The 72,089-nt window shown below is 41.1% G+C and overlaps 2 pseudogenes; one reads left to right on the top strand and one right to left on the bottom strand.

Annotated features, from left to right (window-relative positions):
- Positions 1–23,697: 23,697 nt before the first annotated feature.
- Positions 23,698–49,353, top strand: LOC139704216 (transcription factor JunD-like; annotated as a pseudogene).
- Positions 49,354–49,439: 86 nt separating this feature from the next.
- LOC139704215 (ruvB-like 1) lies at positions 49,440–65,966 on the bottom strand (annotated as a pseudogene).
- Positions 65,967–72,089: the final 6,123 nt, after the last annotated feature.

The raw sequence follows: 72,089 nt of genomic DNA, 5'->3' as shown, positions 1-72,089 counted from the left end.
GAACGAAATGCTGCCATTCGCATAGGATACCAACATGGCAGAGAAAGCGGCGGAGGAGAGAACTTCATCAATACCAGCGGCGACAGAAACAGTTGGTCTCCTGGTAGGGGGGGTGAGGCACAGACACCCAAGTCTCCTCAATTTGTCTTTGAGCCAGAGGGGAGGAGCCGGGCCGCCGCCAGCGCCTGGAGTAGGCCCAGCAGATTGCCAGCGTGGTGACCGCATGACCCCAATTGGAGAGGGGGCGGAGCGGAGCCGCCACCCGCACCCGCAAGGTGTGCAGACCCGCGACCCAGTGGTACATGGGCGTGGTAGGAGGGGCAGGGCAGAGCCGCCGCCCACGCTTGCAAGGTAAACAGACCTTCACAGACTGGCGGGTCAGGCCCAGTGGCCTGCCAGTGTGGTACACACGTCACCCCAACTGGAGTAGGGGCAGAGCAGATCCTTCTCCCATGCCCGGATCAGGCCGTGCCGGTGTGGTGGCCACGTGACCCCAATTGGAGTGGGGGCGGAGCGGAACCGCCACCCGTGCCTGCAGGGTGAGCAGACCTGTGACCAACCTGCAGATCAGGCCCAGGGGTCCCCAGGCGTGGTAGGAGGGGCAGGGCAGATCCGCCGCCCGTGCCTCCAGGGTAGGCAGACCTGCGACAGACCGGCGGATCAGGCTCAGGAGCCTGCCAGCGTGGTACACACACCACCCTAATTGGAGTAGGGGCAGAGCAGAGTCACCGCCCATGCCAGGAACAGGCCCAGCGACCTGCAGGTGGGGTAGTCACGACACCCCAATTGGAGTAGGGGCAGAGCAGAGCCGCCACCCATGCCCGAAATGTGGGCAGATCTGCGACCGACCAGCGGGACGGGCCCAGTGGCCTGCCGGTATGACAGACATGTCACCCCATTTGGAGTAGGGGCAGTGTAGAGCTCCCGCTTGCGCCTGCAGGGTAGGCAAACTTGCAACCGACCAGCGGATCAGGCCCGGTGGCCTGCTGGCGTGGTACACTCATCACCCCAATTGGAGTAGGGGCAGAACAGAGCCACTGCCAGCGCCCAGAACAGGCCCAGTGACCTGCTGGCATGGTAGCCACGACACCCCAATTGGAATAAGGAGAGAGCAGAGCCGCCGCCCGCGCCTGCAGGAAAGATACGCAAGCAGTATGAAAAGACAAGGAAAGAAAGGACCACAAGCAATGCAGGTCAACACAACTTTAGAAGAGGTAACAGCTGCAGCAGATGGAATGTCAGATAAAGAATTCAGGATATACATGCTTCAGATGATCTGGAGTATCAAGGAAGACATTAGACAGCAAAATCAGACAATGACAGATCACTTCGACAATGAATTACGCAAACAAACCCAGGAAGCAAAGGATCAACTATACAGGGAGATAGAGGTTATAAAAAACAAACAAACAGAAATCCTAGAAATGCAGGAAGCAATAAACCAATGTAAAAACTCAAAGGAGAATACTACCAGCAGAGTAGAACACTTAGAAGATAGAACATCAGACAATGAAGACAAAGTATTTCAACTGGAAAAGAACATAGACAGCTCAGCAAGACTGTTAAGAAACCATGAGCAGAACATCCAAGAAATATGGGATAACATTAAGAGACCAAACTTAAGAGTCATTGGGATACAGGAAGGTACAGAGCTCCAAACCAAAGGAATGAGCAGTCTATTCAATGAAATAATACGAGAAAACTTCCCAGACTTGAAGAATGAGACAGAATCCCAAATCCTAGAAGCCTACAGGACGCCGAATGTGCAAAATCATAAGAGATCCACACCTGGACACATTATAATGAAGATGCCCCAAATACAGAATAAGGAGAGAATTTTAAAAGCTACAAGAGAAAGGAAGCAGATTACATTTAGGGGTAAGCCAATCAGAATAACAGCTGATCTTTCAACACAGACTCTGAAAGCTAGAATATCCTGGAATAACATATTTCAAACACTGAAAGAAAATGGGTTCCAACCAAGAATTGTGTATCCAGCGAAATTAAGCTTCAGGATGGAAGATGAAATTAAAACCTTCCACGATAAACAAAAGTTTAAAGAATTCGCAGCTAGAAAACCATCTCTTCAAAACATCCTCGCCAAAACATTACAGGAAGAGGAAATGGAAAATAACAATGAAAACCAACAGTGGGAGGTAGGACAGTAAAGTGGGGGAAAATAATCAAAGAGGAAAACAAACCATGTTTAGTAACAGAAATAAACAAATATGGCTGGAAGAACAACCCATACCTCAATAATAACCCTAAATGTTAATGGCTTAAACTCACCAATTAAGAGACACAGGCTAGTAGAATGGATCACAAAACAAGACCCAAGAATATGCTGCCTACAGGAGACGCATTTGATAGGAAAAGACATACATAGGCTGAAGGTGAAAGGTTGGGAAAAATCATATCACTCATATGGACTTTGGAAACAAGCAGGAGTGTCCATACTCATATCAAATAAAATAGATTTCAAGCCAAAGTTAATCAAAAGGGATAAAGAGGGACACTACATACTGCTTAAGGGAACCATACACCAACAAGACATAACAATCATAAATATTTATGCCCCAAACAATGGTGCAGCTATGTTCGTCAAACAAACTCTTCTCAAGTTCAAGAGTCTAATAGACCACCATACCATAATCATGGGAGACTTCAACACACCTCTCTCGCCACTGGACAGATCTTCCAAACAAAAGTTGAATAAGGAAACTATAGAACTCAATAACACAATTAATAACCTAGACTTAATTGACATATATAGAGTATATCACCCAACATCAAGCAGTTATACTTTTTTCTCAGCAGCACATGGATCCTTCTCAAAAATAGATCATATATTATGTCACAGGGCAACTCTTAGACAATATAAAGGAGTAGAGATAATACCATGCATCTTATCTGATCATAATGGAATGAAACTGAAAATCAACGATAAAAGAAGAAAGGAAAAAGCATACATCACTTGGAGAATGAACAATAGGTTACTGAATGATCAATGGGTTATAGAAGACATCAAGGAGGAAATTAAAAAATTCTTAGAGATAAATGAAAACACAGACACAACATATCGGAATCTATGGGACACATTGAAAGCAGTTCTAAGAGGAAAATTCATTGCTTGGAGTTCATTCCTTAAAAAAAGAAAAAACCAACAAATAAATGATCTCATACTTCATCTCAAAATCCTTGAAAAAGAAGAGCAAAACAACAGCAAAAGAAGTAGAAGGCAAGAAATAATTAAAATCAGAGCTGAAATTAATGAAATCGAAACAAAAGAAACAATTGAAAAAATTGACAAAACTAAAAGTTGGTTCTTTGAAAAAATAAACAAAATCGACAGACCCTTAGCGATGCTAGCGAAGAGAAGAAGAGAGAGAACTCAAATTACTAGCATACGGGATGAAAAAGCAATATCACAACAGACACTTCAGAAATACAGAAGATAATCAAAAACAATTTTGAATCCTTATACTCCAATAAATTAGAAGATAGTGAAGGCATCGATAAATTTCTTAAGTCATATGATCTGCCCAGATTGAGTCAGGAGGATATAGACTACCTAAACAGACCAATATCAATTGAGGAAATAGAAGAAACCATCAAAAGACTACCAACTAAGAAAAGCCCAGGACCGGATGGGTATACAGCAGAATTTTACAAAACCTTTAAAGAAGAACTAATACCAATACTGTGCACCATGATCAAGTAGGATTCATCCCTGGGATGCAAGGCTGGTTCAATATACGGAAATCAATAAATGTTATTCACCACATCAATAGACTTAAAGGTAAGAACCATATGATCATCTCGATAGATGCGGAAAAAGCATTCGACAAAGTACAGCATCCCTTTATGTTCAAAACTCTAGAAAAACTAGGGATAACAGGAACATACCTCAATATTGTAAAAGCAGTCTATGCTAAGCCTCAGGCTAGCATCATTCTGAATGGAGATAAACTGAAGGCATTCCCTCTAAAATCTGGAACAAGACAGGGATGCCCTCTCTCTCCATGAAGAGATCTTTTTTGCATAAGTCAAATTGCACTTTTTGTATTTGATTTTTCTGCCTGTGAAGATCTACATTTATTTTCCTACAATGGTATTATGATTGATGGTGACTTGTGTGATTACAGGAAGCTTAAAATGTGTGTTTGAGTCCTTTCCCTGGTAAAAAATACTATAATTTGTACTCTAATAGGAGACTCAAAATGGTGCTAGAAAAACCTATTTTTTAATCTGCCTCTTTGTTCATGGTTTTCTAATGGTTTTGATCTAGTCAGTTCAGACCATTTCTGATTAATGGGTGTCATCAAGATGTAAATTCCCACTATAATCATTAGCAATGAGACAATTCTTCCCATTAAAAATAAAAACATTCTCATAGAGTCTTTGCTATATTCTAAGGAACAACTCTTGCTTTTGCTTTACTAAACAAAATAAATTCCACATATTTGAGTCCCAAAGTAAATGGTAATACATTAACCTAAGCACCATGAGGAATAAGAAACACAAGATATCACCTTTGAAATATAAAAACAAATAAGAATCAGAAATGCTAAGCCATTACCATCTAAACTATACCAGAGCTTTTAACATGTAAACTTAGATGTTCTACTCACTCTCATAGTAAGATGCCTTAGACTCAAAGATATTTAATCACTCACTAAAACTCACTCAGTGAATGCATAACAGTTTTTACTCTAAAGATTTTACAGAATTTTTTGGTAATACGTTGCAAAGTCTCACCTGTCTTCTTTAGAAATAAGAAACAGAGGTTGTTTTAGTCTGTTTTATAATGTTATAGAAAAATACCAGAAACAGTCCAATGTATAAAAAGAGATATAAATGCATAAAAATATTTTATGAGAGGCTGGCGGTGTGGCTCAGTGGTAGAGTGCTCACCTGTCACATGCGAGAATCTGAGTTCAATTCTCAGCACCACATAAAAATGAATAATTAAATAAAATAAAGGTATTGTGTCCAAATACAACTTATAAATAAATAAAAATATTTTTGAGTACATAGTTCTGAAGATTTAAGTGCACTGTACCAGAATCTTCTCAGCTCCTGTGACAGCTCCTTCACCTGCATTACACATGAGCTGGCATTATGGTGAGGGCTCATTTGAGAGTTAGAGAGAACATAATGAGACAGGAAGTCAGAGAAATTCAGAAAAAAAGACTTGCTCTTTTGTAACAACTGGCTTTAATAAGAACTATGTTGTGCCCCATGAAAGTTACATTAGCCCTTTCCAAGAGCATCTCCCCCAATGATCTAACCACAATTTAGTAGATCTCACTACTTAAACATTCCACTATTTTCCAACTCTCTCCCTTTGAAACTAAGTTCCAAACACACGAGCATTTGGGGGACATACTCAAATCATAATGAAAGTAATACGAGAGAGACAATGGTAAAAATGAGACATAGAATGTGATTTCTTAGTAGTTATAAAGATTATAGGTACTGCAATAAAATGCTTTAGAGTATAGTAATTATTTTAGGTTGATATTTTATTTTAAAGACAATAGGGAATTTAATTAAATTACTTTTTGAAGAATGAATGAATTTGAATGTGACAAGACTAATGGGCTAGGTATATTAAAATAAGGGAAAAGTCTGTGCAAAAACTCAATGAATGTTTAGTAAACCATGCCTAGGTATAAAAAGAGAATGCTGGGCTTTCTGATTATGCTATATCAAGCCAAAAGTTTACTGGCTAAAATCTGGTGGCCCTCAAACCAGAGCAAATATTCCTATAAAAGATGCAGTGGACATCAGTCTCAAGAGCTTCCTACTTAAAATATCTGCTTCCAAAGACTACATAATTCATAGAAATTCTCAGGAGTATTATATTTCTTTCAATTTCAATTTTTAGCTTTCTATATAGTTACTGCACCATCTCATGGCCAGATCAATATTTTCTTGAACTTCTTCATATATTAATATATACACTATCTCAGATATGTTTGTTTCTAGATTGTCAGGGATCACTCCTAGTGAATTCTGAGATGTGTGAGAGGTTGAACAAGCATAGAAATTTGCTTATGAAAAATAAGCCATGTTGTAGGTGGGAAGTAAAAGGAGAAAAGATGCAAAAGTCCTCATCTGAATTTGTATGTGCTGATACTACACAAGGTTATTCCAATGATGTCTGGTTTGGGTTAAGGAAGCAACTTTTCTTATACATTATGACACAAAGTTCATCAAATATGTATGTTACAGACTTTTTGAGAACACCTAAATTTTTATTAGTAATTTCTACATTGAGAAACTACTGTTACCTTTAAACAAAACTATCCATTTCAATAAATCTGAAATAGTTCTTTAATATTTCAAAACAGAAAATTGATGGCATTATTCACTGAATGCCAATATTTTCCAGTAACACCTCACACCACAATATATGTACCTTATATAGTTTAACACCTATAGGGATTCTTAACACAATGGATAGATAATTAAAGTAAAGAGTTAAATGAGACTCAGAAACAACTAATTATAGTAAAAATTATTATTACCTTATTTCAAATACCAGTGCACCCTTTTGCATTTTTTTTCCCAAAAGTTAATTTTTTTAACCTTTGGTATGATATTTCACTTTATTTAAATACCATGATAAATAGTACTGTTTTTTCATATGTACTCTCTGATGCATCTCAAATATATTTGCATACCCCAAGACCTTAGCAGATTTCTATACACATTATTCACTAGAGAAACAGTAATTACTTCTGAAATCTATACTGCTCTTTTCAAATGAGGTCTTGCAGTTTTTTAAAAAATATCTGAATTTAGCTACAAATTATTGAATATTATAACAATCTTACTGTGTGAGTAAGATGTGGGTATGATGAACCAATTATAAATAAAAATTGCATGCTGCATTGTTAGTAATTCCCCCCAATTTTTTTTTTCAAAAACAGACACTCTGATGTGTGATTTTTGTCAACTATTATATAATGAATGAATGAAGCTCAGTAAATTAATAATTGGAACTACATACTTGCTTAGGGTGACTATCATTCATTGTTAAAAAACCTTTACCTATATAAAATTTTAATACTGTATGTACCATTGTGATATAATGGAATTTTGATAAAATTTACATTAATAATGCTAAAGTCTTCCATTGAGTTTTATATCAGTTTATGAAATCAACTTACTATATGTGATTTCCTCAATTCAAAGTGTCTTATGCTTTAAGAAACTGTTGGGCAATGCAAATTAAAGTTAACATTCTAATATCAAGAGCAGAAGCACCATAGGAAAGATAAAAACAAATAATTGGGAGATTCCACCATTATAGATGTAATTTTCTCAACATCTTTTCAATGTACCTAACCCACTATTGATACCAAAATTAATGAGCAAACTCTTCTCATGCTGATTGTGCATGATGCTATTATATAAAATGAAAACAAGCAAATGTGTCAGAGATGCATTTTACAACATTAGTTGAAAATACAATTGCTTGTTCAGTATCTCACTGACCCCAGCAAATACCTTCTCAGTGTGTAAGATAAATGGGTAAAAATTTAAAAAAAATCAAGTAAAATTTATGTTAAAGAATAGCAACTATTTTTTAATAAGGAAAATGCTAATGTCATTTGAAACAACATGACAATAAACTGTGCCCTATCACATAAAGGAAAGCAACAATTCTGGTAAACTTCTTCATTTTATTCTTTGAATATGCCAAGTATTCTTTGGCAAAATTCCATATATATTATTTTAATTTCACAGGTGTAAATTATATCTGGTTTCCTCTAAATTGCTACTTATTTAATATAAATTTGTTGATAAATTATTTCTGCATGTGCTGATAGTGAAATATAGTGAGGAATGGAAGTCATTTAAAGCTCTATGAATTGCAATCCCAGAATGCTGGGAGGAAACTGTATATAATCATGAGAAACATATTGAGTACTATGAATTTGTTCCAGATATTTATTTCCCTTAGTATCCACTTTTCACATAAACTTGTGCTTTTGAATGAAGCTGACTATTAAATATCATAGAAAAGGCCATCAGAGTAACCAGAAGAAGAAGTTTAAAAGAGAAACAATCAAATCATAAACATCTGGTTGAAACAAGAACTGGCAAACTGTTGGATCTTAGCTTTGGATTTTACTAAATTTTTTCCTATCATTTTTTTTTTATTATGAATAAGAGGAAGGTACTTCTATTACAACCATGACCAGAAAAATTTATAGCAATTTGTTTTTCTAAAACATGGATAAAATTGACGTGCGAACTCAGGATAGAATCTAATGACTAAATCTTGTTATGGTAAGAAAAAAAAGTATAACTACCCAACATGAATATTGGCCTTTTCAAGAAAAGAATATTAGGGTGAAAACCAATTTGGTAAGATAGTATTGAATATTTTATATCAAAGAAAAGGCAGAAATATTTAAAATAATTTTGATTATTAGATGCATGTAAAAAAAAGTAGTGTCCAAGCCTGATGTGGTGGTACATTCCTGTAATCCCAAATATCATAGAGGCTGAGGCAGAAGGATCACAACTTCAAGGCAGCCTTGGTAACTAAGTGAGACCAAGTCTCAAAATAAAATATCAAAGAATTTTGTATATATATATGAGTGATAAAGCACCCCGAGTTAAATCCCCAGTGCCATATAAAACAGTAGTTTTCAAAATTTACACCCAAATCAGCAGCCTACACTCTATCTGCAAGTATGTAATGTTTTAAAAGGAAACTAAATTTAGCCATACCTACTACTAGTTGTCTGATTATATTGATCATAATCTTGAAATATATACATAGAAGACCCTTCACAATGTTTTATGTGTTCCCATTATTTTTTCTAATTGCAATGAGAGAGGGAGGAAAACCAATTTAACTTATGGGGCCACTTCTTTTTCTTCAGGCCTAATGAATCAAATATTAAAAGGATTTAGCATTTAATTGATTATCATTTATGATATGTGTTCTGTGATTTCTTGCTTAATCTACATTGGAAACTTTATTATTTCTGAGTATCAGCATCTGTACAGGCCACCACACCCCACTCTATTTTTTAATAGTTACAAGTCCCTGTGTTCATGCTTCCTCAGTTAGTTATTCTCTTTTAAAAATAATTATGTGTTGAATTCTTTGTCTACAGAAAATTTATGAAGGTTAAAAACCCTTAAGCATTTTCACAAGTTTGACTTTAAGATATTTTTCATCACAAAACACACACCAGAAGTAAGAATAATTTTTTTCTCTAATTTATTAGCCTTTCTGACATCCAATATCAGGACATGAATGCTGCACATGGAGGGATGTTCTTACCATCAAGTACAATCAATACTACTTTCTTCAATCCCATTAAATTTTACAAAAAGTGCACATTTTACTGTATTTCATATACAGAACTTGGCTTTCCATTACTTGTGTTTAGTGCGTTTTAACTTTCTTTTTTCATCACTTTGTTTTTCCTGTATTTTCTAATATTCAGTTTTTTTTGTGGTGAGAAAAAATAGATCACTAGAATCTTCTAACTTTTGCTACATTCAATCACTTGACTATTCACTAGCTAATATTTCTATTAAATGATCATTTTAAAGGTAGGACTGAGGTATGCTAACAAAACTGTTTTCAAGGTCTACTGCAGAATCAGCATAACTTTCTTGAGCTCTGCAGTTAAAACCACTGTTTCTGTCCAAAAACTCTGCTCCCTTTTTAAAAAAAATTTTCTTCTATATTGAGTAACTCTTTATGAAATGAAGCATGGAAAATAGTTTTTTAGGTTTTCATTATTTATGAAAATCTATTTTTATTTATCATTGATGGACAATCTGCTTCATTTTAGAGTACTATCTGCTTCATTTTGAATACTATTTTTCCTTTAAATCTTGAGGTTATTCTGTATTTATCATCTATAATCCATCATTAAGGATAAATACTTGGGTTTTATTCTTGCTTTCTTGAAGCTGACCATGGTTTTTCATTTCAGGATATTTTCTTTGTTTTAAGCATAGCTACTTGAGAAAATATGGAGATATATTTAGCATATTTAAATTTTATTTTCTTCATTATAGCATTAAATAAAAATAAAATATTTCCAGACCTAATTTTCTTTTCAGTATATACATGTAGGAAAATGGATAAAATATGGAAAACAATATATCTGTTTTTCAGACACCGAAAACAGGCATACCAGGTGAGTGAAACCATAAGCAATAAGTGCAGACTGGTTAGGCGAACTATAACTTTCTTTTAAAAATGGTTCTTAATAAGTACATTTTGATAAAATGCTGTTAAAACTTATGGGTAAAGGAAAAGTAAAAATAATCAAAGTATACCACTGTAAGAAATACTTGAGATCTGGCACCTGAGAGCAGACTCTGGGGGAAACTTCATGTTGTGATAGGAAAGAATCCCCCACTTTCTCTTCACCCTCTCACCCACTTAACCTCACCAGAAACCACCAAGACGCCCAGAATAAAAGGTCTCAAGTTTAATAGTCACACTCTTTCCAACTACAAAAAGCAGTTAAAATTCAACTGAACAAAGAAGCTAATGTGCAAAGTTAAGGGGATCTGAGACATCATATAAAAAGTTAGGTTAAAAATAATTCTGTTTTTTTTTTTTTTTATTTTGTGTGTGTGTGTGTGTGTGTTTTGTTTTGTTCCAAGGGTGTGGCTATTCCTTGGTCACCTGAACTCAGCAAAGAAACTGTTATTTTGATGAAGTGTTAGTGGGTGACCCACATTAAAAAAAATGTTAAAAAAATTTTAAAAACCCTAATTACCAAAAAAAGAAATGTTGCTACTTTCTCCATCTACATTTTGTTTTTTAAAGTATCTATTAAAAAATTCATTTTTTCGTTTTAGGTGGACACAATATCTTTATTTTTATTTTATTTTTTTTACATGGTGCTGAGAATGGAACTCAGTGCTTCGCGCATGCTAGGCAAGCACGCTACTACTTGAGCCATATCCCCAGCCCTAAAGTATCTTTTCTAAGTTTTGATTTTTATTTTTAATCCTGAAAGGTAGACAGTAAAACAGCTTCTGGAAGAATTTACAACCAAGTGCATGAGGGTCTGGGAAGCTGAGAGTCTGAAGTAGGGGTGGGAGGAGCAGACCAGAAGTCTGACTAAGGAGCAGACTTCCCTTAGTCACTGGAGGCCAAATATAACTAAAAAGAGACAAAAATCAATAAGTGTTTGTAAACCAGGAAATGACACAGATTATCAACTTAGTATCAGTTATAAAAAATTCATATAATCAAGAAAATAGAGAAATCATGAACAGGATTAGAAAAATAATAGGTGTAATTTTTATTTTTAGAAGCTTATTGGTGATACATAAAAAATAAAGATGAATTTTATGTTTTGATTTTAAATGGAAGGCAGAGAGATATGGAAGTCATATAGTACTTCACAAATTTTACTTCGGTTACAAAAGTATAATCAATTGATAAATTCTACTTATTTTACTCTCTATCTTCCTTGGCATTTCACCTGAGGTCACAGAGTGACCAATAACTAAGCAAATAAGTAACCAAGAAGATAGTCACTGAAGTTACACTCTTTTTCAGAAAACCCCAATGAACTTCAGAGCAAAGGTGTGATACAACACCTATTCATTTCCTTCTTTGGGAAAAGGTCCCTTTTGTGAATCAGATAGAAGAGGAAATTGGCCAACCTCTATCAAAATATTACTAGAAATAAATATGAGTTATCTTCATTTAGAAGTAAAGTGAAATAAAATAACACCATTGTACAGTATCTTTCAGGATTACCCTTGAAAAATAAAAAAATGAAAAAAAACTCTTTCTAAAGAGCAGAATACTTGGCAACACACTTCATCCTTAATTTCACATGGAAAAAGAAGTTACCTCAGGTAAGAAGGTACATAACAAGGTACATAAAATAATAGGAAGAAATCAAGACTTGGTCAATGGTTTAGAAGAAACTTATGAAGACTATAAAATTTGGGGGGTACAGTAATAAGGATGGATCTCTGAGAGAGACAATGCAGTGTAAATATCATAAGATTTCATGCTATCACATACCAAAGCACCTACATCATGGACATTGTACAAGACAAACAAGTTGACAACTTGACTTGGCCAGTTGTTTTTATCCAGCCTCTGATGCTGCACAGGATGAATGAGGACTGAGTACCATAGTGGTTTCCAGTCACCGTATTTTATCTATCAAATGCTTCTTCCAAATATCTAGCCAGCTAGGAGGAGAGGTCTATCTCTAGGTTCTTGTTACAGCATCATTCTTTTCATCATTCTCTCATAATAAATTAACAAGTGGACATCTTTTAATGCAGAAATAATTTTAACCAGAAAAACCCAAACTTTTTTTTTTTAAATTTTGCATTTACAGACAATAAATGCTAAGCAAGTAACACTAATAAAGTGTCAATACATCATGCCTAAAATTGAATCAGACTACACTTAACAAAAATAATGATATTACTATTGGTCTATGACCATGGGATCCACTGTATTATCATCTAAAAAATAAACAAAAAGCTGCTGGCCTGGTAGAATTCTGGAATAGGTGATGGTGTTGCTAACACTTCTTAAATTTCACATCATTATATCAGTTTGTGCTACCAAGAGACACACTATATAGATCCAGGAACCAGAGTGTCAAATTTTAAGAGTCTTAACTCACCATCACTCCTATTAATGCACTTGGAAATCATATTTCCTTACATCATGTCTCTGCATCCTCCACTTTTAGAAATCCTAATTATTTAAGAGGACTCTTTACCAACAGGATGTTTAACAAAATTCTAACTAAAACTTAAACTGCACCTGAGGACTCTAAATTCTATGTACTAAGAAAAAAGAAAGCAAGAGGAGAAATTACAATCCTAGGTAGGTCAATTCACTCTCCTCACCAGAAGGACATTGATTCCATGTTACAATGCTAAGCAAGTACCACTAATAAAGTGCCAATACATCATGCCTAAAATTGAATCAGACCACACTTAACAAAGATAAAAATATTACTATTGGTCTATGACCGTGGTATCCACTGTATCCAAATATAAAAGTCTATTGTATATTTGAAGATAAAAATCAGATGATTCAATTTGAAAACAGATGATCCAATTCTCTACTTTTTAGTATTTACTTTCCATACAGGAATTGTAAAAGTATCATTGCAGGAGTTGTATCTTGAGAAAATTATAGTAAGGAGCCTCAAATGATTTGGGGATGAGTATAGAGACCAAAGGAAGTATGTTTAGTGGATCTGAAATGAACAGCAGAAGAGACACAAGATGACCATTAATTTGACATTCAGTCTACACAGCTGTCAAAACTGTAATTAATTGCACTGTTTTCCATTCTCATAAGTTTTCTTCAGGAATACAGTCTCACCAGTACCATAAACTAAGTAAAGAACTTAGACTGAAAAATGAGATTTTTGTGGTGTCACTATAGGGAACTATGCTTTATGGCACCATTAGGACTGAAGGATTCATTTCCCAGACAATTGCTGAAAGTGGTCTTTTCAAAATATTTTCATTAGTAGAAGATCATTTTTCTGGCTATTACCATTTAAGGCTTCCTAAACTCAAGATTGTTTGAGACTCATGTAAATCACACTCCATGTCTCAAGTAGGAAATATATAAGAGTGCAATACAGATCCATAATTTCACTTTGAGTAAGCAGAAGCCTCCTTTGAGATTAGACTGCAAACCCAGATTCTTGTGCCCAAATATGCTTTCTTCCCTTTATTTCCATTGTGCTGATCTGAAGCACACTAACTTATGGACTTCCAAGATGCCTAGTCACGGTCTTAATCCACCTCCTGGGAAGCCCTAATTAGAACTCAAATGCATCCTTCATCTACTTCCAGACTTTCTGTTTTCCAGAAGTTCTTGGAAGTCTTTTGTCACTGGAGATTACCTCCTCTTTTCATTGTGGATGTTTATCTCATTTTATGCTTCTCTTTTACTGTTACTTTAATTTATTGTCAGTAAAATAGACTTGTATATATTTTTTAAAGAGAGAGAGAGAATTTTTAATATTTATTTTTTAGTTATTGGCGGACATAACATCTTTGTATGTGGTGCTGAGGATCGAACCCGGGCCGCACACATGCCAGGCCAGCGCGCTACCGCTTGAGCCACATCCCCAGCCCCAGACTTGTATATTTGAAGATCCAGATCTCTAAATAAAATGGTTAGCTTAGTTTATGGGTTTATAATACACAATCAAAAATGTTCAATGCATTTTAATATGAATTTAGATCCATGATTAAAATTGGAGGAAATGAAATAGGCTTCATTAGGATGTAATTCTGCACTACAAAATTTCATTGTTTTTAACAAAGGATAAGAATTTTGGAAGATAACATGACAACAAGAAAAAGAATCACTATTTTTTATATATAGTTGTGCTTGAAAGAGAATAATTATGTCACTATAAATTGATTATATAATATAAAACAAAAAGCTTTATAACCAAGTTCTGTTTATTTTTGACAAAACATATTTGAAGCAAAAATACCAAATCCATGAATCTCCTCAAAATACTATACAGTGAATAGCATTTCTACACAAATCATGTAATTTTTATGATATTATGTAAATTTTCTAGACATAGATGTAGAAGTTAAATGCACTAATATTATTTCTCAAGGCACATTTATTCTGAAGCACAGTTCCATAAATCTGCAAATACAATTAAATTTTACTTATTATACACAGATCAGGACCTCAAAAATGACCAAATACCTGGATATATTTTCTTTGACAGATTTCTATTTCCTAGAAAATAAGGTCAGCTTTAATATAATATATCTCCTACCTTTTCAGTGACACAGAATTTTTAAATTTTAAGTAAACTTCTTGTATAGGCTCAAAATTCACCATATAACTATGGTACTAATGAATTAGTGATGGATGTTACAAGAAAATTTCTTAGTTCTTTTAAGAGAATTTTTTTATATGAAACACTATATGAACACCTGATCCTTCAAACAAATTATGATAATGCATGCACAGCAATAAATTTGGAATAAAGAAGGTATATATATTTATTAGCTACAGGACTTTGAAAACACATGCTTTGGACCTAAAAGACAGTTATTTTGCTTTGTAATTGTAGCATTATTATAGCTGTGTGAGGAGTTTTAGGTCTATGTTTTTGTTTTGTGATCTCATGTGCTTCATTAATTCAGATGTATTAATGTAATATATGCTTATATGAGTTATATGCCTCTTTCTAATTATAGAATATATTTTTAGAAACTCTTGGTAATCATACAGTTTCTAAATTAGAGTGTAATTACCATGCAAGCTAGAAAATGCACAGTGGCTTAAAGAAATCCTCATCCCAGAGTCCAGCCTTAGAGTTTTCACATTGTTGATGATCAATAAATGTATATGTTTCATAAAGTTAAGATCTGTTTAATCTTAAAGTAAAGAAATAGGAAGCTAGAGAGGTGCTTCTTCATAGATATCAAGCTGTCATTACTGGGAAACCCAAGAAAAAGTCCTAGAGGGCAGTCTGTCCCTCTGATTGAGGTAGTTATGTAAAATTCAAGTCCTGCTTTTCTTCCCCACAACTTTGGCTTTCCTGTGTCATCTTGTTCTTTGTGTTTCAGTGACCAGAGAATGAGATAGGTTCGCAATTATTTGTTCATGCTAAAGACAAAAAACAAACAAACAAGTGAAAAAAGAACTAAAAAACAACTGAGTTTCTGAAAACATCAGAAATTTAAGTACAGTGATCAGGATAGGATGAGATTCCACTGACCTAAATGTTCCTTTAAGAAAAATTAAAATCAGACATTTCCGTTGTGACAGAAATGAGAAAGGGCATATATGTATGTATATAGTCACATATATATACACACATGAAACTAATACATAAAGAACGAATGAACACAAATATTCCTCCTCTAAACTTGGAAATTATATTCCTGTGTATTTTTAATCCAGGAATGGGTAATTACTAGTACATTCATTGATTTTCAAAAATATTCCGTGTGCTTCCAAACCCTTTTATCATGATCCTCTCATTTGTCATTTCCTAACTTAAAGAGTACAGGGTGTGGAAATTTTTAATCTTTTGAGTTAAATTGGATCCAAAGACTTTATGATAAATATAAGTAGTTTATGGCATTGTGATATTGCGCTCTATGAAATGAAGTTTTTAACATAGAATATCATTTCCTTCTAAAATTTAAAAAACTTATAATTACTCAAAGTATAGAATTCATATCAATAGTAGTTCTATTTTATTTTATAATATTACAAAAGCAAGTTTATAAATAAAAAATGCTAAATTACAGATGGGGATATGGCTCAGTGGTGGAGCACTTGCCTAGCATGTGTGAGGTCCTGAGTTTATCCTCAGCACCACATAAAAATAAAATAAAGTTTATAAAATATCAAGGTAAAACTCATGTCTTCTTTTATAATATGTATACAAATAAGTAATTTTTAAAATCTCTAGATGACATTCCATATTTAAGTTGTATCACTAGAACTCATTAAAGTTAGAACAAATGGAAAACTAAAATTAATCATTTTTCCCTATTAAAAAATGACTCATTTTAGAGGATATAAATTAAAGAAGCAAACGTTGTTAGAACAAAATATCCTCAGTGAACCATACAGAACACAGTTTTCTGGATTGAGTAAAACCTATCCTATTACTAGGGATAGATGTGGATTCACCCAACACATATTTTTCTCACTTCAGTTATCACCCTCTAATATCCTCCAGGTGCCATTCCAATATTATTACCAAATTATGTCTGAATTATATAATGGCAACTGTGTTCCCACTATACACAGCTTTCTTATAGATTCAGAATTACCATATATTATCAAAATAGTTCTTGATATAATCTCATGTTGAGGTTTTCTGGGGTAGTATGTTACTTTGATTTAATTTTTCTCTTCTTGATTAAGCAGTAGGAACATATTGAAAACTCTACAATTTTCAGTGAATTGAAATGGAAGGATTGCACAAAAGTAAAGAATTGCAACCATCTGAAAAAATGAATCTCAATGTAGTAGGAGTGCACACCAATGTATTTTTTTAGTGCTGTCTTTCGACCATTTACTACCTGACGTAATGCCTTTAATATATCATCTAAGATGACACAGAGAAGCATGCCCTCTAAGGTGATATTTTTATTTGTATTTATAATTTTTTATTGAGTTAAAGTGTTACCTTGATGCTAAATCTGATCATCTTGTATGACATATACAGAGTCTTATTACATATATTCTAGAGGTATTGTGTATGAAAGAAGAACACATATGGATGTGTTTCTGAAATTAAAAGTCCTCAGTAGAAATGCTGGCCATTGTTTTAATTATGCAGTTCCTGATATATGTGATTTAATAGATTTAAATCTTTTATTTTAATAATGGCTACATATGTTTTTGCTTCAAATTGTTTTCATAAAGTTAAAATATTCTAGCAATATGTGTAGAAAGCTCGTTGGCAGTATTTTAGGCCTGTCTTTGAATCCCCAATGTAGCTATCCACCTTGCATATATGTTATTATCATGACCAGAAAAAATATCTTAAGTGACCAAATTCCAGCTATTGAATATCAGTAGAAATATTTTATTATTGTCTTCTCCTCAGTCATCTGGAATAAAGGTGGTAATTCAAGTCACAGTTTAGATAGACTCAAAGTCATTCCATTGTAAGGTTTTTAATTAAAGATCAAGAATTTGACCCAAGCGTAAAAGATAAACTTCCATAAAATCCCAATATTCATCTGCTTGAAGGAAGCAGAATGTGTTTCTTCAGTAAAGAAACCATACATAAAATTGATACAGAAAATTTGATGTTAATCTGATGGAATATTTTCTATAAAAGGCATGTTGTGTTTTAAGTGTCTGAAATAGTAGGTATGTGTTTTAAATTGTTTCAAGCCACATATTTAAAAACACCAGTCATCAGGGCTAAGATTGTGGCTCAGTGGTATAGTGTTTGCCTAGCACATGTGAGAAACTGTGTTCAATCCTCAACACCACATAAAAAATAAAATAATAAAATAAAGTGTAAACAAGGTTTGAAAAAAAAAATAGCAGTTATCAGAAAACCATGTGGATGAGGCTAAATTGTTCCATGACTCTTTAGACCTTTTAGATATAAAAGACATAACAATAAGAGAAACCAAAATAGTGAAACTTTTATGAACATAGGATACCATTTTAAAATCTGAGGTAATGTAGATATTTGGTTAAAACATCAAAGTGTTGATTTCTGTTTATTTTAATTTTTAACTGGAATCTACTATTTGTACTTGGATATGAGACCCAGTATTGTAACTCAACATGTGTATATAGTGTGTAATTATCAGATCAGGGTAATTTTCATCTCATTAAAATTATTCTTTGTTTAAAACCTGCAAATTTCTTGCTATTTTGTTTTGTTTAAGAAGTTATTATAGAACATAATCACCTTATTGTGCTTTAAAATCTAAGACTTACTTTCTGGTCTTAACTTTTTTTGACACTTCTTACACAAAATCAGTCTCTTTCTCATTCTTATCATAAATCTGATTAGCATTTCTCTTTTCAGTGTCTGTGTAATCAACTTTTCAGCTTCAACACATGAATGCCACATGCAGTATTTGTGGGAAAATAAATGTCATTACTAGGAAAAATAAAATATTATCCTCAATAAATAATTTGGGAAATCGGCATAATTCTCTGCATTCACTCATTCAGTGTTTTGAACTTGTCTCTAATAATAAATTTGGAAAAAGAATAAAAATATATAAATCAAATATCCATATGTTTTCAAGATTTTATGGGTCACATTTGGTCAATGAGAGTAAGTTTTGTGACATTTATTTTTATAAAAATGGCATATGCTAATTCTTATAAATTTATTTATAATAAGTATAAATATTATATGTAAGTTTTTGTATTGTGAATTTAAATAGATCTGTATTTCCATGGAATAAATAACTTTAAAATTTGTATTAGAGTTGGCTCAGTAACACAGGCCTGTCATTCCAGTGAATGTGGAGGCTGAGGCAGGAGTATTGAGAGTTCAAAGCCAGCCTCATTAACTTGGTGAGGTCCTGAGAAACAATTTAATCCTGTATCAAAATAATAAAAAAAAGAAAGAAAAGAGGACCCAGACTCAGTGGCACACACCTGTAATCCCAGTGGCTCAGAAGGCTGAGGCAGAAGGATTATGAGTTCATAGTCAGCCTCAACAATGGTGATGAACTAAGAAAATTAGTGAGACTCTAAATAAAATACAAAATGAGGCTGGTGATGTTGCTCAGTGGTGGAGTATCCAAGAGTTCAATCTCAGAAGGGCCAAATAAAATAAATAAATAAAAAGTGCTGGGGATGAGTGGGCCTGTGGTTCAGTGGTAATACAATTGAATTGCATGGCATGTGTGAGGCACTGGGTTTGATTCTCAGAACCACATATAAATAAACAAAATAAAAATCTATCAACAAAGAAAAAAATATTTAAAAAAAAAACTGGAGGTGTATCTCAGTGGGTAATCACCCAAATGCACTCACCCTGTACCCCTTCTCCACCTGGGATGCCCACCCTGACACATGTGAAAGAACAATATCTCAGCCTGGCCACCTATCCAGCAGTTTTCCTTTAACAGCCCATGAGGACCCATTCCTCACTTGATGCCCATCCTTTCACGCCACTGTGTGACTATGCACTGGGCCTACACTAAGCCACCCGAGCACAACTGTTTGTTAAGGTCCAGGTGCAGGTATCCATAATTCATTCCACTGGGACGTTATATTTTATAAAATGGGTTTATAATACTTCAAAATGACAGGTTTAGGGCTGAAAGTACAGTTCAGTAGTAAAACGAGTGTTTCCCATGTGCCTGGCTCTGGGTTCCTCTGCCACACGACCGGCGTGAGCTTCATGAAAGAAGATTCAGTGCATAAGAAATTGCTAGAGAGTTTTAAATTAAAGAGACAGACTCTCATACCTTTAATGCAGCTCTGAGATGGCTTCTCCTAGCTCCCGCCTCCAGCCACCTAATCTGTTGGTGAGGTTTACAGAAGAGACTAGCGAGAGAGGGAGAGCATGCCAGGGAGTGAGCTTTTATTGGGCAACAAAAACATTCAAGGGAAAATACCAGCCAATGAAGGATAAGGGGGTCAGCATCTCAAGGTCAGGGCTGGCAATTGGGTCTTCAGGTCAGTGGCCAGGCACACCTCTGCATGGACAAGCCCTCGGACCTGGGAAAGGGTGGGGAAGGCTTATTTAACACAGGCTGTGTTTAAGCCCCTCTCACCCAGCCAGGGAGGTAACTCAAATCACATGTAAGAATGGCCTCCCACAGGATCCAACTCCAGCATGTGAAAAAAAAAAAAGCCAGGCAGGCCTGGTGGCACATGCCTATAATCCCAGTGACTATAGAGGCTGAGGCAGGAGGCTCAAAAGTCTAATGTCAGCTTCAGCAATGTAGTGAGGCCCTAAAAATCTTAGATAGACACTGTCTATAAACTATAAAAAGGGTTGGGGATGGTTGTTCAGTGCTTAAGAAATCCTAGATTCAGTTCCCACAACCAAAAAACAGAACCAAACTCAAACTAAAAATGAAAAACAAACTGTATTCCCCAATATTATTTGCAGGTAGGGGTCTCTATGATTCTGTGCTGGCCAATGAGATATCAGTGGAAGCCACTGGGCCTCTTAGATCTTTGTTTTTTTCCTTCTTCCCTTTCCCCTGATTGCTGTATTGAATGGACTGCAGAATGAAAAACAGAAAGGGTTCTGAGGCATGATGGCATAGCTGGATAGCCATAGCAGCCCAGACTGCCAACCACTGGGCTTTTTGATTTTCAAGTAAAAGGAAATCTTTTTCAGTATTTGATGGGTACATTTTTCTAGCAGTGGAAAGACAGATGCATTGATTTTTCTCCTTGTTCTACTTTCTGTTCATTGTCCTCAGGTTCAGGAACAATGCAGGTCAAAAGAACCAGCCATCTTTGTCACCAATTCTTTTTCAGGTCTCTGGGGATGGAGTGGAAGTACAACACAAAACCTCTACAGTACCTAATCTGAGCCCTTGGGACAGAGTTAGTCCTGAATCATCTCCAGGATCCCTCATCTGTCCCAGAATGTTCACAGAGAGTGAGTATATTTCCTCTTGTTGCCAACACTCAAGTCCAAAATCCCAGGACTTCCATGGCTCTCCTGAGAACTGTTCCACAACAGACTAACACTGGTCCCAATCTCAATTCCTGCATTGATGGGACATTGGGAAAGTAATTTTAAGCAAGCCATACTGTTCCCAATTTTGAAGTGGGTCGTCTCCAAAAAAGACTTGAATCTAAATGAACACAGAAGGAAGAAGCCTGGGTCCAAGGACTGAAGATGAACCCTGCCTCCAGAGAAACCGAGGATTTTAAAAGATTTCCAATTAAAGTGAGGTGGCAGGTAAAGTATAGACCTTGACATAAAACAATAGGCTGAGAGCAAAATGTCAGATGTGGGCAAAGACGTATGTGTGAGAGACTGATGTTTCACAGCCTCCACAACAGGTAAAAATGAATGCTAAAATTGTAATATGTAACATAAGGAAAAGGAACCACATTTTTTTCTTTTTTATTTCTTTTCTTTTTTTTTTTTTTTGTACAAGTGTTTGAAACTAGGGGAACATAACCACTGAGCCTCATCCTCAGATTTTTTAATGGTATTTTTTAGCTTTTGAGACACATTGTTAATCACAATATTGGGGTATTCTTATATCAAACAAGCATTTTTATCAGAAAATAAATATGTCATGTTAGCAGCTACTTCTCTTTTACTGATTTTGTTTTTTTCTTTCCATAAATTCAAGTGAAAATGCTGTTTTTTCATATTTAATAACTTTTTATAATTTTAACCATTATTTTTTTTTTGTTTTTATGTGGTGTTGATATAACCCAGCACCTCGTGTGCACGAGGCAAGCACTCTCCCACTGAGCGACAAACCCAGCCCACATTTAACCTCATTTTAATCAAATTATTTTCTTTCTTTCTACCCATCCTTGTTTTTTTTTTTTATTCACCCTCCAATCTATGTGACTAAAAAGTCCTGGGAAATGATATTGCCTAATGTTAATTCTGGTGTTTGGGGCACTGGGTTTTGGCAAGATTTCCACCCCTTGCCCAGTTTTGCAGTATTCTGCTGTATATTTTGAATTCTTTATAGAAGCCTTTAGCATTTTTGTGGAACAATGAAATAAGTTTCCCAAAGTATGGCACTATTTTTGAAAGGTTTGGAGATATTGAATGACATGATGAGAAAAGCACCTGGTATAGTGCGGTTGTGTGATTCTGAGAGGACACAAATTTCTTTGTGAGATCACAAATGGTGTTCTTACTTAGAATGTCCTTTCCTTTGCTCTTTAGCATACTTCAATTTATCCTTTAATACCTAGTTGAATGTGAAGAATTTGTACTCCCAGCCAATACCTATACCCAGCCTACTGGACCCCTTCATTTTGTTGTTTTGCAGCAACAAAGCAACAGCAGGAAGGCTTTCAGTGTGCTCATATAGCAATGGGGTTCAGTGAGAACTATAAATGGGTTTTGGCCACTGAAATCACCTGGCAAAACCCAGCTCCTGGTTTTATTAAACTTTGCTATCAGGGCTGGTGATGTGGCTCAAGCGGTAGTGTGCTCGCCTGGCATGCGTGCAGCCCGGGTTCAATCCTCAGCACCACATAAAAACAAAAATGTTGTGTCCGCCGAGAACTAAAAAATAAATATTAAAAAAATTCTCTCTCTCTCTCTCTCTCTCTCTCTCTCTCTCTCTCTCTCCCTCTCCCACTCTCTCTTTAAAAAAAACTTTGCTATCAGATTCCTTGACCTCCCCAGTGTCATTTTTTTAAAAAAAATAAATCACCTAGTTCAGTTTCTGCAGCTTGAAGCCCAAGTCCCCAACTGCTTCCCTGTCTCTACAGCATTGTGTCAGGTTGTCAGAATAAACCATAGTTATACAGAAGTCATTATAAAGAGGCTTTCTCTTCTGAGACTGAACCTTGAGAAAGATGGCCATGACCAGATACCTATGCTTCCTCATTCTGAGATGCCCCAGGCTGGCTGGAGAAGAGATCACAGATGACTCTTGTTTGCCAAATAGCTGTGCCCATCCTGTGCTGAAAGGGGGAGAGAAGGTGCTGAAGGCCACAGAGCTTAAAAAAAATCAGAAGGGCATGTCCTTTGAAAACATGCTTTTTAAATCTGGCTGGGCTCTTTCACAAATAGGGCAGGGACATTGCTAGTTGCTGTACAGTGCCTCTTCTGCATCCATAATACAAAGACAGTGCTGAAAACATGCTCACATTTATGCAAAAAAGTATTATCATCTGTTGGAATTCTGTAAATGGAGATACTCTGTGGTTAGCAGAGTGGTTCAAAGTGAACCATTGAAGATGTGGGGTTCAAATGTGACCAGAGCCCAAAGGTAATTGTCCCTTAGACTCAGTGGTGTCACAACCATGGATATCTCAGCAATATCTCTTTCATTCATTTCAGATGGAGTTTTCAAGGAGCAGTGGAGAGGCCAGGTGACAGTGAGGCTGGTGTAGGAGTGAACTTGATGGAAAACCATGGCTAATGAAGAAGAGCAGAGCCATTTTGTATGCTAGTGGATGCTGGTGGAATTGGGCCAAGCCAGACTGCAAAGGTTCCAGGGCTAGAGGGAAAAACCTGCAATCCCAGAGTGTTAAATATGTCACCGGAGGATGAGTCATGTGGACAGAATGCAGAGGATGAAATTGGTGGAGTGGGCGTGGCTCTCAGAACAATGCAGGTAAGAGGCCAGATGCTGGGTGGCGCCTATGAAAAAAGTGGAGAGGACCTTGTGGGCAGAGCTGGTGAGGCAGAGTCAGGCTGAGTGAATGGAGCCCAACTCCTAAGAACAGTGGATGGGGAGAAGACAGGGGAAGCACGTGGGAGGCAGCACCCCACCCAGGACCCCTTAGGTGAGCACAGCCTAGGAACCAGGAGGCACAGTAATGCAGGAGCAGAGGGCATAGTGGGTGCATCCACAGGAGGCAAATGGAGTCAGGAGAGGCATCCATCCGGTAATTCTGTCAGGATTCACTGTGGACCCAGAGGGGAAGCAGGGTCTTTGGCCTCTGAGATAGTAATGTGACCTCAATGTCTGCTCCATTGGGGGCCTCAGTTTCCCCTCTTACCCACTGAGGCAATGGAGGGAGGCTGAAGATGCCATGGCACAGCCTTTCTTTCTTCCTCCCACTCATTGGATGCTGTGCACTTTCTATATTTTCAGGTTGGTTGGGTCCCATGGGGTTTCTTGAAGGGGTCCTTGGGATATTGCCTGAGACACTTTGTTTTTGGGGAACAATAATTTTTTTTTTCCTGTGTGTTCACAGAGACTTCTCTTGGTGCCTGTTGTTTACATATTGAGACCCTGAAGTCCAGAGAGGGTGAGCCTGTGATGCAGCCATCACTTGCTGGAGTCTGATCTGGATCGCACAGTCCCCTTCACTCACTCACTCACAGGCAGGGGTTTCATAGCACCTGGGCAATAAAAAAAGCATTGATGAGGGAAGAGGCCTTGGCTCTTTCCAGGTGCTACTTTGGGACACTCCCTAAGTCTGTAAAGTGGGACACAAAGTGACATCTGACTCTCAGGCTGGTGTAAGGCCAAGTTCCAGCTTCATGATTCTCTAAAAGGCAATTTGCAATGGATGGGGCAGGGGATATATTTTGACAGTATTATCATTTAGTATTTTTTTAAAACATTCATGTTTTAGTTGTAGGTAGACACAATACATTTATTTTATTTTTATGTTATGGTGAGGCTTGAACCCAATGCCTCATGCACTCTACCTCTAGGCAAAACCACAGCCTTCATTAATTTTATATATGGAAACATAACTCCTTGTAAAAAAAAAAAAAAAAAAAAAAAAAAAAAAAAAAAAAACTATAGTACCAGGCTCTGTCCTAGGCAGAGAGGACACAGACATGAACAAAACAGCAAGGAATCTCTGCTCTCATTTTTGTGGGGGATACCATTCCCCTGGACTGACCCAAGAATTCAGGCACTAAAGAGACATGAAGTACTGACCCCCTTTAGGCATCTGATCTAATGTTACCATCCATGGCAATGTTTTACCTTCTCAATTATTCTAAAACACACCCTTCTCCATATCATTTAGCTGCCCCAATCCTTTCCTACCTGTGAGATAAAGGTCTCCTTAAAGATCCCTTCCTTGCTTGCTTCTCCAGTTGCATCTCCTCACCCCTCTTTTAGGTTTCAAGAATTCCTGTCTCATCCCTACTTGCACTTACTGCTCTGCGTAATGTGGGTACTTTCCCATTGTTAGAAGTGCTAAGTCCTAATTAGACACTAGATGGTATCAGAACTGTACTTTTGACATTTTTCTATCTTCCACCAGAGTATCTGCCTACTTATTGGCTGGCTTGGTTAAGAAATACTTTAGAAAACTCTTCAGTACTTGCTTTACAAGCAGCTTTTTATTTTTTTTGTACAAATCTTCATTAATTGTATGTATGAAATTAATCATCCAGCTATGAAAGGGAGTATTACACTAACTACCCAGTGTATATGTGTGTGTGTGTGTGTGTGTGTGAGATATATATATATATATATATATATATATATATATATATATATATATATATATATACACACACACACACACATATATTTTTTTCAAAATTTATTCAGAAGTGGGATAAGGATTTCAATTCAATCATGGCCTCTTTCTACACCTGTTGTGCCTGGAATGTTTCAGGAGTCCTTACTAATATTGCAGGTATTTCTTTCTATTTTCTATGCTGTGATTATTAAAAGCCATTAAATAGAATAAATATATCTCAGAGATGCCAAGTGTTATCTCACTTGTAGTTGTTCATTGGGCATCTGTAGGCCTAAGTGAATATTCAGAGCTTTTTGGCAAAATCATTCCTGTATGAAGCAGAAAAACCACATGAGGCAGGAAAAAGTGTGTTAGTCTTGAAGAAGGCTTTTGTGTTGATGTTTGTGATTTCTTCTTGATATCCACATAAGGTGAGAGGAGAGGACTGGGAAGAAAATGAATATTTGGAAGGCAGGGGAATGTGAAAAATACTGCAATGAGACTGAGCATGACTCAGGTTTGGGTGAAGATATATAAGTACAGGGAGCATTTCTCTGAGCTGGGAACACACCTATATTTAGCCACGGAGAAGGAAATAATATGAAGAAGACAGAGTGTGGTCATTCAGTTAAGGAGATAGAAAACCAGGAAAATGTAATGACATGAATTTCTGGAAGAGGTGATTTTAAAAAGAAAGGCAGAACTTCTTGTTCTAAAAAACACTAAAAAGTGAGCCACAGGGTGACAAAGGAGGGACCTTGAGTTTTGGTGCCATAGGGGTTTCTGATAATCTCAGTGGAACCTCTGTCCTCAGGTGGTGGGAATTGAAGCCAAATTGAAGATTTATGGAAAAAATAAGGTCAGCATAGTGAAGGCAATAGCTGGAGGTCATTTTTCTGGTTGTTTACAATGAGATAAAGGGAGACTCAACCAGGTGTTAACATTTATGTTCTCAGAGATGTAGGGAGAGTTCATTCCTGCAAATGTTTGTTTGTGACTGCAGAAATCTTTTTTCTATTACCATGTTTATCACCTACACCTTAGAGTTGATTTTTTAGAAGTAATATGGAAGCCCAATAGTAATTTCTGGAGAGTACAAAGGGTGCTGGGGCAGGGCAATCAATGAAAGTAGAAGATAGATAATTAGATATGATCACTGTGTACCATGCATTTGGAAATATTATGCTCAACTCCATTAACATGTGCAGTAAATATTTGTTAATTAAAAACAAATTAAAACTAATTATTCTATTTGATCACTGAAAGGTAGGCACTCAACACTGAGGAAGAGAGTATCCTTATGGTTTGTTTCCTGCTTGTGAAAATGGTCATTGTTAGTCACCTATAAAGATAACGGATTAAATAATTTTGGAAGAAATCGTATGATTTCTTTGATTTGAAGTGCCTTGTTGTCACAGCATGATGAGGTTATCTGATGGTCACTGAAATATTTGAAGTGCTACAGTCCATCCACTGTCAAGGTAGTTTGTGCCAAGTTCATCCTTTGGGACTGTAATATTTTCCTTATTCTTTCACTATTTGTTGCAATCAAGTCACTGAATCTGCCCACCCATAAAATGACAAAGATACTAAGCTCCACATGCAGGATGGGATGCTATTCTCCTGTATTGTTTTGAACTCTTGTATATGAAAGATTTTTTTCCCATCATTTTTATCAATGTAGTCAATATTTCTCAGTAAATATACATTTATTTGTTGCTTTCACTTATAATTTAATATTAAAGTTTTTTATTTTATTGCTCATATTTTCCAGCTTTCAATCTTTCAGTATTTTTACTTTAGTTCTTATGTCATTTATCAGGAATTCACATGTGGGAAACCTTGAGAGACTCTCCTCCTACTCTTCATTCTCTTCCTCCTTCATATGTTAAGGCTCATTTTTTTTTTTAAATTTATCTTTCATGATGCTAGAATCACCACTTTCTCCAGGGAAATATACACCTTTTTACTGGTATTTTTAGGGCAACTTGTGTAATTTGTCAGGACCAATGCAAAATGAAAACTTAGACTCCCTGTCTAAAAGCAGGTGACCTCTACCATTGACATCATGCCACAGAAATCTATTTCTTTCTTCTGTGATCTCTTCACATGTCATTGCACAATTTGTCTTTTAATTGTCCTTCTTACTACAGAATTTTAAATTATTAGCAAGACTTCTAACATTCATCTTTTTGTATGCCATATCAATTCTAAATGCAAACTTATGAGAAAGTCACATTGGAGAGCTTACACATCCACGTTGTGTTCATTAATACCAAAGCAGTGAATATGTTACACAGAACCAGTGCAATTGCATTTATTACACCCTGATAACTGTGAACAATTTCTCCAGCTGGTTTGTTAATGAGTTTGAAAGAGCTGGGAGAAAAGTGACTGTGGATTACCCTGCTTTCCCTATCCCTTCACATCCTCAGCTGGAAAGTTGGGTTAACACAGTGAAATACCTTGAGTGACAAAGCTGTCTTCTTTCTATATTTGAATCTAATTCTGGTTCGACATTAATGTGTGTCCTACCTGGGTTTCATCATGCTCCCTTTTTTTTATACTTGTGGATAGGACATGGTCACTTTGTACCCAACTCTCTCTTAGCTCCCATATTTCCATGGCCCACTGGAATTTGTGATAATGGGAATGAAAACTCAATGTTTATGAGGTGTCCAAAAGCACTATACCTGCAGGTTACATTTATGTGCTGTGTTTATACCTGTGGTCCATTGCCTTCTTGGAATTTACTTTTGAAAAATAAGTAGTAAGATAAAATCAATAAAAATTATGATAGCAACAGTGAATATTCAATCAAGAACAGGTCCACTTTGAGCAGGAATCCTGACTGTGTAGGAAGAGCATCATGGGGCTAGTCCTCCTTTCCCTGCCTTCTGGCTTCAACACTCTCTTCATCATCTTTCCCTCCCTCAGTCCCTTGTATCCTCCCTTCCTCCCTTGCACAATAGTAAGAACACTAAGTAGGATATATGTACTCTGAAAACATGTAAATGAACATTATACTATTGTAAAGTGTAACTACAGAATTATGCTGCAAATATCTAGAAGTTGTTTATCTTATGCAATTAAAATTTTATATCCATCGAAGAGCAGCACCACATTTTACCCTAACCACATTTCTTTGCAAACAGCATGCTACTCTCTGTTTATATTTATATATTGCAACTAGATATTGAACACACAGCACTTAATTACTGAGTCACTTCCCCAGAGTTTTATTTATTTATTTATTTATTTTAATTTAGAGTCAGGGTCTCACTCAGTTGCTTAGGGCCTGGCTAACGTGATGAGGCTGGTTTTTAACTTGTGGTCCTCCCACATCAGCTTCTCAAATCACTGATATTCAAGGTATGTCCCACTGTACCCAGCTCACTTAATGGTTTTTCATAGGGATATTTTGTGTTTCAGATTTTATACTCTTCTCAGGTGATGTGTCAGTCATTTCTCTCATTCCAACAGTTGAATCTCTTCGCTGTTCATGCTTTACTGTGCTGTGCAGAAGCTTTGGGTTTAATGGAATTATACTTCTCTGTTCATGGTTCTCTTCCCTGTCCTTTTATTGTCATAGCAAAAGGACAATTACCTAGAACTATCTTGTAAAGTGTTTCTTCTGTGTTTTCTTTGTATGTTTTGCTCACAAACTTATGCTCTTCTTTCTTTTTTTCTATTTTAGATTAAAAATAGCAACTTCATCTGCTTGTGTTGTATGGCATGATATTTTAATACATATAACACTGTGTAGTGATCATATTTGTCACCTTAGTAGGATGGGAAGAGATTGGTAAATGGGACCCCAGTACTGTCTTCCAGGAATTATACAGGTTCACCTCTCACTTTACATTTTCTCCTCTTTGAGTTGATGTTTGATATGATGTAAGATAAATTTTTGTTTTCTTTCTTCCCTGTGCAGATATTGAGTGTCCTCAGCACCATCTGTTAAAGAGACTAACTATCCTTTATTCATTCTGTATTATTGGCCCCATTCTCAAAGATGATTGTGCAGTGAATGTCTGGGCTTACCCTTGTTCTCTTTTCTGTGCATTGGTCTATATGTTGCTTTCTATTTCAGTAAAACAGTGTTTTAATTATTGTATTTTGTAATTTATTTGATTCTATCTTTTTGGCATTTGTTAAAATTAGCTATACATAACAGTATAATGCATTGACACAGCATACATAAATGGAGTATAACTTCATATTTTTTCTTTTTGTACATGATGCAGAATTACACCAGTCATGTAATTGCATAAGCATGCAGGGTAATAATATCTGATCCATTTCATGATCCTTCAAAACCGCATACCTCTTTCCCTCCCTTACTAACCTCTCTATAAATCAAAGTGTATTTATTCTTCCCTAGTGCCTTCCATTGTGAATTAGCATCTGCACATCAGATAAAATATTAAGCCTTTGAAATTTTGTTATTGGTTTATTTAGCTTAGCATGGTATTCTCAAGTTATATATGCCAGCAAGTGGCATAATTTTATTATTTCTAGGGTTGAGTAATATTCCATACACACACACACACACACACACACAACACACACACAAACACACAAACATACAGCCACACAGGCTAATCTATCTGTGTGTGTCTGTATGTTTGTTTGTGTGTGTGTGTGTGTGTGTGTATATCTTATATATAAATGTTATATTATTTATATTATATATAACATTTTATTTATTCATTTATATGTTGAAGGATACCTAGGTTGGTTCCGTAGCTTAGCTATTGTGAATTGACCTATTGTACATTGATATGGCACAAGCAATGTATGAGTGTACCTTTGCCTCCCACATTCTCATGAACAATATTATTGCTTGTATTCTTGATAATTGCCATTATGACTGCAGTGAAATAAAATATTGAAATAGCTTTTATTTGCATTTTTCTAATTGCTAAAGATGATGGTCTTTTTAATGTGTTTGTTGATCAATTGTATTTCTTCTTTTGTGAAGTGTCTTTTCAGTTCCTTCATCCATTTGTTGATGGGTTATGTCTCTTTTTTTTGGCAATAAGTTTGTTGAGTTCTTTATATGTCTTGGAGATTTCTGCTCTATTTGATGTGTTTGTGCTAAGGATTTATTCTCCCATTCTGTAGGCTCTCTCTTCATGTTATAGATTGATTCCTTTGCAGAGAATAAGCTTCTTAGTTTGAATCCATCCCATTTTTTGATTCCTAATTTTACTGTTTGTGTTTTAGGAGTCTTGTTCAAGAAGTCAGGTCCTAAGCTAACAGGATGAGGATGTGGACATTTTTTTTTGTTAGGGTCTCCATTCTCATGTCTAAATCTTTTATCTACTTTGAGTTGATTTTTGAGCACAGTGAGATATAGAAGTTTAATTTCATCTTTCTACATATGGATTTCCAGTTTTCCCAGCACCAACTGTTGAAGAGGATTTCTTTTCTCCAATTTATGTTTTTTTCACCTTTGTCTAGTATGGATTGGTCTATATGTCTTTTGGTACTTTTTTTTTTCTTTTTTTTACTATGTCTCTGTAGTATAGTTTAAGGTCTAGTATCGTGATGCCTACTGATTCACTCATTTTGTTGAGAATTGCTTTGGCTATTGTGGCTCTCCTATTTTTTTCAAATGAATTTCATGATTGATTTTTATAGTTTTATGAAGAATGTCATTGGGAGATTAAAAGGAATTGCATTGAATCTCTATAACTATTTTGTTAGTATCACCATTTTGACTATGATCATTCTGCCTATACAAGAGTATGTAACATCTTTACATTTTCTCAGATCTTCAATTTCTATCTTTAGTGTTCTGTGGTATTCATTGTAGAGGTATTTTACCTCTTTTTTAGTTTGATTCCCAAGTATTTTATTTTATTCTTTCTTTTTCTTTTTGAGGCCATTGTTAATGGGGTGGTTTTCCTAATTTGTTTTTACATTGGATTCATTGCTTCATTGCCGCAGTCCGGCTGCAGCAAACTAGCTGGGGGGGGGGGGGGGTGACGAACAACTTGTGTACATTGATACAGCAGGAATGGGAGCTTTTTACTGTAGGACAGGAGCGGTATTTATACATTCCACACAGCTTGTCTTATTAGCATAAACTAGATACAGCAGTCAACCAATAAGGAATCTCCACACTTAATGGCTTGCTTTTGTTACTTCACAAACCACTTCCTCTGGCATTTTGCCAGGCGCCATCCAGACTTGTTTACAGACTCTAGCATTTCTCTGGCAAAATGCCAGGTGCCATCCTGACTTGTTTACAGACTCGAACACTTCATTATAAAAATTCATTTGGTTTCTGAGTGTTTATTTCATGTTATACTATTTTACTAAATTTATTAGTCAAGAAAGTTTTCAGGTGAAATTTTTTGGATTTTCTAAATATAGAAGCATGTCATTAGCAAATAGTGATAGTTTGATTTCCTATTTTTCTATTCATTATCTTTAATTCTTTCTTCTAATTGTTTTGGATAGAGCTTCAAGGATGATGTTGAATAAAATGGCAAAAAAAGGCATCTTTTTGCTTTTTTTCAATTTTAGAGGGAATTATTTAATTTTTTCTCCCTTAATAATGATGTTTCTTAGGAGCCCCCCACAGAAGGGCCAGGCACAGAGCCCACTGGCAGGGTGGGCCCAGGACTGACTGGGCAGGGGAGGGGGTGGGAGACCCCAGGACAAAGGCCCTGGCCACCCTCCACCAGCGGAGCCAGCCTTCTGTGCAACAGAGGGTGGAAACACTTTTCTATGGTGATGAGGCACTGAGAAGCCTGGGCAATAACGTCAGTGGCAGTGGCAGCAACTTTGTGTCCCTGGCCCACTTGTCCCTGAGGCGCCAAGATGGGCAGCAGGCAGCGTGGTGAAGAATGATGCCCTGAAGCTGAGCCTGAGGGAACAGGTGCCAGCAGAGCCAACTCTGCCCCCCCATCTGCAAACTGCACACACAACAGGTGCCCCCTGACAGCCTGCTCTCCAGCCCTACCTGAGGCTGCTGAAGCTCCCCTCTCCTGAGCTCCAGTGCCTCATCATCCAGACCAATGGGCTGGTTACCACTACACTGAGGAGCACACAGTTCTTCTACCCCAAGATGTTGGCCAACGAGAAGCAGGAGTTCACCGAGGACTTTGTCAAGGCCCTGGAGGATTTGGAAAAGCAGCACCAGCTTGGCGAGTGTGCAGCCCCACTGCTGCTGCTGCTGCTGCTGCTGCTGCAGCCTCTGCAAGAGGACCCTCTGTCAGGCATCAGGCGCCATACCCTCACCCCCCAGCTGACATCGGTCTTCAGGAACCTGAGCAGCTACAGGGGTGGGGCCGGGGGTGCTGCAAATGTCCCCTTCACCTCCAATTCCGTTCCCTTCTCCCTGTCACTGCCGCCCCCCCCGCCCCCCCCCCCCGCGCACTGGGGCTGCCATGCCTAGCTGTGCTCAAGGATGAGCCACAGAAGGTGCCCGACTTGCCAAGCTTCAGCGAGAGCCTGTGGATATCGCTCATCGACATGGACACATAGTAACACATCCAGGCTGAGCGCAATTGGCTGCTCAACCGCATTGCAGCCTCCAAGTGCCCCAAGGGCAAACTGGAGCATCTCTCCCTGGAGGAGAAAGTGAAGAGGTCAAGAGCCAGAACACGACCTGGCGTCCACCAGGAGCCTGCTGACTGAGCAGGTGGCGCAGCTCAAGCAGAACGTCCTCAGCCATGTCAACAGTGGCTGCCAGCTTCTGCCCCAGCATCAGGTGCCCTTGTACAGAGCCCAAGCACTGGGTGCATGCGCGGCCCCCCTCCTTGAGGGGTGGGCTCACAAGGGGAGGGAGATGGCCTGTGCGCCCTGGACTTGGGAGGGTGCAACCCTGGCGACCACCTCCCCGAGGGTGCCCAGGACTCGGAGAGGGCCCGGTCCCCAGGGATCCCCATGGGTGCCCTGGGCTTGACAAGCTGGACCCCCTGCTCCTTTAGGGGGGTGGAGTCCATGACCTCCACCCACCCCACCCCCCGCCTCTTTTCCCTGCGCTGCTGCCAGGTGTTGCACAAACCCGCAGGTTGCCCCTTCCTACACACCACTGCGGAAGGGGTCTCTATGGGGCACAGCCTCCAGGCTGCCTTTTCTTTTTGTTTTGCTTTTGGGAAAGAGAAGAACAGAGTGTTAGATTCTGCACCATTTATGTTTCTATTCGTGAACAAATGGTTGTGTGTTCCTGTGTGTTTCCTTGTGTTTTTTTTTAAAGAAATGGGAAAAAGAAAAAAAAAATATTAAGCCTTTTCCTTGCTCTCACTACCCACTTTTGTCCTTCCAACACCCCTCCTCCCTGCCCTTTTTGTTCTTTGTTTTTGTTTTGCTAGGAGTCCACATTCCTGTTTGTAAACCTTTGTTCCCTGTTTTCTGTTTTCAGTAAAGTCTCCTTACTCCAAAAAGAAGAAGAAGGAAGAGGAGGAGGAGGAAGAGGAGGAGGAGGAGGAGGAGGAGGAGGAGGAGGAGGAGGAGGAGGAGGAGGAGAATATTGTCCATGTGTTTACCATAGATAGCTTTTATAGTATTAAGACATATTTCTATTATATATAGTTTTCTAGTGTTTTGACTATGTATTTAGTCAAATGTTTTTTTTCTGCATTTATTGAGATAATTTTTTTTATTCTTGTCTTTACATCTATTTAATTAAAAATATGTTTATTGATTTCTATGTATTGAACCAACCCTGCATCTCTGGGACAAAGCCCACTGATCATGTTGTACTATCTTTTTAATATGATTTTGTATGCTGTTTGCCATAATTTTATTGAGAATTATGACATCTCTGTTCATCAGGAATACTGGTCTGAAATGTTCTTTCCTTGATGTGTCTTTGTCTGGTTTTTGCATCAGGTTGATATCAGTTTCATAGAATGAGGTTAGAAGGTCTTTAATATTTTCTATTTCATAAAATAATTTTAGAAGAATTGGTGTTCATTCTTTTTTCAACTTCTTGTAGAACTGGGCTGAGAATTCCTCTGATCCTGGGTTTTTCTTAGTTGTTAGGCTTGTGATAATCCCTGGCTTGTGAGAATTAATGTAATATACTCAAGACTTTATACTTTAGAGGAGAAATGCCTACTCTAACATTAGCCTGCTTTAGCAAATGTTAGTCCTCAAATAACAATATTGTTGAACATTTTTTGTTTTCCCCAGAAGAAGACTGACATCTCCAAGACTCCTTTCTTTAAACATGTATGTGAAAATGTGTATGTGTGTGTGTGTGTGTGTGTGTGTATCCAATGTTTTGTGATCACTTGGTAAAACTGCATTAAATAACACAGCCATCACATCAATTTGGGTACTTTACTCAAGCGTTTTAGCCCACATCTTAAATTTTTGATCCATACAACAGTTTTAGCTATAATTTCTATCAGAGTCTCTACATGGAAATATGAAATAATGAGATAAAATATTTTAACACTCTAACTCTCCAATATTATAAAATTTATTTCTAATTGAATTTAATGTTATTCATACTTCACATAATTCTCCTGAAATAAATATAAAAACTTTGAAATAAACAAAACACAAGTATATCATTCAAGGGAAGTGACAAAGACTGCATGAGAGCAGGATGAAGATTATAAAATATTTCTGAATTAAAATCTAAGTTCCATGAAATGTTGAATCAATATTTTTATGTTTGTGTATTGAGATAATTACTACACTAAGACATTTAGGTGTTTGTAGAGTAGGAGGATATAAGATACTATTGCAGTGTTAAGAAATAGGGAAATAAGAGGAGCTCTATCATGAACATCATGTTGAATTTTGCTGAAAACCCAAATGTGAAGCCTAGGGATGTTTTGTAGAAAGCAACAAAGTTAAGCAAATAGATCATCAGTTTTCTTGCTTCTGAGTACAGTCTAGAAGGTAATAGTTTACACACATATTTGTAACAAATTCAATAAAATGCTTCATTTCAAGGGAAACTAATAAACCAGGCTGTGGTTGAAGGAACTATCAAGTTCAACTTGTTCAACTGTCTTTAACACATCTATAACCGAGAAGAAAAAATGACTATTTTCCATGAATAAACTCAGTAATAACAAAAAGTTTTCTCAGATAAATGGCTACACTTTGAAAAATGTTGCAATATTCATTAACTCTGGTTCTGCTTACAGAATAGTCTCACAGTTCCTGAAAGACTCATGGTTACAAAGAAATATATATCAAGGGCTTATAGTCTTCTTCTTCAAAAAAATTCATTTTTTTTCCAAGATTTAGCCATCCTGACATCAATGTGTGGATTCAGATATTTGGGGCAACGCTGTACTCTGATGATCCGGTTACCTTTTTCTTTTAAAATTACAAAAATTTCTGTAGAAAATGTTTACTTTACCCAAACGCCCAAAGTGTCATTCTTTGAAAGAATTTAAATTGTCTTTGAAGAGCATTTTTTCTTGAAAGTTTTCAATGAACAAAATCATCCTTTGATATTTGGGTGAAAAATCAGTGAAAATTCCTTTGAAAGTTTGAATACTTCTCAGAAAAAGATAAAATACCTTTCTCTAAATTATTATAAACTGCTCTTATTACAGAAAAGTCAGTAATGTAATAGAAAATAATTTGGTATTTATTGATGTTGTCTTTTTTTTTTTTTTTTTTTTTTGGTTGTGTTCCTCGCAAAACAATGTAAGACCTCTCATTAGACCCTGGACGTGTATGGCTTGTTGTATAAGAAAATAAATTAAACAAACAATCAAAAAAAAAAAAAAAAACTAATGTTTTATGTGAGTGTGTATACTTTTAAAATATATTTTTCAGGTTTTTCAACTAAAACCAATTCAGAGTAATGACACCTAATATAAATGGATATGCCTCCCATAGAGCTTTATTTTCCAAATGACTAGTTTGTGAGAAGTAAATATGAAGAGTGAACTGAGACATCTTCTCTTAGAAAGAAATCAAGGAATGAATGGAGAGTGAGAGATAAGATGGAAATAACCGATGAAATGAGGAAAGAAGAAAATAGAGAAGAGAGAAAGGAAAAAAAGACATTTGACTTTTTTTTTTTTTATTTGGGAATGAAGACAGGTTAAACAACTTCTTCCTGAGGGAGCCAGTTTTCCTTCCAATTACTCCCTTTCCATTATAGTCCATCTTCTCATTCTCTCACACTCATCATGTTGAATATATAGCAGATATACATTGTGATTATGAACTAATCTGTGCTTGAAGATAATTTCTTCAGCCACTGTACAGTCCAGCTTAGCCATGGGCAGGTAGTTTAAGAACTGTGAAAAAAAAAAAAGAACTGTGGTTGCCAATCATGCAGGATTTTCTTTTTCCCATTCTAGGAACCAAAATGAGAACCTCTTTTCTGTTAACCTTAGCTGAGAATGTAAGCGAAGGTCCTGACTGGCCCTGATTATGTCCAACTCTACTAAATATTGTTGTGAGCGTAATGGAACTTGATCTGGACAGAAATGACTCAAAGTCCCTGTTATCTGTTTGGGGTAGGTTAGTGTTAGTAACTACCAAAGCTCAGAAATGCAAGATCTACCTGAAAAGGGTTAATTTATTAAAAAATGAAGAAAGAATATGGAGTTCTCAGTATTACCAAATGCCTACTATTTATCAGATCAATTGGACTGTGTTTCTCAGTAATATCACCCACAATTTATCTGGCCTTTAATGTGTATCAGCACACCTCTTTACTTGGACTATCTTTATTTATTTCAACCACAGATTTGTTGAGTAAGAAAAAGAAAGTACTCTCATTTTATAGGTAGCATATTGGAAGTGAGGTAGACTTAAAAAATCTCAGATAATTTTCACATGAATATGAGTGTAGTAAAATAAGTTTAGAACATCTTTTCCTTAGTATTCGAAGAATTACTACCTATGTAGTAGAGTGATGAATAACCATTTTTTATTGATGTAAAAGCATCTTTTGAATGTAAGGTACTAGTTTATTCACTAAGGACTTATGTTCACTGTTCTCTAAAAAGATAATGAAAATTGTAAAAATAGAAAAAAAAAAGAAAGAAAAATAAGGTTGTTGGAAATTATTTATTCTTAGTACAAGTTTTATTATTGAGGACCAGTCCTAGGGCTGTGCATGTTTGAGGCAAGGAAAATCAACAAACCTTCTCTGATTGTTTTAATGAACATACTTTATTTTAAGAAGAGTTTTAGATTTACAGGAAAATGAAGCACATAGTAAGTACCTTGATATGATACGCCTTCCCTTATTTAGAGTTTTCACTACTTTTTTCTTTGTATATGACTGAGAAATATTTGATATAAGCAAAAAATCAAAATATTTTGCCAATAGTTTTGGTATTAAGTAATTATTAATGGCAATGAATAGTTTAATTATTTATTAAAACACTAATTTTACAGTTTTTAAAGCATTGACAAAGAATAATGTCAATTTTCTTCATGATGGTGTCTTACAGAGTATATTCACCACACCAGAAGTCCCTGTTCTTCACCTCTTTAGCATCTTGTACTCTCCCTGATTTCTTGGCAATGTTTAACATTTTTAATGTTTTGACTTTTACATAATGTCACAAATATGGCATTTCAGACAATATATTCTTTCTGGCAAATATAAATTTATGATGCCTACATTATTTTTATGTTTGATAGTAAATTTCATTTTTTTTTTAAGTTTTGAATGACCCTCCAGTGTATGGATGTATCACAGTGTTTACATTAATAACAGGTAAATAGCTACTAAAGTCTCTCTTAGCTGCTTCCTGTTTTTGGCAATCATGAATGAAGAAGCTGTGGACATTTGTATGTGGGTTTTGTGTGGACTTAGTTTTTAATTCCATTGAAATAACACTGAGAAATACAATTAGTGAACCATATTAAGTGCATATTGTAATTTTAAGAAGCTACCAAACTGTCTTCCACAGTGGCTGTCCAATTTTTTGATCCCAACAGCAGTGTGCGAGAGTTCTTCTTGTTCCACATCTTTGCCAGCTCTTGATATTGTGAGGTTTGAAATTTTGTAAATTTTTATAGGTTGTTTAATTTGTAATTTATTAATGACATATAATATTCAGTAATTTTTTCTATGCTTTCCAAATATATAGTTTGTTTTCTGAGGAATATATTTATTTCTTTCATTCAAATGTAAAACCATTGTATTAGGGTAATACCAAAATACAATAAAATATACATATATAATTCATATTTTGTCATGTTTGGACATACCTATTTACCAATATAACAGTGACCACAATCAAGTTTTTTACATTGAGAGTTTATGCATATGTTTCTTGGTGCCCTGTTGTAATTTCTACCTCTTGTTTTAATTTCTCCTCCTCCTACAGTGGGGGGGGGGCGTGGCAAACCAAACCAAACCAAAACAAACAAACAAACAAAAAAAAAAAAAAACATGGACTTGTATTGTGATACATGATACAGTAAATTGTAAATCACACAAATTAATTGTGAGAGCCTTAGTCTGCATAGATGGTGACCTTGGGACAATCAGTCATCCCTCAAACTTAGTGTACTCATCTGTAAGATTAGAAGTCTTCCAATCAGGACTCAAGATAATGGAAAGATAAGGACAAAGTAAAAAATGAATGTCTGACACAGAGAAAGCTATTGAATTCTGTTATCCAGTGTTACCATCCAAGCTTTAGTCTCGTGATGCAGAGTACATGTGAGTGACTACAACTCCATAGTTTCTTTCTTTTTATTATATTTTATTTGTTATTTTTAAATATTAATAATGATAGGAAATATTTTGGAATATTATGCATACAGTGAGTATAACTCATTGTAGTCAGAATTCTATATTTGTGATTCTACATCATGCAGTTACTCTGGTCATCTGTTCAAATACAAAGATAAGAAAGTTATGTCCAAACACATAGTTCATTTCTGTAACCTCTGGCTATAATTGTATAGACTTCAGTGTTTTCACAATTTTTTTTTCTTATTGGTGTTATTGAGGTTTAATTCTCATAAGAGTGCCCATCAAAAAATTAATTAAGTATTGACATTTACAATTTTGTGGTAAAATTACCACAATTACCTTGTTTTAAACATTTTAATAACTGATTTAATTAATTTAATCTGTTAATCAACCACTTAAATGCCTTCCAAGTCCCTGGCAACAAACTCTCTCCTTCCTAACTCTATGATTTTCTAATTTTGGATATTTAATATAAATGTAATTATCTCTCACCTGTACAATCAATAACTGATTCTTACATGGATGGAATAAGAAAGAATCTGCTAATGTGCCCCTTTGGATGACATCCTAGGAAGAGACCTTTGTGGTAACCACATAGAGCTATGCACTTGAAGGAACTAACAGTCCATTTTGGGTTCAATGTGCCTTGGTCTCTGGCCAATCTAGATGGACATGTGCTTGGTCAAGTAGCAAATAGGGTGTCATATTGCAGAGGTTACTGTACAGTCTGGTAACTCCTTCCATGTTAGTCACAGACTTACTAAATGACCCAGCAATCCTACTCTAAGTGTACACCCAAGAGAAAAAAAGGTATATGAGTATTCACAGCAGCATTATTCAAATAGCCAAAAAGTACAAGTGATTCAGTCAACTAACAATACAGATTAATAAATATGGCATTTACATCTAATGGAATGTTGTTCTGCAATAGAAAGAAATGGAATACTGATGACATGCTATTATATGAATAAACCTTGAAAATATTAGGCCAACTCAAAGAAGCCAGTCATAAAAAAGACAGGGTCTCACTTAAGGCTCTGATTTTATCCTTGATGAAGGAAGAGCCACTAGGTACTTTGTCCCAAGTGCAGACAGCCACACACCTCTCCAGGCACAGTTAGAGAAAGGTTCACTGAAAAGTTCTAAGGTGAAGCCAGGTTTCTCAGCATGCTTTGCATGGTTCCTCCCCCAAGTTCCCTGATGTCACAATTCCTTTCAACACCTATTCTTCTAGTAGATCCTCCAGACAGAAGGCAGCATCTTCCAGGATAGTTCTTGTCATGCCATGTCATTGCCCTGCCCAAACTTCTCCATTCCTGCCTTTCTCTGGACCTCACCAGAGAGCCACTTTCAAGGTTGCTCAGGGCAGAGCTCAATGCTCTAAGGAAGCAGGCCCTACAGCCTCTAGGAGGTGCTCTTCTTAGAGTCATGGGCTAATGGAAGAGAGGGGACTCAGGAAAAAGTGCATCATGTAATTTATATCACAGAATTGTCCTATGGGTACGTAAAGTATATACATATTTTGAATAGAGGTTTACATGTCCCAAATGAAGGTGTCATTTCTTATTTTCAGAAATCTATCACTTTAAAAAACTCTAATAGAAGGCCACATTTGTCATATTTATGACCTTCATTCAGTTGTATGTTGAAAACAAAAGTTGTATGTTTTCCTCTGACCCAATATTAATATCGCTAATGGCATAATGACTTATTCAACCAAACTTTCAGGCAAGGATTTATGAACAGCCTGTCATCACCAACTAAACCCTCCCAAATGAATCCTCAAATGAACACCTCACCAGGATGGATATCCCAGCATGTGGCACCATCTAATATATGTATTGAAGTTGAGTCACCTGCCATCCTCACTGACAACTCACCTCTCTGTTCTTTTAGACTCACTGCTCCTTCACTGGAACCCCTCAGTTGTTTGTTTTCCATTTTAAACACTGTATTGTGGTTAAAATAGACATCACATAAAGTTTTACATGTTAAGCATTTTTTTAAAAAATATTTTTTAGTTGTAGATGCACATAATAACTTTATTTTTCTATATGCAGTGCTGAGGATTGAACCCAGGACCTTGAATGTTCTAGGTGAGTGCTCTATCACTGAGTCACAACCTCAGCCCTCAATTTTTTTTAAACGTAATTCTTTTCCTCAATATAAATACTCTCAGGTCCATAGCATATTTGAGAAATATTGCTATCCCTGAATATATGAATTTAATTCATTTCAGCAAAATTCTACCATATACATTTCCTCTATTTTAGAAGAGTAGATGGTGGCCAAGTGCTAGGAAATACTTCTTCAGGCCTTTGGTAAAACCACTATAGAATCAAGGAATCCCTGTAATGAATAGAGTATGTGAAAATAATTCAGGCCTAATTGTTATTGGTTATCTATTTTGGGCTTGTATTTATTTTATAATGTAGATATCCTCATTATATTTTTAGATTATTATTAGTGGTTATTAGAACATAATCATGGGCTGGGGTTGTGGCTCAGTGGCAGAGCTCCTGCCTTGCATGTGTGAGGCACTGGGTTTGATTCTGTATCCTACATATAAATAAACGAGTAAAGCAAAGGTCAATCAACAACTTTAAAAAGTCATAAATAAAACGCTTAATCATATACCTATTAGTTTCATTCACTTGTACTATATTTATCCACATTAGTCATGTAAAAAAAAGACTATTTCTTTAATTATGACAGCGTGAATATCAGGAGGAGGATTCCTCTTTAGTTGTGGAAATTTTGATTTTTACAATAACAGCCCAATTATTTAGGTAAAGTACATGTAAACATGTACTGTATATATTACTTTTTTTTATTTAATACTTCCTTATTTTTCTATAAATTGCCGAATTTTAATATTGTTTCATTTTATTTTACTGTCATTTTTTAGAGCTGTAAACAATGTTGGAACCTGATTCACTAAATGCTGTCATATTTAAAAGGGCCCTTCAGGTTTTTATTCTGAAGCTATAATTTTTTATAGGACTGTATCATGGTATTTAGGCATTTCAGTACTGTTTTCAACATGAAATTATATTATTTTTGGTTTCTTGATGTAAAACATGAACTATACTAGCAACTATTCTCCTACAGTAGTTAGGGCAGAAGTAGTTCTTGATTAATATCAGTGGGGAATAGTCAGCCCATTTTATAGAAACTTTGGATGTAGACTGCCATCCACTTATTTAGAGCAAGTAATGTTTTATGCTGGAAAGTAAAAATTATTTATAGGATTGATTTAACAACCAATGTTACTTTTGAGAGAAAAGTGATTAGATTTATTGAACTTATAGAGTTTCTTTTTCAAGGCCCAACTTTTTCCTCATTTAAATTAATTGTGGGCTCAAGTATCATTGAAAGTCTTCACTGGCCATCAATTGTGATAAAGCTACTGTTTATATTTAAGAAGAAAGTTATATTACTGTATTTATTTTAGACTTAAATATATAATCTTCACAAAAAACTGAAGAACATATTTATACTTGAAAAAAAGCTTTAACCACTAATTCTTAATTAGGGTATTTTTTATAAATGTTCTTTCTTGTTCTCTATCAGGGAAGCATTGTTCAAAGTGTCACCTCTGGACTGGTGCAGTTTTGGAAATTATTACTTATTTGAAATGATATAGAAATTGAACATAAGAACTTCAAACATGTTATAGTAGTTTAGCTGAGTCATTTTATGCTTATTGAATCTAACAATAACAAAATTTTGAGTTATGTCTTTGTTTCTTTATTTCAGTGTCCTAATAATTTATTTGCATTTTACAAAACTCTCCCTGGGAACAAAACAAAGACTAGAACACTCCCCATATCAGCATCATGTGTATGAAATAAACAAGATGTAAGAAGAAACAGGGACAGAGTGAACTTAAATTATGGTTTTCATAAGTTTTCTGAGAATTGTAATTTTTTTCTGTATTCAAAGTCTCCTATTTCCATGACATGTTTAATTGTGTTTCCTGGCTTACTCTTAATATGCTCTAGTTATAACTTTTTTTAATGGAAAAAGTAGCAGATTTTTATTATCATTATCAATGCCAAACAAGACATTAAATCAATTAAAATCTTTCATTAAGCATAAAATTACTTTCACATTTGCTACAATCACAGTAAATAGGTTTCTTTGTATAAAGGGACAGTCTTTGGAATTTAAAATATCCCCAACTGAAAGATTACATATTTAAAACTCTGTCTGTTGCTCATATAATAGTGGATTACTCAAATTAAATGTTATACTCTCTTAAATAAGATAAAATGGAAATAATTCACTCATAAGATTTATAAACCATCTTTATTTATAAAATACTATCCTCAGAATTATAATCTCATCAAGCTTCAATTGGAGCAAAATTATAATCACTTAAATAAAAGCACATAAACTAAAAATGAGAACTATATTACTTTTGAAGGCAGATAAAAAATTATTGTCAAGTTTCCTGTTGTACTTCTGAATGTTCAGTAGCAGAATCTTTTGAAGGTGGAATCCACCCTGAAGGGAACTCACTTCTACTTTCAGAATGCAGGGGAGAGAGGAAATCCAGCTCTGGGGGGAGATAATGAAGAAAACATCATGGTCCCATTGAGAATGGAGGGGGTGGTGGCCTTGGTTGGAAAATATTCTTGAGATGCTCCATACATGTTTTCTGGAGGAGGTGGAAGAAAAAAAAGGTCCTCTTCTCATGAACTTACTCCTTGGATCCATTGGAAACAACGGATGTTTGATATGAGGGAAAGGTAAGAAAGCAAAGCCAGAGTCAGTTGCTTGGATTTCAGCAGGGAGAGATGAATCAGTTTCATTGGAATCACCAAGATCAACTTGGTATCCTTTCTACTGGCTTTCATTTCTGAAGATGAGGCCCATCCAATTAATCCAAGGGCAGCATATTGGAACTTCTGACTTCTGCTTATCAAGATGGTCTACTACCATAATTAGAATAACATCCATCTTGCCTTTGTAGAGGAAGATGTGGCTGGTGGCAGGATCATTATCCTATGGGCCTGTTCCCATGGAGGTGCCAGGGGCCCAGCACCAGAAGGTGCTCTCTGAATATCACTTCACAAATCACAGCTTGATTCTCTTTTTGAACTGCTGATAAGATGGTCCAGAGGATTCTATGGGCCCCTTGGCCTCTTTCTCCTCCCAATGGCACCAAAGGTGAGAGTATGAGTGGACCCTTCTTTTCTGAATGAGAAGGTCTTATTTCACATGAATTTTGACTCAATGGTGAGGAACTATTTGGGGAATTCTGCTGGCAAAGACTGAATATGAAACATCAAGCACAGAAGGATATTTTTCCACAAGTTTAAATTTGAAATCCATTTCAGTTTATTTTTGTCTATTGAGAGCATTTTGTTTCCTTAAATCATTGAGGTATCTTTCAGCATTCTGAGCTGCCAACACATTATCATGTGCTTTTTTTTTTTCATAGTAAATAAAGTGTGCCTGATAAGAACAAATGGTTCTCTCGAATTCTTCAAGATCTTTGGCTTGCTTTCTATAGGTCTCCAGTGGTTTAATTATATGGCTTATCTTTTCCTCCACTTTGGAATGTTTGTCCTCTTGCTCTACCTGGTAATTTTCTTCTCTTATTAATTTCCTTTGGAGTTTCATTACATTTTCTTGATATAGTTCCATCATGACTTTAAGTTTATGCTAAAGATTCTGATTTTTGACTTTCAAATTCTGTATTTTCTGCTTGCAAAGTGTGCTGTATGTATACACATGGATGTATAACCAATGTGATCCTGCAATCTGTACACGTGGAAAAATGACAATTTATACCCTATCTGAATCAAATGTATGATATGTCAAGATCATTGTAATGTCTTGAACAACTAATAAAAAATAAATAAAATTTTTAAAAAAGAGAATATAAAAAAGATGCTTGTTCTGGCTTAAGATTGTTAATGTTCTATAAGGTCTTCCTTTGTTTTACCTACTTCAGATAATAAAGTAAAAATTTTATTTCTTTCTCTAAGCTTTTAAAAGAGGCATTTAACTTAGCAACATAAACCAGTTTTTAAAGCTCCTTTTGGCTGATCTTCTAAGTGAGCACCAATTTCTGATTCACTTTCCATTTCCAATTCCAAGTTACCACCATCTGTTAGAACTTCTCCAAGCAGAGGAACCCAATCTTTCATCTGCAGCAAGTGTTCATTCAGAGACTTAATGTGATTTTCTTTATTTTTTAAAACTTGTTCTGCATGTACTTTAGAGTGTTCATGTGCCATTTATTAAGGCAATTCAGTTTTTCTTTTCATACTTCAACTTCTTATAAAAGCTAATTTTGACTTTCCTGAAGTTGGGGATTTTTATTCAAAGAATTTTTTATTGCTACCGTAACTCCTTTATTTATTTGACATATTCTCAATGTTGTTTTACTTTCAGGTATTTGTGATTTGAGGAATTTTGATTTATCTACTAGAAACTTAATTTTTTTATATATCCCACTATCAATTCATCCTGTTGAGAATGTTTAGTTTTCTCTTCTTGTAGCTCTTTTTCTAGAAAGAATATTTCATCCTCAGGTTTAGATACAGATCTATCCAGGTTTTTATATATTGCCACCAATTTTTCTGCTTTTATTGACTCTTTCTCCAAAATGGCATCCTTTAAAGATGACTTTAAGCCATATCCACAATATATAAAGAGCTCTTAAAATTCAATAATAAAAGATAACATAATAAAAAAAGGCCAAGGATACAAACAGATATTTCTACAAAGATATACAAATAGCCAATAAAACACAAAAAATGCAGTCTCACTGGCCCTTGGCAAATGCAAATCAAGTGAGAGGCCACCACACACCCACCGGGACATCTACAGTGGACAGTAACAGATGTCAAGTGGCATATGGAAAAACCAAGACCCTCAGACATTCCTGGTAGGAGTATGGCAATAAAGCCATCTTACTGGCAGTTCCTTGGAAGGTCAGAGGTGCTGTGTGACACAGCAGCTCTACCTCTCCACACAGATCCAAAAGAAAGAAACTGCAGTCCCTGCACATCTGCGGCAGCATCACTCCTACAGCCAAACCTCCCAACGGGCTGGGACTGATGAGTGCACAGATCCATGAGCTGGTGAAGGCCCCATGCAGTGGGCGCTCCTCAGCCACGGGGGATTCAAGGGCCTGGAGGACAAGGGTGAATCCTGTCAGTCACACCCCACACAGCCACAGATGGCTAAGGGACAGAAAGCAGCCTCCCACTGCCTGAGGTCAGGGTGATGGATGGGACACAGCAGCAGAGGGGCTGTGGATGGCTGACAGGGATGGGGGTTGCAGTGTTCTAAAACCGACTATGGTGGCAGCCTTGCGATTTTGTGGACACACTAAGCACTGCTTGAGTTTTCCAGGGTGTAGGAGCTGCATCTCATAGAGGGCTGTTCAAAGCCCCACCTGGGACTAGGCCACAGGCTCCCACTGGGACCAGGCCACACCACTGCCTATGGCCTGGCGCCTATGGCCTGGAGCTAGCCTGGCACGGGAGGCACTGGGCTCCCTCCTTAGCCCCACACAGAAGAAAACGAGGAGGCCAAGTCCGCCATCCAGACTCACCACCTAAGACTTTTAAAAAAGACTGGATGCTGCAGAGGCCCACGCCTGTCATCTCAGCAGCTTGGGAGGCTGAGGCAGGAGGATCGTACCTGGAGGCCAGCCTCAGCAAAAGAAAGATGCTAAGTAAGCAGCTCAGTGAGTCTCTGTCTCTAAATGCATTGGGTGGGGGGTGGGCCTTGAAGCCAGGTGCTGCTGGGGTGGACACTTGCTGGCTCTAGCCTGGGCAGGTCCCTGAGTCAGGACAGCCCCACGGGCTCTCAGCAAGTCAAGACTTCCCACTGCCCCCGAGGTCCCCCGTGCGAAGCCAGGAGAAAAAGCCCTCTGCCAACACTATACCTTCTTCCCCTGTCCCTCATGAGTTCCGGGGTCAGACATGGGTCTGTGAGGCAGGGAGAGGGAAGGTCCCCTTGGGAGCAGCCTGTGGGCAGCAGGTCAGAAGTCGCCGACAGTGTGCTCATGTCCCAGATACTCTTCAGCCCCCGCCCCAACCCCATCTTGCCCAGAGCCCTGGGTCCTGGCCCAGTCCAGCATTGGTCACAGCCCAGCCTGCCTCTGGGCTGCATGCTCCCTGGACACCAGGTCACAGCCCATGCTCCTGGGCTTGGGGGGCAGGGCCATGTCCCTCAGTGCTACTCAACCACGTCCCCGGGACTAGGCACCAGAGTCCTGTTCTGGAGACCATGGGGCTCCATCCCCACAGGCAGGTTCTCGGGCCAGAGCCACCTTCCCGTGGAGCTTTCTCTGGGGCTCAGGGTGGACAGAGCAGCACTCTCTGTAGACACCTGCTGGCCAGGCCAGGGACCCTGGGGAGGGCTGTGAGCAGGGATCCCCAGCAGGGGGTGCCATGTATCCACGTGGAGCCCTCGGCCAGCCAGGCAGGACCCAGATAGGGGAACCAGTGGGGGGACCCATTGATAGGGACCCAGTGAGGAGATCCAGTATGGGGAACCAGCGAGGGGACTCCTACAGTATCAGGTGGTGGCTGAAGGGCCCCTGGCCCCCAATGCTACTCAGGGTGCCCTGAGCTCCCCCAGCAGCTGGCCAGACTGACACCAGCTGCCCCCAAGCTGCAGGAGGTACTTTTGCCCTCATCTTGTTCAGTCACGTCAGGGGACTTGGGGGGACCACACAATGCTGCCCATGAACCTGGGTCATTCGCTCAGATCCCAAGGGCAAGGGAGCACCCAGTGGCAGGGACCTGTGGGTGGCCTGGTGCTGTGGTCCCCTAGCTCCTGAGATGGGGCTTCTCCATTGAGAGCAACTGAATTTCCCACTGTCTGTCACTCAGCAGCCAGTCTGGGCAAATGGGGGGGGGTCACTTCTGGCTCTAGCTGTCCTGAGACACTTGGACCACAGGGTTCTTTTCTAATTCCTGCCCCAGCATGCATTCTCGGGGACTCGTCCCCATAGCCCTCGGCTGCTGGAGTGGAAGAGGCCCTCCTGCCACCTGTGCTGAGAAGGCCCAGGCCCAGCTCCTGTTGAACCAGGAAGACAGAAAACCCTGAGGGCGCCACCTGACCACTGCAGCCAATGGGCCTGAGGGAAGGCGGGAGACCTCCAGCCCAGGGACCCAGGGAGGAATGTCCCCCAGCTGTGGTGCAGATAGCAGGGCCACTGTGCTAAAGATGTGTCCGAGCAATTCTGCACCAGACCCCCTGTCCCCACAGCCTGGAGCAGCTATACTCAAAGGCAGGCTGAGGCCAGGCAGGGGCCAGGCGCCCCACTGTGTCTTCAGGAAGGTCTTCCTGTTCTTACTGGTTTTGTTCCTGGAGAGACCTGCGTTCTCCTCAGTGTTTAGAGCAGCTCAACTCACAGTAGCCAAGCTACAGAACCAGACTAGGTGCCCCTCAGCAGATGGACAGATAAAGAAACTGTGGTCCCTATGCACAGTGGAATATTACTCAGCCATAAAGAAGAATGAAATGATGGCATTTGAAGGTCAATGGGTGGAGCTGGAGAGGACTGTGCTGCTTAAGTAAGCCAATTCCAAAACACAAAGGCTGAGTGTCCTCTCTGACATGCAGATGCTGACTCACAATAGGGGAGAAGAGAATAGAATTTCATTGGATGAGACAAAGGGAAGGGAGGGGAGGGACTGGGGGATGCAGGAAAATAAATGGACGTCACTTTCCCATGTTCACATAGGAACACAACCAGGGACACCCCACAGCAGGGCCAGTCACAGGAATGAAAATCACACCCCGTGTAGGTGACATGGCAGGATGCATACTGCTGTCATGGGGAGCTAAGAAGAACCAATTCAGAGACAAATGTGTGTTCCCACCTATGCCAAGGGACAAGGTGCAATGTCATTCAGTGTCCTCATTGAAGATGAAACGGGCTCTGCTGGCCTCTGGGAGCCAGTGTGAGGAAACTGACACTCAGGTCACCAGAGCGGCCCCACCTCCTCAGGCCTTTGCTCCTCACAGGAATGTCGAGCCTCAGAGGCCCGTGGAGACCCTGCCCATCAGGGACACGGCAGCTGCGGCCTTCAGTCCCCCTGCTGTCTCCTCCTAGGGGCAACATGCACTCCCTTCGTCCCATCCTGACTTGTGACATCATGGGAGGGGACAGACCCGGGCAGCAGGGACAGCTGGCAGCACCTACCTGATAACACAGTGGCCTCGATTGGAGGCAAAAATCACGATGGGGGCGATGGAAGATTCCAGAGCTCGGTGCAGGGAGGTGAAGTCCTTGATGTCCAGCATGTGCACCTCGTCCACAAACAGCACGCTGGGGACCCTCTGAGCCACGCCCTGGTCAATGTACTTGTTCACCACCTTGTTGACCTCGCCTTGGACAGGGTCCCAGCCAGTGGGGAAATGTCACCTGCTCTCTTCTCCACACCTAAATTCAATCAAGACCCAACCCTGCAGCCTGGTTCTCCTACTGGCTCTCTGACCCCAGGCTGGGTACTGGACCCATTCCAGGTTTGGTGTCATCATTTGAAAACAAGAATCGTGCCAGCTGTGGTGGCACACACCTATAACCCCAGCAGCCTGGGAGTTTGAGGCAGGAGGATCACAAATTGGAGACCAGCCTCAGCAACTTAGTAAGGCCCTGAGCAACTCAGTTGAGACCCTGTCTCTGAATAAAATACAGAATAGGGCTGGGGACAGGGCTCAGGGTCAAGAGCCTGTGAGTTGAATCCCTGTACCCTCATCTAAAAAAAATAAAACAGGCATGATCGCCCCCAAATGCCACAAAACGCCTTTTGTGGAGCTGTGTGGGGCATAATGACCAGGAGCTGCCCCATCAAGCCCTGACCCTGATGCCAAGACACCTCATTTGGGAGCTCCAGGGAGATGTGTTTTCAAATGTGAATTCCCCTCTGCTGCACTCAGTCAAGGAGCTCTTTTGGGGGCCGTGCATGACAATGCTTAGGTTAATGAGCTTTCCATCAAGTGCAGTTAGAATCCTCTCCCCAGGAAACCTGAGCAAGGAGGGTGAGAGCAGGCCCAGCCTCGGCCCCAGAAGCATCAGCCCTTACAGAACAGCAGACCCACCTCAGGTCTCAGCCCTCACCTTCCAAACCAGCGTCCCCTGTCATCAGGATGGAGCTGTTCCCAAAGAACCGGGATCTGAGGCCTGTCCTCTCCCAGAGCCATGATGTGGGGCTGTCAAAACCGAGTTCAGTGACAGATCTGCTCTTGGCCACTCATGGAGGAAGCTTAGGCTGCTGCGAGGCCTCAAGGCAACAGTGGATTCATGTTGAACTTACGTTTTCAGGGAGTAAAGTGGTAATGGGCCCAAGACGGACATAAAATTGGGGAAGAGCCGGGCGCAGTGGTACACACCTGTCATCCCAGGAGCCGGGGAGGCTGAGGCAGGAGGATCATAAGTTGGAGGCGAGCCTCAGCAACCTAGCAAGGGCCTAAGAAACTCAGCCAGGCCCTGTCTCCAAATAAAAAATAAAAATGCTGGGACGGGACTCAGTGGTCGAGAACCCTGAGTTCAATCACTGGCATCAAAAAATAAAAAATAAAAAAAAAAAATAAGTCCACAAAGGAGCAAGGGAGACCCACTGCCTGGTGTCAAAGTCGGCACCTTTCTGGGGCCTCAAAGGAAGCAGATGCTGACCTCAGCGGGTCCAGAGCACACAGTTTGGCCACAGCTTCCTACGGGAGTGAAGACTCAGAGCCGTGCAGTGGGGGGGGGGGGGGGGGCTCTCAGAGCCGGGAGCACGTCAGAGGCAGGGCCTCAACTCGGCTCTGGGCTCAAGCTTCACCATGCATCTTCCCTGTGATCTCTGTCTTCTTTGGCTTCATCAACTGGCCCATCATGGACAGGATGTCTAGTCTCCCCTGTAGGAGAGAGGACTTTCTAAGGCAGCTACCAAAGCCCATCCTCCTGCCTCCTGAGGGTCCCTGATGTCACTCAACTTGGAAGCCTGAGGTGGACAGGCCCAGCACAGCTCCCCTGGGAACGATGAGGGGCTCCTGAACTCAGAGGGATCCCCTCGAGGTTTCCCCTGACCTGCAAGAATCAAGCTGAGTCATGTGTGGTGGCATGTGTCTTTAAAAATCCTGGCGATTTGGGAGGCTGAGACAGAAGGACCACAAGTTGGAGGCCAGCCTCAGAAACTTAGTGAGGTCCTGAGCAACTCAGGAAGACCCTGTCTCTAAATAAAATATAAAAAGGGCTGTAGATGGGGCTCCATGTGTAAGCACCCTGAGGTTTAAGCTTCAGTACAAAAAAAAAAAAAAAAAAACCCTCCGGCCAGGTAGGAAGAAACTCCAATCCCAAGAGTCTCTGGCCTCTCCTGGGCAAAGTTCTGTGGGACAAAAAGAAAAACCAGATTCCCGGCAGAAAGCCCATTCCTGGTGGGGAGGAGGAGACCCCCTTTAGGATGAAGAGCAAACCTGACTCTCTGTCCAGCGGGGCCCAGAGTAGCGCCAGCTGGGAGCTGGAGGACTCGGGGCTTGAGCTCTGCAGAGGCTGGGGCCTCTGTGAGGCTGTCTGAAGCCCTGTGAAGGCTCCCGCCAGGAACCCCCAGCCCAAGGTGGAGAGCAGCTCCCAGCAGGCTGGCAGGCGGCCAGGGGCAGACCATGCCCAGAGATCAGCTGTGACAGCATCTGGACATTGGGACAGGGGACGAAGCTCATGTCGTGCTCATTGCTGAGCATCCCAGAAGGCCTCCAGGAGGACAGCATGGCCCTGAACACTGGTTCCCAGGGCCTTGGGAATGTGCTGGACCACAAGGCCTGTCCCTGGTGCCTGGTGATGGCCACGTCCAGGTCATGCAAAGTCCCATTCTAGATGACCTCCTTCTTCTTGTCCACGTCGCCCTTGGGCAGGGCATGTCCTCCTAGGCCTCCAGGGTGAACTCCGTAGCCAAGGAGTCGCACCTGCCTGCCTCTGCCAGCAGACCATGGGGCACCGGGACCACAGAGAGCTCAGTGACAGAAAGGTCTCCGCTGCCCACTGAGGGCCCCCAATGTCACCCTCCACCTGTGCCCCATGGCCTGGTGCAACACTGGGCTCCCAGACCCGCCCGGGCAACACCTGAAACTTTCTGGAAGATTTTCTCCCCTTTCTTTTCACTCCTGATAAAAGAGCATTCAGGGGACTCACTGGAGCCTAGAGCCCGGGCTATTCTAGGTGGTGATTTATGGGTGACACGAGGCCTTAGGCTCATCCATGAACCAGGGAGGTGCAGCCACCATGGGACGCAGCAGCAGATAGAGGAGGAGCCACCTGGTGCAGTCCCCTGGCTCAGGACTCAGGGAGGGACACCAGGGAGATAAAGGAAAATGGAAGACAATGCCTGGTGCAGCGGGAAGGGATGAAGGCTGTCTGGTCCCTGCCCCCCACAGGGTTTGGGTCTTGAGCACTCTGCCTGCTGAAGTCACCAGGAGAGGAAGACAGAGAAAAGCCAAGGTGACTTAGGTAAAGGGACAGCTGCTGAACTTCCCCCACCCACCTCCGCTGAGCAATGTGACTCCCTGGTCACCCAGGTCTCCCTCTGCAGACCATCAGGCATGGCGCGGTCCCCCGGGAGCATATCTTCACAGCCCTGCTGTTGGCCTCCATGTAGATGACGTCCCTGGCCTCAACTCGCTTCTTCTGCAGACTTTCAAAAATGCTGGGGTTCAGCTAATACCAAACCAAACCAGACATAAGGGGACTCAGACAACCATGATGCAAATTCCAGTTCCTTCTGACCCCGAGGGAAGAAACTTTTCTGTAAGAGACCTGAGGGGCCAGGCACAGGGGTGCACACCTGTCATCCCAGGGACTCGGGAGGCTGAGGCAGGAGGATCGCCAAGTTGGAGGCCCGCCTCAGCAACTTAGCAAGGGGAGACTCTCTCTGAAGACAATACAAAGCAAAATAAAAAGGGCAGGCTTCTGGCTCCCTGCTTAAGCACTACTGATTCAGTTCACAGGACTAAACATAAGAGAGAGACAGACAGACAGACAGACACCTGAGTTGCCAGCCACCCCAGGAGTGGATGGGTATGAAGGTTTGTGGCAGGGCACAAGAGCCTAGACTGGGGGCTTAGCACACCAGGAGGTGAACCTGAGGGTGACCATGTCTGCCTGTAGGAGACAAGAGAACATCACCATTACTCTTCCTTGCCTTGCCTTCAGGGGTTGCAAAGTGGTAGGAGCATTCTCACAGGGACCCGGCTGCTCTTAGAGGGTACATGTGTCGATGGCCACGCCCAACAGCATCCCCCAGGATCACCACTGCAGCTCCAGTCCTTGGGTTAGGGACACCAGAGCTTCCTGCTTAGCCACCTGAGGCTGCATTTGATGTGGCCCGTGATTCCAGCTCTCTGGGCCTTGGTCTCCTCCTCTATGTGACAGCACCCAGAAGCACCCGCAGAGGAGTCCAGCTCAGAAGAGAAATATAAGTTGGAATCCCCCCAAACTGTCTGGGTCAGGAGGCTGAGGAAGGAGGATCACCAAGGTGGAGGCCAGTGTAGACCACATAGCTAGTCCCTGGGGCTGGGGCACAGCTCAGTGGCAGAGCACTGGTTCACTATGGCCACAACTCTCGGTTTGAATCCCAGGACCAGAAGAAAGCAAATTCTAGCGTCTTCCATACTTGGGCTGTACACACACATCTTGGGGTGATGGTGCTAAACGGGGCCTTGCTCTTCCCTAGGGGTGTGCACTGGGCAAGGACAGCAGCCTCTACAGGACCCAGATGGCAGACAGGTCCTGAGGCTGAGCTTCCAGAGCAGCTGCTACAGATGGCCACCCTGTGGAAACACACCTGAACTCTGTCCCAGACAGAGTCTATAGTCAAAGGGGGGCAGCAGGGGACACAACACGGACTAACACCCAGTGTAGGGCTCCCTCGGCAGGAGGGGGCCCCCAAAAGGCCAATCCAGAAACAAAGTCAGTATGTGGTGGCCAAAGGCCAAGGGGGAAGGACAGCAGGTGGCCATTCATGGGAATTAGGTCCCTTGGAAGGTCATGACAATGTTCTAGAATTAAGATGGGGAGAGTAAACTACGTCATGCCTCAAAATCCTGTGGGCAACACACACTTAAAATGGGTGGATCATGTTCACAACTGCACCCCAACAGAGCTGCCAGGAGCTTAGCAGAGACCAGCCTCTCTGGCCTCCTTTGGGCATTTTGCAAACAGGACCAGGGGTGGGGAGTACCCAGTCCAAGATTCATAAGCCTCCTTCAAACTCAGACACTTCACAACTCCACACAACGCACCTGAGGTCGTTCTGTCCCAATATCTCATCCATGTGGGAAAACTGCCCAGAAGAACTTGGGTTTGGGGGAGGCTGGGGGTACCAGGGATTGGACTCAGGGGCCCTCCACCACCAAGCCCCATCCCCAGCCCTGTTTGGCATTTTAGAGTCAGGGTCTCACTGAGTTGCTTAGGGCTTCACTTTGGCTGAGGCTGGCTATGAACTCGCGATCCTCCTGCCTCAGCCTCCCAAGCTGCTGGGATCAGAGACAATTTTCCTCTTCTTCCATTAGGCTCTTTTCTTCAAGAAGCTGGACAAAGCAGACCAATGGATGGCTCAAATTTTCACTGTGTTCCTGTGTCCTCTCTCCTACAGGGAAGAGGACAATTTTTCTCTTTTCCTCTCAGGCACTTTTATATGGTTGATTTTCCAGATGAACTGGCTCAAGGTGTCATTCCTGAGAAGAGGCCACCTTCTCAGAACCTCATTAATCCAGGGTGGACAGGATGTGGGGAGGGATTAAGAGAGAGAGAGAGAGAGAGAGAGAGAGGTTTGCAGAGCCAAGCTCCTGAGATGAAGGCCCCATTAGGAAACAGAAAAATAGCCCTTGGAAGAAGTGATATTTTCATGATCTCCATAAAGCAGTGACCGAGAAACCACCTCAGAGAATCAAAGAACCATCAAATTATAAAAGGGGGAAAGATGGAAAGATTCTATGGTGGATGGAGAGTGGTCTAGAGAAGAGAATCTGAGTCTCAGAGAGCTCAGAGGACTCTCAGGGGTCACCCAGCACCAGAGGACTCACAGTCACCCTGCCCCTCAGCCAGCACTGGATGCAGGATGACTGCAGAGCCCCTTTCTGAGCCTGAGGCCTTGATCTGGAAAACAGGGGAAATGAGATTTATGGCACCTGCGCACATGGACACACAGCTGTGAGGAACCACAGGTAAAATACCTCCTGAAGCCCGCAGCAGGGGACCTGGTTATGCAGCAGGGGACAGGTACAGAGCTAGTGTGGGTCAATCATAACAACAGTGGATGAGTAAAAACATTATGAAAAAGAAAGAAAAAAGAAAACAAAATTATGTCCACTTTGACTTTATGGGGAGGTGAGGGGGCAGTATTAGGAATTGAAACCAGGGGTGACTTACACCTGAGCCCCATCCCCATCCCCATTTTTTATTTAGACACAGGCTCTTCCTGAGCTGCTCAGGACCCTGACTAAGTTGATGAGGCTGGCCTCAACCTTGTGATCCTACTGCCTCAGCATCCTGAGCGGCTGGGATGACAGGAGTGCTCCACTGTGCCTGGCTGGCCAATGGTCATCATGCGGGGGATGAGATGGCAGAAGCAATTTGTTGACTTAACCACACAACTCCCAGGAGCAATGAGAAAAGAAAGAACTACTTGGACCTATGTCCAAGCCCTCTACAATGTGTCCCTTTATACTACACGGTGTTATCCTGAGTGTCCCATATGGCATCAACAGTGCAGAGACCAAGGAAAGAGGGACACAGAGGTCACACCACCTGCCTGGTGCCGCAGTGCCGAGGGCAGGGCTCAGGATGAACTCCCCTTGAGCTTTTTGGTGCCCTTGGCTGTCTTGAGCCCTATGATCACATGGCTGATGGTCTTGCTGTAGCCACCCATGGGGTTCTCGGTCTCACATGGCATGAGCTCGGTCACCCCCCCCATGGACCTCCTTGGCCTCTTTTATCCACAGCCCTGGGACGGATGGCCGATGGGGACACAGTGAGAAGCAGGACCATCCTTCTCTTCACATCCATCCCCTCCCCACCAACAACCTTCTTACCTCAACCTGCCACAGCACAAGAACTGACAAGTCACCTTACAGTACAACACGGAGCCACCATCATGGGTGGAGAGCAACACTACAGGGAGCGGTGGCCCACACCTGTCATCCCAGCTCGGGAGGCTGAGGCAGGAGGATGGTGAGCTGGAGGCCAGCTTCAGCAACCCAGTGAGTCCCTGATCAACTCAGTGAAACCCTGTCTCCAAATAAATTCAAAACAGGGCTGGGAGGTGGCTCTGTGGTTAGGTGCCCCGGGTTCAATCCCTGGTTCCCCTCCTCAAAAAAAAAAAAAGAAGAAGAAGAGATGAGGCTCGCTGCTCTCCTCACAAATGGGAAGGCCACAGAGGACTTCTTCTGGCAGGTGGCCATCGGGCTCTCTGTGAGCTGATATAGAAGTGTCCCAAAGGCAGAGACACATGGCCACAGGATCCGATATTCAGGCCACTTCCCACTGTTCAAGGGGGGGGGGGCATTATCTTATCACACCATCCCTTGCCTTCTCTTCTCCAGAAACTTAACCAGGACAAGGACACTCAAGACAGGAAGCTAAAGGCCAGCTATCCTCTGCCTGTGATCCACCTGAGAGCCTCTAAATGGGCCTTTTGGAAAACACCCAAAAGAGAAGCCACATTCTGTGTTTGATGAACCAAATTCCCAGCTCCTGAACCCCAAGACAAACTTCCCAAACAAAGCCCAGAGCAGCTACACACACCTCGAGTCCCCGCAGCTCTGAAGGCTGAGGCTGGAGGATCATGGGTTAGAGGCCAGCCTCCACAACACTGAGGCCCTGAGCAACTCAGAGAGACTCTGTCTCTAAATAAAATGCAAAATAGGGCTGTGGATGGGGCTCAGGGGTTGAGGGCCCCTAGGTTCAATCCCTGGTACAAAAAAAAAAAAAATTCCCAGACAACATGAAGGTATCAGAAGTCTCTGTCAAGCTTGGAAAATTCTGGGCTTTTAAGCCTACTTTGATATTTTTTATAGAACCTTTTCTATTCAGCAAAGAGGAAATTCCTCCAAATGGAATGCCTGCCCATACTCACTGTCATGGGACAGTGATATGAAATTTTTCCAGGAGGGGAAGAAAGGCATCCCCGTCTCTCAGCCATTCATATTTGTCCAGAAGTTTCTCGGTGGTGACAAGTAGACAGAGGAAGGCCCAATGGACCATGGGCCCAGTTGGTGGCCAGGAGAGGGGCTGAAGGCACTGTCTCTGGCCATGACAGCACAAAGGACACGGGTTTCATCTGCTGGCTCCGGTTTCTAAGTCCCTGACAGGGACCTTTATCATGTCAAGGGAGTGGCACAGAGGGGACAGATGACCCTCTCTCCCTCCCTCTGCAGCTTCACAGGAAGTCAAAGGTGCAGGGACAGAAGGCTCCTGTCTTAGGGGAGGCCACAGCTTGCCCTTTCATTGTGTGGCAAAATCTAGAAGTTTCTCCTCACCTCCTGCCATCAAAAGCCCCTGCTGTGTCTCCCACCCCCCACCCCAGGAGTGACTCCCATCAAATGTGCCTGGTGACCTCTACTTGTTCAAATTTTAAAGCATTTCAGTTCCTGCTGAGCCATTGAAACACAAGCAACTGTGTGAAGACCAGTTTTATCAGGTTTTTGTCTCACAAAAATGGGTTTTTTAACAAAAATTTTAAGTTGTAGATGGACACAATTCCTTTATTTTTTTTTATTTTTTATTTTTATGTGGTGCTGAGGATGGAATCCAGGGCCCCACACATGCTAAGTGGGTCTCTACCGCTGAGCCCCTGCCCCAGCCCAGAAAAATGGTGTTTTTAAAATTTAAGTTCTTAAAAATATTAATATTCAGGTATTTGAAAGGTTGTGATATCTTACTGGTCACATTTTTGGGGGGTTCTTTTTGGTACCAGGAATGGAATTAAGGGGCCCTCAACCCCTGACCCCCAGCCCCAGCCCCTTTTATATTTTATTTAAAGTCAAGGTCTCACTGAGTTGCTCAGGGTCTGGCTAAGTTGCTGAGGCTAGCCTCCAACTTACTATCCTCCTGCCTCAGCCTCCTGAGCTGTTGCAATATGGTTCACATGTTTAATTAATGAGTTAAATAAAATCACTGGCACATGTTTAATTAAGGAAAAGTAAGCCTGGCACCGCAGCACACATCTGTAGCCATAGTTACTCAGCATACTGAGGCAAGAGGATGGTTTGAACCTAGGAGTTTCAGGACTGCCTGGGAAACATAGTGAGACCCTGAAAAATAGGAAATGAAAAGGGAAAAGAGAAGGAGAAATGAGGAAAAAACAATAGAGAGAAAAATTTTAAATGTAAAACCCAGGTGTGTTTGTGCACATGCATAATCCCAGCACCTCAGGATGCTGAGGAAGGAGGATCGAGATTTGGAGGCCAGCCTTGGCAACTCAGAAAGACCTTGTCTCTACATAAAATATAAAAAGGGCTGGGGACGAAACTCAGGGTTGAAGTGACCCTGGGTTCAATCCATGGTAGCAAAAAATAAAAATAAAAAGCCTAAGTTCAATGTGACACAAAGCTTAGCTTCTGAACACAGTTCAGAATTAGAACTCTTCAGTTCAGCATTAGTGTCACAGAGGGGCTGGGGGTGGCTCAGTGGCCATGGTCCCGAGAGAGAGAGAGAGACCCATAGTTTAGTGCTTACATTGACCTGCTTGGGAAGATCAAGAGGCAGAGCCAGTCCCTCAGAGAGGCACCGCAGGAAGACACATTGCCAGCCACCAGAAAATCAGATGGCTGTGGGGGGTGAAACAGGGTCCCATGATATCTCCCCACTTCCAAATGCTGCACCCTCCCACTGCATTTTCTTTCCTTCAGCATTAAATCAAAAGCTCCCCAAGTAGACTTCTTAGTCTATTTATTTATTTATTATTTATTTTGGTACCAGGGATGGAACCCAGGGGCCCTCAACCACTGAGCCCTGTCCCCAGCCCTTTTTATATTTTAGTTAGAGACAGAGTCTCACTGAGTTGCTCAGGGCATCACTAAGTTGCTGAGGCTGGCCTCCAACTTGTGATCCTCCTACCTCAGCCTCCCAAGCTTCTGGGATGGCTGGCTGCTCTTGCCTGTCTTGTCAGCAGCACCAAAAGAACACAAGCATTCCAATCAACACATCACAGAAGAATTTTTAAGATGAAACATTTCAAAGCACTGGAAAACCAACAGCCATCTGTCACTCCAACGTGACACTCACCGAGAGCCCTGCAAAAGTTCTCCATCAGTACCTCTGTCTTCTTGATCTCCATAGAGTAAACTTTGCTCCCCACCATGGTGCAGAAAGGCACCTTTCTCCCAAGCTCCTGAGCAATCGCCAGGGCCAGGGCTGTCTACAGAGGCAAGAAAGGAAAGATTTTTATTTTATAGTCTTGAAAACATAATTCAAAGCCATCTATAAAAAATTTATTCAAGAGGCTGAACATGGTGTCACGTACTTTTTATCCCTAAGACTCAGGAGGCTGAGGCAGGAGGATGGGAAGATGGAGGCCATTCTCAGCCACTTAGCAAGGCCCTGAGCTACTCAGTGAGATGTGTCTCTAAATAAAATATAAAAGGGTTGGGGATGGGGCTCAGTGGTTAAGCACCCCTGGGTTCAATCCCTGGGTTCAAAAAAAAGAAAAAAACAACAACACAAACAAATCAGGAAGGATTTATCACATGACCTTCATTCTATGTTAAAAGGCCAGGAAATAGTGGATAATATGTGAGGCCAAATCTGGAAGCAGTGTGTTGGTCTGCAAGCTCCCCTGGACCGTGCCCTGTGGTCAACTATAAATTGACACTCAGTAACCTAACTTAGGTTGGCAGATGCTAAAGAGAACCAGGTGGAACAGACATCTTGTCAAATACCAAGTTATGGAAAGCAAATGCTCTCAAGTGGGCCCAGGACTGGGAAATGCCATGGCCTCTGAGTGCCACTTCATCCTCCCTCATTTCTGAAACAAGAATGAGGTCAGACCCCAGGTGTGCAGGCCACGCAGAGCCTCCTGAGTTGCTGAGGGCGTCACTAAGTTTCTGAGGCTGGCCTCCAACATTTGATCCTCCTGCCTCAGACTCCGAACATGCTGGGACAAGGCCAACTTGAGCTGCTGCTTCAAAGATGGCCCAGGGAAGGCTCCTCTTAGATTTTCTTTTCAATGCCAACCTGGGGGATGATCACCGATCACTGTGGGGCAAAATCCATTAGCCCATGGGGCAGAGGCTGGTTCTAGTTCTGATATCCCCCCTGTTTTCCAATGTGGTCTTGAGCACACAATAGTGCTAATGCTGGATGGCCTCATCTGATGAACTAAAATACAGTTTAGATTACAAGGAGCCAATGAGCTGCCCACAGGATGGTTTGGTTGGGACCATGTAGTCTTAAAAGTGCCTTTAAACTTGCATTTTTTGTGGGGGGATTGAACCCAGGGGCCTTCAGCCTATGAGCCCCATCCTCAGCCCTATTGGGTATTTTATTTAGAGACATGATCTCCCTGAGTTACTGGGGGCCTCGCTTTTGCTGAGGCTGGCCTCAAACTTGCTATCCTCCTGCCTCAGCCTCCCGAGCCAGCTACTGGGATTGAAGGCATGTGCCACTGTGCCCAGCTCTTGCCATTTTTTGAACCTTAGGAACTTTCATGTAGAAATCCAGCTATTTGGCTTCTTTTGAGAAACCAGGTCTGGACCCAGTGGCCCTCTTTTAGTGACAGGGCACCACATTTTTGGGCTTAGCCAGTCCCTTTGCTTGCCTTGCATCCCAAATGCTTAGGCACCTGAGTGGGCAAGCCCAAAGCATGTGTTCTAATAGCAAATGGAAAATGTCTAGAATAGAACACAGAGGGATGTGATTCCAACACCACAAGGCCCAGGGGAGGCCACAGGCTGCTCTGCCCACCTGTTTTATTTTGCTGGTTCTGGGAATGGAACCCAGAGCCTTGTATGTGCCAGGCAGCTGCTCCACCACTGAGCCCCAGGCCCAGCATTTTCATTTAAAGATAGGGTCTCACTGAGCCTCTGAGGCTGGACTCCACCTTGAGATCCTCCTGCTTCAGCCTCCCAAGTTTCTGGGTTTACAGGTGTGAGCCATAGTGCCTGGTTTTCATGTCCACCTTCTACCCAAAATGTCTCTTCCCTGTTCTTTCACAGCCCCCAACTCCCCATTCTCAGTTTCCAGTGTCAAAATAGTGACCATGTCCCACTGAACAGCGTCCCTGCCTCCCTCCACGTAATACTGAAGGGGTGATCATTACCCTTCCATTCAAATAGGATCAATACTTGGTTAATAATGGTTCCATGTCTGTCCATCTTTCTCCAATTAAAAGCTCATGGAAGGGGCTGGGCTGGGGCTCAGTGGTGGAGCACTCACCTAGCATGTGCACAGCCCTGGGTTTCATCCTCAGTGCCACATAATAGTAAATAAACAAAACAAAGGTATTGTGTCCAACTACAACTAAAAAATATGATATTATTAAAAAAAAAACTCATGGAAGAAAAGCCACATACACCTACCCTTTCCTATGGAGCTCTATAAATCTCACTGGTCTTTGCATAGGGTGTCATCTTGAAAGTCTAACTTGTATTTTTTTTAATATTTTAATATTATCAGGCCTCCCAGCTAATCAATCAATACCCACCAAGATGCAACCCAGACCTTTATGGTGTTTACTTTTGAACAGGGTTGCATTATTTATATTTATTTTTTTTTCTTCAAAACAAGTTTAATTTTGTTCCAGCCCTAAATTAGGGGAAGAACTTATTTCTTAAAAAAAATGCTCAAAAATCAGGCCATTATAAAGTTAAGCACCCCTCCCCTTAGCAAAAAATATTGAACTGATATAGGTGACTGAACTGATATAACTGATTTAGGTGTAGATGGACACAACACAATGCCTTTATCTTTATATGGTTCTGAGGATCGAACCGGGTACCACCCGTGCTAGGTGAGTGCTCTACCACTGAGCCACAATCCCAGCCCATTAACTTGTATTTTATGGATTAAGAAACTGAGAGCTGGGTGTGGGGGTACACGTCTGTCATCCCAGCAGCTTGGGATGCTGAGCTGGGAGGATGGCTAGTTGGAGGCCAGCCTCAGCAACTTAGCAAGGCCCTTAGCAACTCAGCAAGACACTGTCTCTAAATAAAATACAAAAATGGCTGAGGACGGGGCTCAGGGGTTAAGCACCCTTGGGTTTGATCCCTGGTAGCCAAAAAAAAAAAAAAGGATTTCTCAGTCTTTCCTCTGTTTTTGGGGGACAGCCTTGTAGTGCAATTTGCTTAGCAGCATCATTGGCCTCTAACACTAGATGCCACGAGTCCCCCCACCACGTTTTGAAAACCACAAGAGATGATTCTCCAGATACTGGCAAATATCTCCTGGGGGGCAAAACCGGTCCAGGTTGAAAATCACTGCAGAGCTAATCTCACCTAGCTGGACTTCCAGAAAGAGCACACAGAGAACAGGAACAGCCCACAGCTCAGGGGTTCAGAGCTGGCAACTGTCCACACCAACGACACCAAACATTGAGACTCAGAAAGCCCTGTGGCCATCAAGAAAGGGAAATCAGGGGAGGGCGCCCTATCCAAAAGTACGTCCAAAACATCCAGAAAGAAAGGTTTCAACCCTGGAAATCAGACTTCTTAAGAGCAACACTGGAAGATAAAAAGTACCAAATAACACTGAGAGAAACAGCACTGAAGGAAACAGCTATCATGCTGGTGCTGTGGCGCAGGCCTGTCATCCTGGTGGCTTGGGAGGCTGAGGCAGGAGGATCACGAGTTGGAGGCCAGACTCAGCAAAAGCGAAGCCCTAAGCAACTAAGTGAGACATTGTCTCTAAATAAAATGCAAAAAGGGCTGAGGATGGGGCTCAGGAGTCGAGAGCTCCTGGGTTCAATTCTTGGGGTTCAATTCTTGGTAAGCCTCCCCCCCAAAAAAAAATGGAAGACGACTTGGACATGCTAATGTTCCTGTAAGTGCACACTGTATAGCATTCCAGCCTCAAAAAACTTCCCCCAGACTCAAGACTTCTTCATCCACCATCAGACACCACACAACACACCCTGGCAACTCCATATGTACAACTTCAAAATTAGAATTCAAGCTTTTATTTCACAGCTGATTGTGTTTCTGCTTCTGAAAGGTCAGGAGCCTGCCCCAGGTCTCCCAACTGAACAATCAATACACACCAAGACACAGCCCAGAACTTTAGGGTGTTTATTTTTGAACAGGGTCACATTAAGTCACTTAGAGCCTAGTGAAACTGCTGAGGCTGGCCTCCAACATGTGATCCTCCTCTCTTAGCCTCCAGAGTCACTGAGATGACAGGCAGGGGCCACCACCCCTTGTAAGAGCCCACTTCTTTACATACAAGAGTGCAGGCTCCTACTCTCCTGTGCCAAGAGGCCCTTCCAGAGAACAAGCCATGCCCAGACCAGGAGCTCTGGGAAGCCTAAGGATCTGGCCAATCCCCTTGCAGATCGCAAAAAGCTCCACCATGTGTCCTCTTTTGTCCCCTGGAAAGCCCAAATTGGGGGGAATTATCAAACCCTCTGCCCAATTCCAGCATTTATAATCAGTCAGCAGTTTGAAGCTCAGACTCAACTGAGCCATTTTGTGCCATCAGGAGACTTCCTGTTTCTCTGCCCAGAAAACACTAGAAGCCCCTTGAAGATCAAAATTGTGTTTCTGTTATTTGTCAATCATGCACGTAGCCAAAATAGTGGTGGGCAAATTTCACATTCAAAAAAATACTGGCTGACTCATTTTCCCCATCCAAAAATGTGCCACAGAAGATTTTTTAATATTTTTTTAAATTGTGCATGGACATAATATCTTTGCTTCAATTTTTTAATATTTATTTTTTAGTTGTAGTTGGACACAATACTTTTATTTCACTTATTTATTTTTATGTGGTGCTGAGGATCGAACCCAGGGTCCTGCACATGCGAGGCGAGCACTCTACCACTGAGCCACAGCCACAGCCCGTCACAAATTTTTACGAGTCCCTGGACCAACAGAAATGGATTTTCAGCTGGGCGCGGTGGTGCATGTCTATAATCCTACCACTCAGGAGGCTGAGGCAGGAGGATCACGAGGTGGAGGCCAGCCTCAGCAACATAGCAATACCCTCAGCAACTTTAGCAAGACCCTGGCTCTAAATAAAATACAAACATGGGAAGTGATTCAGTGTTGATTGCCCCCAAGTTCAATCACTGGTTAAAAAAAAAAAAGAAGAAGAGAAAAGAAAAGGAAAAGAGATGCATTTCTCAAGCAAAGGAGACTTGAAAGAGTTCAAGCACCATCCCAGAGACAAGACCCCTCTCAGGACTTTCCCCTCCCTCTGACCAGGATGATTTTCATTCTAGAAGTATGAGTTGAGATCAGATTCCTTTCTTAAACACACATGTGACCCACGTCGCTAAACAAAGACTAGTTAAGATGCATATTCCAACTGGCTTCAATGTGAGAATCGTCCTCTTGGGCAGCAGAAATCAATGAGAACACAAGCACCTTTCCAGTTCCCAGGGGTTAGGGTCACAGCAAGGCTCTTCCTGCCATTTTCCTGCTTTCGATTAATTCTTCTATGATGTCACATGCCTGCAGCACAGAGGGGAGAAATGGTCACTATTACTGTGTTTCAGTGGGGAAAAAATGCAGTCCCTGGTCCAAACAATTCACAGACTCGTCCAACCAACCCTGAGAGCCAGCACCCTCCAGGCACAGCTCTGGGTGCCCAGACAGTGGAGGTGAGAGAGAAAAGTCTGCTGGGCACAGTGGCCCACACCTGTGATCCCAGGGACTTGGGAGGCTGAGGCAGGAGGATCTCAGTTCAAAACCAGCCTCAGACAAAGTGAGGCCCTGAGCAACTCAGAGAGACCCTGTCTCTAAATAAAATGCAAAATAGGGCTGGGGAGGGGCTCAGGGGTTTAGGGCTCCCCCCGCCCTCCAAAAAAGACATAGACAAGAAACCCGAGGCTTTTCTTTGGCCCTTTCTGTTACTAGGAGGCTCCAAGGCCACAGTCACAAGCTCATATAAATTGCAGGTTTCTGTAGCTGCTCAGCCTCCAGGGAGACCATGGGCCATGACTCTAGGGTCCAGCAGCTTAGAGGTGGTGGAGTGCAAACCTCCAGCTGTCATTACTAAACTCGGTGGCCTATAGATAGGCCATTTTTTTCTGCTAATAATAATAATAATAATAATAATAATAATAATAATAATAATAATAAATAATAAAAAATACCATAACTGCAGGGACTTGGTACAGTTGCCACTTAACAAAAGTAGAACTTACTGGTAAAAGGATGGTTAGGGTTAGGGCACGATGGTGCAGGCCTGTCATCCCAGGGCACCTGGAGGCTGAGGCAGGAGGACTGTAAGGTGGAGGCCAGCGTCAGCAGCTCAGCCAGATCCTGTCTCGGAATAAACACAAAAGGGGCCACAGTGTGGTTCTGTGGGCAGCGCCCCCGGGGTCAACGCCGGGCACCAAAGTGACACTGAGTCGGGGCGAATGCCGGGAAGGTCCCCACGCCCCCCAGCCCCGCCCGCCATCCCTCTCATGCATTCTCCTGGCCCAGGAGCCCCGAGGCCGCCTGCTTGACCAGGGCACTCTCGCTGAGGCCCAGCCCCTTCCCGTGGCTGTGCCAGGCGATGCGCGGCATCTTCGTGGTGCTCTCCACCTCCTCGATCTTCAAAGTGCCAGCCAGAGCCCAACCAGTGCAGGAGCCACTACCCTGCACCCGCCCAGGGGTTACCAAGGGCCATTACAAGGGCGGCTGGCAAGAGCCCGCCTCTGTCGGTGCCCCATTGGAGGATATTGGAACACCGCCACTCTCCATTGGCTCAGGCATGTGCTCATCGCAGCTGCCGGTAGAGCTCCGCCCACACACTTCCCGCTGTGTCTCTGGGTTGACTTCCCTGGCAACAGGTTCTTCCAGCTAGCTCTGAGGGTGTGATTGCAGGAGGGAGCCAAGAGTTTTGCTGCCTGGCTGAAGAGCTGAGCCCAGGGGGTGGGTGGCCCCGAGGAGCGTTATTCTGGGTGTTTATTTGGTACCAAGGATTAAAACCAGGGGCTCTAAATCACTGAGCCCCAGCTCCAGCCCATTTTGTATTTTATTTAGAGACAGGGTCTCATTAAGAATCTTAGAGACTTGCTAAGTTGCTGAGGCTGGCCTCCAACTAGCGATCCTCCTGCCTGAGCCTCCAAAGCCGCTGGTATTAGAGGTGTGCGCCACCATGCCTGGCACCTACTCAGAATCTTAATAAATGAGTGAGAATTTATCAGAAGCAAATGGCATTGCACCATTTTGCAGATGAATAAAATGCATCCAGAGAAATACAGAACTTCCAGGGATAAGTGAGTTCACAGGAGGGTGAAGACACGCCCGAGATCCAGCCCAGCTGTGGGGGCTCCTGACTCCCATGTGATTTCTTTGTCCTCTCTAGTCTGACTTTAAAATCTAATTATTTTATTCTAATTATTGACATCATTATTGAGTCAATGTTTGCCTCTATCCCTATACTGCTTTACATTATGAAGGTGGAGAACACATATTTACCATTTTAATTTTAATTTTGGAACGTGGTACACAGTCTACAAACAAGCTTCTAGATAAGACTTCTGATGAATTCAAAGAAAGTTCTAGAAGATATCCCCCTGCACACGCACACACACGGTTGAATCCATGCTCTTTAGTTTTATACTATGGATTGAACCCAGAGGCACTTCACCACTGAGCCCCATCCCCACTCTTTTTTTATGTTTTATTTACAGTCAAGGTCTCACTGAGTTTCTTAGGGACTCACTAAGTTGCTGAGGCTGGCCTCCAGCTTGCAATCCTCCTGCCTCAGCCTCCCAAGTCACCGGGATGACAGGAATATGCCATTGTGCCTGGCTTCAATTATATTTTGTATCCACTAATAGGTACTAAAATGCCAGATCAATGCAATGAAACATACACCAATAATCCTATGGAGAACTACCTTCCAGAACCGTGCACTGGACAAACCATCTATCCCGTCTCTCAGCTTCTCACTCCCATCAAGTTTCACCTTAAGTCCTTCCACCTCTCTTCTCTCCAGCCCAAGACTGAGGCCCTCAGTCACTTGGTTCCCAACTCTTTTGCTCCCTGCCTGCCTTGACCTCTGTCCCATCTTATCTTTGAACCCCCAAGCCTGGGATCAAGCCTGCCTTTCCTTCTGTACTGCTGCTCAGGAGGAGAAAGTCACCCAGGGTTCCCCAGGAGCCCTTGTGTCATCATAGCCTCCGACCTCAGCTGAACACTCACAGCTGTGCAAGTGATGATCTAATATTGTATTAGTTAGAATGTTAGTATAACTGCATTAATGGAGAGATTCAAAACAATGGTGGGTAAAGCAAAATAGAAGTTATTTTTCTCAGTTGGGCATATTGCCGCATGCTTGTAATCACAGGGCTCAGGAGGCTGAGGCAGGAGAATGTCCAGTTGGAGGCCAGCCTCAGTAACATAGTGAAACCTAGTCTCAAAATAAAACATTAAAAGGGCTGGAGATGGAGGTCAGTAGTTAAGCACCCCTGGGTTCAAGCTCCAGTACAAAAAAAAAAAAAAGTATGGCTATCTGCAAGGGATTTCCAAGAAAGAAAAGCAAAGCCCGGGACCCAATGGCTTGACTCGATTTTGAATTCTATGATATATTTAACGAATGAACACCAGCCAGGCAAGGTGGTGCACTCCTGTCATCCCAGCAGCTGGGGAGGCTGAGGCAAGAGGATTACAAATTAGAGGCCAGCCTCAGCAAAAGCGAGGGCCTAAGCAACTCAGTGAGGCCCTGTCTCTCAGTAAAATATAAAAAAGTGCTGGGGATGGGGCTTCGTGGATAAGTGCCCCTGGGTTCAAATCCTGGTGCCAAAACAAAGAATGAAACCAAATGCATCTCAAACTCTTATCAAATAAATAAATAAATAAAGAGGAAGAAATGTTTTCTAATATGTTCCCATGAAGCCAGCATCATCCTGGTAACAGCATCTGGTAAAGATTCTACAAGCAGAAAAAAAAAAAAAAAAAAAAAAAAACAAGGTCAATATCCCCATGAACATAGACACAAAATTTTTCACAAAAATCTGGTATTAGTAAACCAAATTCAGTGGCAGTTTTTCTCATTGATTGCGGTCCTAGGGAGGGAACCCAGGGATGCTCTACCATTGTGCTGTATCCCTTGCTCTCTTTGGTGTTTTTATTTTGAGTCACTGTCTTACTAAGGTGTGGAGGCTGGCCTCCAACTTGATTGCCATCCTCCTGCCTCAGCCCTTGAGCCACCTGGATGACAGATGATCACCACTGTGCCCTGCTTGAATGAGATTCTGCCACTGCATCAGACTTCCTGCACCTCTGATTCAGTGTGACATTAGCAGATCTGTTCAGTTCTGGGGGTGACAGGGAGCTCAGCTGGAGGCCTGAAAGTCTGCTCTGAGGTTGGTGTACAACCCACTGAGGAGCACACAGGGTTAATGGCAATTGCTGGCAAGGTAGGTCCCCTCTGAGAAAAGAGAAATTTCCATTTCACTCCTGAAAGCATCTTTAAAGCCCAAATTTCAATCAAAGGGGAAAGTATAATAACTTCCTCTGGGCAAATTTATAATGAATCCAGGATTAATTGCCCTTAATAAAGTTGAATTCAGGACTGGCTGTTTGTAAAGAAGTCTGAACCACCTCAGTTTCAAAATGGCATTGAAAACACAGAAATAAGCCAGCATCCTATGACCACGAAGAACAAATTCCAAAATCATACAGTTCTGCAGGCAGTTTTCCAGCAGTCATGTCCCCAGGGATGGTGCCCAGCTTGTGGGACTGAAGGGGACATGGGGAGTGTGCTGTGGAGGAAGATGCCTATATAGGCTAGTGCTCTGTGGGTGAATCCCACTCAAGTTGGGGTCATGGTACATTTACACGTGTCCATGCATCCTCAGAGATGGGTATGGTGGCACATTCTCTCATCCCAAGAGCTTGGGAGGCTGAGGCAGGAGGTTCAAAAGCTGGAGGCCAGCCCCAGTAACTTAATGAGGCCCTGAGCAACTCAGCAAGACCCTGTCTCTAAACAAAATATAAAACATGGCTGGGAATGGGGCTTAGGGGTGAAGCATCCCTAGGTTAAGTCCCCAGTACACACACAAAAAGAAAAAAAAAAACAGGAAAGAAGACCAGCAGCCCTCAGAACGTGGGTGGCCTCAGGAGGGCTGACCTGTGGGCTAGCCTTTATGCTCAGTCCCGAGGCTGGCTTTGAACTCAGGCATGTGGCTGGTGTGGAGGGACATGGAGCTGATGAGGGTCTTGGGCACATCTGGGCCACAGATGGCTGTAGAGATATTCTTACTCACCTGCTCTCTCCAAATGACAAGAAGATAGAGAAATGTTGACAGAGGGCTCCAACTTCAAGTCAACCCTTCAACAAGCTGGGAACCATAAATGGTGAGCCTTAGTTTCTAAATCTGTGAACTACAGCCAAGGACAGGAGCCACACTGCCTACTGAGAGGTCTGTGGAGAGAATTACAGACTAGAAAATATGGAAATACTCATGAAGCTTTAAGAAACTGTTCAAAGTTGGTGACAGGTAGAGATTCAAAAATGTCTGTCAGGTATTTCTACAGATGATACTTGAGATGTGTGGGTGCTGTGAGTGAAAGAGGATAATATGTTTTTACATCTGAGTCAGAGAAGCCTGTTCAGTTTTGCTGCCCACCATAATCTGTTGAGATAGGTGCAGAGTCTCACACTCATTACTCATGAAAACAAAACAAGGTTTCTGAGCATGGAAGGGGCTTATCCAAATTCCCACAGCTCCTCTGTGATGGAAATGAGGGCACATTGCACTCTGCCATTTGGGCTCTTGTAGGATTTGGTACAAAATCCTCTCTAAAGAGTCAGATTGACAAAACTGGGTGGGGAGCAGACTGGGTGTGATGTCACATGCCAGGAGCCTTGGATTCAAGTTGATTATTGCCAGTTTCTGAGACTTGAGTGTCTCTTTTTCCCTTTCCTGTTTTCCTGAGGAGTATTTGTGTCTTCAGATCAACATTCTGTGCTCTCCTCTTTCTCTGATATTTGGCCACCCCTGTCCTTGAGGCAGGAATTTTCTCCAGGAAGAAGCCAGGTGGTTATATGATGCAAAAGATAAAATCTAGCTTTCAGGCCAAACAGATGTAGTTGGATTCCCAGCTTCACCTTTTCTTAATCTGGGACATTGCACAAGCCATGGTTTCTGAGCCTCAGTTTCCTCATATTAACTGACTCCTCTGTGTCTCTGAGATGCTTTCAAAATTTAATGAAACACAAATGAAAGAGCCCAGCCTGGGGCCCAGGACTGAGCCAATGCTCAAAGAGATGGGGCACCTTTTTCATTCCCCCTCCACGGAAAAAGTTCCATGGGAATATAAGATCAGTGTGTCCCAGGGAGCAGGCAGGCAACACCTTACTAGCTCTGGCCACCAGGGACCTGAGAAAAAAGCAAAGATTCAGTGAGACGAGTCCAGAGAAGGTGGTGTGGAAAAGTTCAGAAACATGTGGCTAATAATTCCCTGGGAGAAGAAGGAAAAGTTGCTTCTATAAAAAAATCTATGTCAAGAAAAAAAATCGAGGGAATCTTAGGGACAAACACTATTCTGTACAGAGTTGATAGGGCCTTGAAGATTATCTTATCCAGCTCCTTTGACCCATGTGGAAATTGAGGCACAAAAAAGGAGGTTACTATTGGGGTCACAGAAGGCATTCATGGAAGACTTCCAACTTCCTCTAGTGTTCTGAAAAACCAGCCTCTACCTCAGAGCAAAGCCTGTCCAAGGAAGAGACATGACCTTTGTCCTTGGAAAGACCCACAGAGCACTCCTAGGCACATTCCCACCCTGCTGAGTTGTTTATCTACAAATAACAGGCGAGATCTGCTGTGACAGGTGTCCCTGACTCAGTCAGGCTAGGTGGGGTTCCATAGCAGCCCCCTAGCAGCCACCAATCAGCATGAGACAGGGAAATACCTGGGATGCCAGTGGTTTATGGTGGTTGATAACAAGTTGGGAAACCATGTAGTTCAGCACATATACCCCTCTTGGCTTAAACCAATCAGATCAAATGAATACCCCTTTTGTACTGACCAATCACCCCTACCCAACTTGTTCCCTCCAGTGAATGTGCTAATCATGTTTTAGAGTTGTTATTTGATTTTCCTGCGGTGTGTGATGATTTGCTAAAAGAGGCTATGATGTATGTGAAGTCCCTGCCCTCTCCAAAAAATGTATAAAAATGCTGCAAACCCTGGGCTCAGGGCCTCTCAGCATCACCAGTTGCTGTGTGTGCACGAGGAGGACCGAGCTAGCTCACAATAAACACCTCTTTGCTGCTTACATCGATCTTGGGTCTCTGGTGGTCTTTGGGGGTCCTGAATTCAAGCATAACAGTTCATGAAACCTCCCATGCAGCCTGTTTGGGACTGAAAGAGGGCCTACCTGTGTCATGGAAAGGGAGATAGAACTGTAAGGGTCCCGAGAAACATCAGAGAAAGAGACCACCAAGTGACCACTCATGCAATTGGCAGAAGGGGGATTTATTGAACCAGCATGCTGGGGCTCCGTGCCCACTCAAGAAGGGAAAGCAGCCCAGAGCCCCGAGCAGGGGCTGAGTACTGCTTAAGTACACTTTTTGGGGAAGGGCGGAGGGCTTTGTATACATCAGAACAAATCATCATTAGGCGCGGGAAAATTGAATAACAACTCCTAAACATGATTGGTTCATTCATTGGCGGGAACAGGTCAGGCTGGAGTGATAGGTCATTCCTAAGGAGGGGG

This window comes from Marmota flaviventris, unplaced genomic scaffold (genome assembly GCF_047511675.1).
Source record: "Marmota flaviventris isolate mMarFla1 unplaced genomic scaffold, mMarFla1.hap1 Scaffold_45, whole genome shotgun sequence".
NCBI lineage: Eukaryota > Metazoa > Chordata > Mammalia > Rodentia > Sciuridae > Marmota > Marmota flaviventris.
This window is presented reverse-complemented; position numbering and strand designations above follow the sequence as displayed.